The sequence below is a fragment of the Micromys minutus genome (assembly GCF_963924665.1).
Source record: "Micromys minutus genome assembly, chromosome: 25".
In the NCBI taxonomy this organism is placed as follows: domain Eukaryota; kingdom Metazoa; phylum Chordata; class Mammalia; order Rodentia; family Muridae; genus Micromys; species Micromys minutus.
The window spans coordinates 919,554-991,062 of NC_137960.1; the positions used below are offsets into that span (position 1 = coordinate 919,554).

General features: G+C 43.4%; 7 protein-coding genes across 7 annotated transcripts in view; 5 read left to right on the forward strand and 2 right to left on the reverse strand.

Moving 5' to 3' along the window:
- Positions 1-694: 694 nt before the first annotated feature.
- Positions 695-2,314, reverse strand: UBD (ubiquitin D; the record flags this gene model as incomplete). The annotated part of the gene is given in 7 exon segments (XM_080937703.1): positions 695-709; positions 713-824; positions 826-893; positions 897-915; positions 917-1,014; positions 1,016-1,156; positions 2,297-2,314. Coding segments are annotated over 7 exon segments (471 nt in total).
- Positions 2,315-14,809: 12,495 nt separating this feature from the next.
- LOC308436931 (olfactory receptor 2H2-like) lies at positions 14,810-15,748 on the forward strand (the record flags this gene model as incomplete). The annotated part of the gene is made up of 1 exon (XM_080937940.1): positions 14,810-15,748. The coding sequence occupies one exon, from the start codon at positions 14,810-14,812 to the stop codon at positions 15,746-15,748; it is 939 nt and encodes a 312-aa protein (XP_080794066.1).
- A 4,575-nt stretch (positions 15,749-20,323) lies between these two features.
- Positions 20,324-20,809, forward strand: LOC308436716 (von Hippel-Lindau disease tumor suppressor-like; the record flags this gene model as incomplete). The annotated part of the gene is made up of 1 exon (XM_080937704.1): positions 20,324-20,809. The coding sequence occupies one exon, from the start codon at positions 20,324-20,326 to the stop codon at positions 20,807-20,809; it is 486 nt and encodes a 161-aa protein (XP_080793830.1).
- Positions 20,810-27,192: 6,383 nt separating this feature from the next.
- On the forward strand, positions 27,193-28,131 carry LOC308436932 (olfactory receptor 2H1-like; the record flags this gene model as incomplete). Its single annotated transcript, XM_080937941.1, has 1 exon — positions 27,193-28,131. One exon carries the CDS (start codon positions 27,193-27,195, stop codon positions 28,129-28,131), a length of 939 nt encoding a protein of 312 aa, XP_080794067.1.
- An 11,995-nt stretch (positions 28,132-40,126) lies between these two features.
- LOC308436930 (olfactory receptor 2H1) lies at positions 40,127-41,065 on the forward strand (the record flags this gene model as incomplete). The annotated part of the gene is made up of 1 exon (XM_080937939.1): positions 40,127-41,065. The coding sequence occupies one exon, from the start codon at positions 40,127-40,129 to the stop codon at positions 41,063-41,065; it is 939 nt and encodes a 312-aa protein (XP_080794065.1).
- Positions 41,066-47,156: 6,091 nt separating this feature from the next.
- Positions 47,157-48,089, forward strand: LOC308436717 (olfactory receptor 2H2; the record flags this gene model as incomplete). Its single annotated transcript, XM_080937705.1, has 1 exon — positions 47,157-48,089. The coding sequence occupies one exon, from the start codon at positions 47,157-47,159 to the stop codon at positions 48,087-48,089; it is 933 nt and encodes a 310-aa protein (XP_080793831.1).
- A 10,615-nt stretch (positions 48,090-58,704) lies between these two features.
- The window catches only part of GABBR1 (gamma-aminobutyric acid type B receptor subunit 1), a 26,185-nt gene continuing 13,380 nt past the window's right edge, over positions 58,705-71,509 (reverse strand). The window contains exons 12-23 of the mRNA XM_080937818.1: positions 69,164-69,406; positions 68,529-68,592; positions 67,211-67,288; positions 64,454-64,604; positions 63,938-64,070; positions 62,794-62,910; positions 62,602-62,709; positions 61,991-62,084; positions 61,312-61,439; positions 59,760-59,888; positions 59,457-59,600; positions 58,705-58,895 (exon numbers count right to left, since the gene is read on the reverse strand). Of these exons, the coding sequence (XP_080793944.1) occupies positions 58,722-58,895; positions 59,457-59,600; positions 59,760-59,888; positions 61,312-61,439; positions 61,991-62,084; positions 62,602-62,709; positions 62,794-62,910; positions 63,938-64,070; positions 64,454-64,604; positions 67,211-67,288; positions 68,529-68,592; positions 69,164-69,406 (1,563 nt within the window). The 3' untranslated portion in view covers positions 58,705-58,721. The remainder of the gene's footprint in view (positions 58,896-59,456; positions 59,601-59,759; positions 59,889-61,311; positions 61,440-61,990; positions 62,085-62,601; positions 62,710-62,793; positions 62,911-63,937; positions 64,071-64,453; positions 64,605-67,210; positions 67,289-68,528; positions 68,593-69,163; positions 69,407-71,509) is intronic.

Genomic DNA, 71,509 nt, shown 5'->3' on the forward strand with positions numbered 1-71,509 from the left:
TCTCTGGTTAACAAGGAAGTCACGGACCCTACCTTACAGAGATCTCTTCCAGAAACAGGACATGGTTTCCGTTCTTGGGGAGCCAGCCCAGCTAATGAAAACCTAGCCAGGTAACCGAGCCCACTACAGAATGTTGGGTCCGAACAACCACAAAGAATGTCTGCAAATAACAGGCAACCATGCTGGTGTGCCTGGTTAAACTGATAGGATCTGGCTCTTCCCTTCCTTATGCAGAGCTTTGGTTAGGGTTAGATACAACACATGAAGAACGTGCTAGTTTTTCATACCGAATATCTTTAAATAAGAAGATGATGACTAAATTTCCAAATCATTTATTAAGCTACAGACCAGTTATAGTAAGCAATAATATTCCATAACACATTCTTTCTCTATACTCTATAATTAGAACTCAATTTGGCTCAACAATCATTCATTGATCCACTGCCTCTCAAATCCTGGAATTAAGTTTGCACCACACCGGACTAAGGTTTCAGCTTTTGCTCTAATCCATAACCCTGCTAATGAACTATGTTAGAAACACGGAATCACAGGCCTGACAAATATTTTTAATCCACCCAACTCGCCTCAAATCTTCATTTCATTCTCATTAATTTTTTCATATCATCAAGAGATGTGATTTGGCAATAGCTCAAAGGAAATCGGCTTTGAGCTTCTCATCAGCCCATCTCCACAGTCATCCCCCAATGCACTATGGTGTCAGAAAGAGCAAACTGCCATTATTGGTGTAGTCAGCCATGCTCTTTCCATCTTCCAGCCTCTTTCCGTTGCACGTCACAATCTGCTTCTTGGGCGGCACAGCAGTCACACTCTATCATCTCTTTCACCTGGGCCACTGAGCTGGACCTTCGAACTTGGAGGAGGTGCCTTTGCCCCTAGTCACCTGAATCCACCAGAAACGGGCAGCTCTTCATCACTGGGCTTCACCGCCTTTAGGGTGAGGTGGATGGTGGTTTCCTTGTCAATCCCATTAAGATGACAATGTTCTATGGGGCTAGAGGATCTTGGAGTCTAGCAGAAGGATCTGGTCCGTCACAGAGATCATGGTTTTGGACCTAATATGTTCATTTATCTTCTTCACTTTTCCATTCTCAGTGGTGCCAAAGGTCATTAATAGCCATTGCTCTGAATGGACAACCTAAGCAAAGAAAGCCAAGAGAGTTGTCTAAGAATGCCCACCAGTCTCTACTCCCTACTCCCAAGCTTCACTCCTTTGCCTAGTTAGCCCTCGGGTCCCTTCCCAACAATCTGCATCTCTCCCGCTCTTGAAACCTTTAATTTCTATATTATAACCCAAATCAGATTTCCAAGACTTGGCAGCCTCACAGGATGCTGTCAGCCATGACTCACTCTCTGTGGCTAGTTCAGAAAGAACCCTGATTGAGTTGTGCAGTCTACCCTGGTATGTTCTCATGGGTGTTCTCACTCGTTTCTGGTAATGTCCCTGTTGTGGTGATGCTGTGTGCTTAGTGGTGTTAATCTGTGTGTCTTGCATTTTTATATCTACTGTTACAGAATATAAGATTCTCTTTTAATCAGACCAGGATCCCACTCACAGAAAATAGGAACTGCATCTAAGTTTAACTTCGTTTACTGAAGAATTAAGATAAGGAAGAATCAGCCCCGTGAACCTTATGAAAACTTCCCCATCAGGAAATCTTCCCCATCTAGATAGTTCAGGTTCTTCAGTGGAGGTGTTGCCCCGTATTGGACAGTCTTTGATTGGGAGCATATCCCTTTAAGGCAATGTGTTAGTTATGTCACCAACAACAAGAAAAATGAGACTTGTGAAGTTGTCCTTTGAAAAGAGAGAGAAGCTTAAGACTGAGAACTCATGAAGGTTATATCCCTGGTTTCCCACATCTTGCCAGCCACGTGAAGCACAGTGCCCTACCGTTTCTCCTAAGTATGGCTGTTAAATAAATAATCAATAAGTGAATAAATAAATTAATTAAAGCTCTTGCCACCTATTCTCACTCCGGTTTGATCCCTGAGACCTAAGTGGTGAAGGGAGACCACTGACTCCCGAAGGTTATCTCCTGACCCTAACCCTGCATAAACATGCACACATATGATAAATGCATAACAAACTATTTTAAAAGTTTAGTAAGTCAAATGGCCAACCTCTCTTCAGAGTTCCCTCTTCCTATTGTGTAGTTATCAACATCTGCCCTTTCTCCTGAATGTTCCTCTCCCAACCACCTCACCTTCTAGACCACTGCCCCTTCCTGAATTGTGGAAATACTTTCCCTTCCCATTTTACCAAACCCTGACTTACACAGGTGCAGGAAGCCATGTCTGCAGTCAGAGGCCAAGTGAGAAACACGTCCCCATGTCTGCTTATATGTGTGAGTAGTTGGGTTGGAAATCCCCAAGTCTGCTGTGTTGTCCAGTTTAACAACAACTTTTGTTCTTAAGAATTCCTTTAACTTTTGCTGGGGTGGAGTTAGTAATGGGCACTCTTTGTACATAGATTTCCCCCTTAGCCAATCCATTTGTATTCCTAGTTCTGAACACAGAATAGCCATCCTACGATGGGAATTCTTCCCTGGTGGACAATCCCCTTACCTTCTTCCAATCCTGCCTTTGTACTGCCCAGCCACCACTGGTATTGGCTTCCACGAGCTGGCTTGGTCATTTCTTATGCTTGGTAGCCCTCTCTCAATGCCTAGATGAGCCTGGACTGCAGTCAGGACTTGGTGTCCCATGTACCATCTGCTACATGCATTATCCTGTAGAAATATGCTCCCTTCTTTTAACATAAGTTAACATAAGCCATTCCTGACATCTCTCCAGCTCAGAAAACCTTGCTTATAAAATATTTAAATACATACTCACACACACAAAGAGACAGACAGACAGACACTTACTTTGGATTCTTGGTTCTTGAACCTCTAATACATTTCCCAACCTGATTCAGGATCTGCAAACCAAATATACTATTTGAGAACTATCCAAAACCAACAGTTAAATTCTGACCCCCTATTTTTCTCCATATGTACACCACAGTTCCTGGATTTTCCCCCATCTTAACTCTCAGATGCTTCCTCCTCCCTGAAACCAGATACGTGAAGATGCTCTTCTCTCACAGTTGAGAGTTAGTTGAATATTCCAAATTAGACATTGGCTTCTCAGGCAGGACATCCAGTGGGACTAACTTCTAAAATTGTTTATTAAACATGCTTCAGTGCTCCCCCAAAGGATGCTGTAAAATTTCCAAGTTTTGTTTTCTGTATTTGAAGTGGCTATGTACTATCCACTCACTGAAAAGCTTTTTTTCTTTTCTTGATCATGCTTTCCCCTCCCCAATGCCTCCCAAATTTTTCTCTTCATCTTCCTACCCACCCAACTCTATGTTCTTTTTCTGTCTCTCAAACACATACCACCACCCCACACACACACACCAATCCGTCAATGAAAAAGCAAATAAGCAAAAGACCATGATACAAAGCAAAGCAAAACAAACAGAACCAAAAACCTCCAAACAAAGCAAAATAAAGCAAAAAGTCTACAAAATATATCATTAGTTAGTAGTGGGCTACTCCTGGGTAGGCAGCCCCTACCACTGACTGCTGTTCTGTCAGCATTTCCTCTCTCTCTCTCTCTCTCTCTCTCTCTCTCTCTCTCTCTCTCTCTCCAGCTCCTTGTTCTCAATGATTAAAATTGCAGCTTCTGGAATTTTAGCCAACCATTGGACTGAGAACAGGGTCCCCAAATGGAGGACTGAAGGAGCTGAAGGGGTTTGCAACCCCATAGGAAGAACATTACCAACCAACCAGACTCCCCAGAGCTCCCAGAAACTAAACCACCAACCAAAGAGCACACATGGGGAGACCCATAGCACCAGCTGCATATGTAGCAGAGGGTGGGCTTATCAGGCATCAATAGGAAGAGAGGCCCTTGGTCCTATGAAGGCTTGATGCCCCAGTGTAGGGGAATGCCAGGGCAGGGGAGCAGGGGGAAATGGGTGGGTGGGTGGGTGGGTGGAGGAGCACTCTCATAAAGGCAGGGGCATGTGGGATGAGATAGGGGATTCTGGAGGGGAACTGGGAAAAAAGATAACATTTGAAACGTAAGTAAAGAAAATATCCAATTTTTAAAAACAGGGGAAAAAAAAGTTCAGCTTCTGACCTTTAGCTACCACCATTGTCCAATAGGATCTTAGAATTCTGAAGCATCATCAGTCTCCAGCAGAAAATGTCATCTCACATTGAAGGTGAACAGGGTACAGCCTTGCAGTGAGGTAGCAGGGAAAGCCTGGCAGAAGAGAAAGGAGAAGCTGTCACACTTGATCAGCAACAACCTTCTTTCATATTTAAATCCCTATCTGCAGTCTCTACTTTCTTATACATTCATTCAGAATTGTTTGAGCCAGGAGCCCAAGCCCTGCATCCCTAACAAAGTAGGCTTGGCCAATTGTGTCCTCCACATGCCAATAAACAAGTAACAGTGACAAGCAGAGAAAGGAGACATATTCAAAGTGGTCACCCACTTGGCTGAGAGACTCAGGGCTGGAGAGATGGCTGAGAGATTAAGAACCCTGACTGCTGAGATCCTGAGTTCAGAGATTCTGAGTTCAATTCCCTGCAACCTTATGCTGGCTCATATCCATCTGTAAGAGGATATGATGCCCTCTTCTGGTGTGTCTGAATAGTGTACTCATACACTGTATAAAATAAATAAATAAAATAATAAATTATAATATAATTTATATTGCACTTTATAAAATAAATAAACAAATCTTTTGAGAAAGAGAGAGACTCCAAGGAGGTCCCTCAAGTTTATCTTCAGGTCCCTGCCTATAACAAACTAGGCAAACTCATGACAAGGAAGGAGTCTTAGTCAAGCTGTGGTACTGCCCTATCTGGTAGTCTGACAGGTTGTCAGAACTTTCCGGAAGACTGGCACCAGAATCCAGTCTTTCCCTTCTCCCAGCATGAGATTCCTGGGGAAATTAAAATTTGGGTGTTAGGAAGGTCCACTGTTTCAGTAGTCTGGTAGCTAAAAGAAGGGGCATAAATATCTCTTTGGGTATTTTTGTTCCTGCCAGAGGAAGAGCAGATATTAAAATGTTGCTTAAGACTAAACACTATTTTCATCCTTTGGCCTTCCTTGTCCATGACTGTGCCAGCATTTGCAGTCACAGGTAGCAAGAACCCTTGACCAGAGCTGCTGGGAGAGCTCATTGCCAGGTTACCACTCCTAGGTATGACTTTTATTAGGAATGATTTTTTCAGCTGATACTACAGAGCTGGGTAATCAGTAGGTTCAGCTTCATCACTGTGATTCCTCCATTTTCCTGAGAACATAAAGCTCTGTCTTCCCAGCCAGGGAGCATATCCTTCCCTCCAGCACTACCTCAAACACTGTAAGAACACAACAAAGGTAACATCACCTCCAGGAGCCCATCCTCCCCTCTAGTTCTGGGTTATCCTCCCATATTTCTCCTAAAAGCTTCTGAAGTCCATTTCTCCAACAACGGGATCATCTTCTCACCTATCACCCCAGCCATGACTGTTCTAGTTCACCTCCGGCACTGCCCAGCTTCTTATCCGGCACAGAAAGAATACATTAACAAATAATTAAAAATAACAAAGAGATAACATTTAGTGGAAATTTATATTTCTGAGATGGCATAAAATTATTAAACACTATCTCACTGTCTTCATATCCTGGTGAAGTGTTGGTGTTTTCAGGGATAAACAAGACTAACCCAGTACAGTAGTGGGAGGACTAATTAATCCACAAGATCCCAATGTACATCTTTGCTACTCTAGTCCTTGGCTTCTAATCAGATTGTTGCCTTTAAAAGAAGAAAAAAGCAGAGAAAGCATGCACAGCAGGTGGGGGTTTCCAGTATGGAGTGACTTCGAGGGCAAGTCTGAGATGTCCTAAAAAAAGCTACCTCAGTGATTCCCCTACCAGACAAGACAGATTCTGAGAAATGGAGTGTTTCAAGGAACATAAGCAATAAATCTGAACTCTGGCCCCTTCTCTTCCTCCTGCTTCTCTTCCTTTCCACCACTTTATTCTCTTCATCTGATTTCAAAGATTAAAAACACAGCACCAAGAAGACTTGCATGGAGAAGTATTTGTAGATCTCAAAACCAAGCAAACTATCCCAAGAATAGAGAAAAGGGGGAAGTATTCTGAAACTCAGGATATGTTCACCTGACAGAAATGAAGCTGAATCTAAATGCTATGAGTTACTTGAAGGTATTTAAGAGGAATTATGACCCTCAAAGTCACACTGACATTTCCTTGTCTTACATTCAGAGCCAAGCTGCTGCTATTAGCCAAACTTAATGTTGTTTTTTTAAGTCGTTTATTCCTTAAAAGATACAACATGTACTTAATTTTATTATAGGTAATATCATGTTTTAAAACAAATATTCCAGAGTGAAGTTTTCACAGGCTAATTAAATAATATAACATTTTGGACCACATAGCTGTTATGTAAATACATAAAACATAAAAAGGTAAAATTATCCAATGCCTTGGCACATGTTGTTGACTCTCTTTGCCTTAGACATATTGGGTACAAGCTAGAAGATACACAGAGGTTGTGTGCAGCTCAGTGATAGAGATCTTGCTTAATACACAGTCTTTAGGTCTGATTTCCTCCGTGGAAAAACAGTGGTGGGGGAAGAGAAAGTTACAGAGAAAACTGGGTTGGATTCTCTTTGAAAACTGTATTGTAATTTTTTAGCTTTTGTGCTATATTTCTCCACTTACATATAGTCTCATAAATAGTCTATTACTGACCTACATCCCCAACCCTATTCTTGCAAGTAATTCTTATTAAACGGTGGTCTCCAAGCCCTTGTATTCACATGCACACATATACATATACACACATACAATTTTAAAAGATAGTCAGGCACCATGCTAGCTTCAAAATTAAGTAAGCAACCAACAATTCTACCTGACTATGATGCCTATGAACCACAGCCACCAGCATGCCATGATAACCTTTCTAGACCTTTATCCTAAATATTGTTTCTCAGGCAATAGAACCCATTCTTGTGGAAGAGGTCACAGGTACTTTGCAAAAGGCATGTGCTTTGCAAGGGAGTTTCAGTGTAGTCATTCTCTAAGTGTTTTTTGTGATAATTATCATGAAAAACCTTTCACCACAGTTGAACTATTTTTTAAGATGTGTTTATTTTATATATGTGAGTAGACTGTCACTGTTTTCAGACACACAAGAAGAGGGCATCAGATCACATTACAAATAGTTGTGAGCTACAATGTGGTTGCTGGGAATTGAACTCAGGACCTCTGGAAGAGCAGTCAGTGCTCTAAACCACTGAGCCATCTCATTAGCCCCAAGTATTGTTTAAATATGTCAAAAATAAACACTCCAGGTCAGACTTCAGATGTTTGAACCAGCCTAGCTAAGTAAGCCACGCTACACCAGATTTCCTTCTTGCTTCTTGTTTCTTGGCCAGCAGTAGAGCTTGCAGAGTCCCACACTGTCTACCTTGAGAGTAGCCAACAGCTCTCTAGTCAGACTTAAGGCCCATTCAACAAGAACAAAATCATGCATGGTACTGGTAACCTATCCAAGTACCCAAGACAAATGAAGTCATGAATCTTGGAGGGAAACCTACAACAACTGCTTTACTAACCCATAATAATCCTTAACTACAGTCTAAATATTTGTCTTATACCCACAGATAACTGCAGTCCTCGTGCCTCATCCAAGAAGCTTCTCTTTGCAACAGATGAGACAATCACAGAAAACTACAACCAATCAGCAGGCAGAGTTGTGGAGTCTGAAGTCCCAGTGGATGCAGCTACTAAATAGTTCCTATAACCTAGGATGAAGGAACTTGGCAGCAGAAGGGTCAGGGAGGTTATAAGAGCCAGAGGACCAGGGAATGTGTCTCCTAGTAGTGTAAGAATCTATACGCATAATATTTCATCAACAGGACTGCCTAAACATGAGCTGAACAAGGACAATAATAGACATGTCAAAGTAAACAGAATGACAAAGCCTCAACCTTGCACAAAGAACTACAAACAATTCTGAGAGTGGGAAAAATAGTCTTCCCTGGGAAAAAGCACCAAGTAGTTATTGAATACCAAATGGTCACCCCCAAAAACTTACATATAAGTAACATTGTAGAGACTGAGAAAGCTATATTAAAAGTGTTTCTATCGACTGAAGGAAGGGCCAACTGGGGACGGCCCCACCTGAGTATCCATCATGTCTGCAGACACCAAACCCAATGCTGTTGCCATGCCAAGAGATACTTGTTGACAGGAACCTAATGTTGCAGGTCTTGAGGAAGTTCAGCCAGCAACTGACCAATGCAGATGTGGATTCCTGGAGCCAACCATCAGACAGAGCTTGAGGACCTTGGTGTGTCTAGGGAAAGTACTGGAGGAGTGGAAGGGATTACAACCTCATTAGAAGAACAACATAGGCTGGCCTGACCACCCAGTTCTCCCAGAGTCTAGACCACCAGCCAAGGAGTGCACCTGGAGGGATCCATGGCTCCAGGTACATATGTAGCAGAGGATGGCTTTGCCTGACAGCAATAGGAGAAGAGGCTCTTGGTCCTGGGGAAGATTGATACCCTAGTGTAGCTGGATGCTGGAATAGTGAGGAGGGAGAGTGTGGGTGGGTAGGGGAGCACTCTCATACAGACAAAGGGTAGGGAGGAGGGTAGATGTAGGATGGGGGGCTAGTGGAGGGGTAACTGGGAAATGGGATATCATTTGAGATATAAACAAATGGAATGATTAATGATAAATAAATAAATAAATAAATAGAATGCACTAATTAACTTATTTTTAAAATGTCCCTATCATATTGAACATGGAGAAAGGAATCAGCCACAGGTTTAAATAACTCTATTTTTGCCTCTTTAGTTTCACTCTTTCCTGTAAGAACTTGGATTCCAGGAAGGACAGGACCAAGAGATAAATATCTTTATAGAAAGAAACTAAAACTACTTTTATGTTACAGCAAGCCTTGTAAACAGCCCCAGGATGAGATCATGCTCTGAATGAGGGCAGCACCTAATTCTGAGACAACAGGTATCACCATGTGAAAGAACTGAACAGTTTCTCCTGAGCCCCTGGCAGAATCAGGCCTGGGATATGCTCACCTCCTCCGACACTGTATCCCAAATCCTGCTTTGTTTCTCTTTTCTATAAAATTTCAAAGTTCCTGTCAGCTTAAAGGCTATTGTTCTCCCCGTTGTAACCACAGTGAATACATCCCTTTCTGCCCTCCACCCTTTCGTAATTCCTTGATTGGCATATTGGGAGGTAGACAAGATTAGTTTATCAGAACCCGCAGAACTGGACTTTTTTGCACTAAATCCCTCCTCCCAGTAATGAATGTTCTTAATTTATAAAAGAAGAAAATATGTATGTATTATGTATGTACACATGTATGTATTATGCATATATGTATGATAAAACTACCATGTAATACCTCAAAAGGAAGATATTGCCCATCACTTGCCTGAATTATGAGATTGAGAGACTTATCACATGCTCTGTCCTACTGTTGGGGTTTTGGAATTCTTCCAGCCTGTACACGCTTTACTCAAGTTAGATGGATAGGTGGATGAATGGGTAGGAGGAAGACAGAAGAATAGAGGGAAAGATGAAGAGAAAGGGGAGAGAGAAATCAAGAGGAAGATTGGAAGGAGGGAAAGGAGAGAAGGCAAAGGAACTTAGGTGAGAAAAATGCTTATGAGGCTTTTATGCTTCCAGAGGCAGGGTACTATTACTAGTGACATTGAAGACGAAGAAATGAAGGCCAGAGAGGAAAAACAGTTCTGGAAAGTATTGCTAGAAAACATGGGGGCTGAGATAGGAACCCAGGCAGCAGGCTGAAGAAGCCACCCACTAACTTCAATCCTTCACAACACTCATGCTGGGGAAGCCTTTCCCTTCAGAGTTGTAGCATTTATAGTCACAGAAAAGAGACCCATAGTCTAGCCTCTAATTGATGGCCAGGCAGAGTTGTGGACTAACACGGACTCCCTCCTTTCTCACCATTCACTCTTTCTCTAATGATCCCCTTTCACTGAATTCCTCCTTCCACCTCCCCTCCTCCTTCAACACCCCATCCCCATCTCCACCCCCCTTCCCCTCCCCCTCTTCCACTCTCTAGAATCATTTATTTATTTTATTTATATAAGTACACTGTAACTATCTTCAGACACACCAGCAGAGGGCATCATATCCCATTACAGATGGCTGTGAGCCACCATGTGGTTGCTGAGAATTGAACTCAGGACCAATTAGTGTTCTAACTGCTGTGTTCAGAACAGTTAGTGTTCTTAACCGCTGAACCACCTCTCCTCTTTCTTTTATAAATGCTTCGGGTCCAGCCCAAGGGGAAGGAGTGATTGAGATTTATATAAGATTCATCATCTTATGTAAATATACACAAAAGATTCTTAAAACCAAAATCCATGTGGTAATTCACACCTATACCTCTAGCACCCAAGAATATTCTAGCCAGAGCCAAGAATATTCTGCAAGCTCAAAGCCAAACTGACTTACACATCAATTCTCAAACCACTCACGGCTACCTAGTAAGAATAAGAATTTCAGAAATAAAATAAAGAGCCTACAACTTTCAACTCAGCAACGTATTTTTTACACCCTTTTCCATGCTATCCCAGGAAATATTTTTTCTTGGATTTCAACAAAGATTATTGGGGTTGTGTGGGAGTTGCCACAGCCATGCATCACATGATGTAATGTCGGTCTCCAATAAACCAGATACACTGTGGGCATCTTGTTATTAAGCTTTTAAGAAAACTGTGCGTGTTTAGTTTGTATAGCTACACTATATTTTGTTTACACATAATTTAATCATGTAATGATACATTTCTCAAAATGTATCCCATATTCTTAAGAGACACATAATTGAACTTCGTGTGGTACCGGGATCAAACCCAGGTCCTGATTTATGCTGGGCGAACACTCTGTCAATGAGCTGTGCTCACACTGTATTATATTTTATTTTCAAAACTTTGTCCTCCACCAATGAGCCTAGGAAGAAGGGGGAAACATTGCAAAATCGCAGGGTGATAAAAAGATGTTTGTATATTGTCTTTGTTAAAAGCAGATCACCGCAGAAGCAGAATCTCCCCCATGGCCCAGTAACATAACGTAGCTGAGGACAGCTGTGGATGAGGTCCACGACAAACTTTAAAACTTACTTAAAACAAGTCACCCAGTTCTCTGATATAAAAAGGATAATCTAACACCCTTTTCTGGCCTCCAAGGGTACCTACATATATGGGCTATACACTCAAATACACATTGAATGAAAACAGATTTTTTTTTTAATTTAAAGAAGCAGAGGGAAGTTTGTAGAGTGATGGGAATGTTTTTGTTGATTGAGGCTGTCAAAATATACCAAACTACACACTTAAAATCTGAACTTTTAATTATTCATAAACTATATCTCGATATCTATATCTAGGTGTTCATTCATATTTGTGTGTGCGGCGCATGCTGGAGCACACTCATGTGGAAGTGTATGTGTATGTGTGTATGTGGAGGTCAGATATCAACATCTTGGGTCAACTTCATTTACCAACTACCCTAGTTGTTCTTCTGCTTGGTGGTGGTAGTGGGGTAGTGGTGGCTTGGTTTTTGTTTATTTGTTTGTTTGTTTTAAGACATCCTCATTGACATGGTGCACAGATCAGATAGGCTAGTTGGCCAGCAAACCTTGCTGGTTTGCTATCTTCCCCTCCCCAGAACTGGGATTGTAAGTAAGCATGTGCCTGATATATGTATGTGTATGTGTATATATATATATATATATATATATATATATATATATATATATATTTAATATGGCTTCTGGTGCAAAACATAACCCTCAAGCTAGTCATTCAAACACTTTGCAAAATGAGTTTTTTCCCCAGCCCTTTCTGCTGTACTTTACCGAGAGAGAGAGAGAGAGAGAGAGAGAGAGAGAGAGAGAGAGAGAGAGAGAGAGAAGAATATGATACTTAAGTGTGGAGTGGGTTGAAAGGAGATGAGAGAAAAGGATAGGATAATCAAAAGAGTCATGGGGATAAAGCACTGCCATTGTACTGCCGGTACAATGGTAACATTTGTTTAATCCCAGGAGATGAACCTCCTAAAATATTTCTTCTAAATCCCCCGCTTCACTCAGAATCATCGGCTAATTAACTGTCTGTGGGCAGAGGCCCCAGAGTCCTGGCAGAGCTGATGAGCATGTTGTGTCCCTATGGGATGGAAGTCCAGGGAGCCCTCTCAAGGTGCCATCTCCAGGGTCCCCAAAATGAGACTAACTTCCTGGACTATGGCAGACTGTTGGTGGTGTGGTACAGTGCATGTAGATCTATGGGAGTCGGTCTGCTCTGGTTCAAGTCTCAGCTCAGAGTATACTGTCCTGACTAAGGTACTTAACCTGTGTGTATCCATCACTTTACCTGACATCAAGGGGAACATGCAGTACTCATATCCAGACAATGCCACTGATGCAGAGTGCTCTGGGGACTTCAGGATGGCATTCCCATCCACAATATGCTGAGCTAACACCAGTGCTGTCAAAGGGGCACAAGCCATCGATGTGCTCTCACTTTTCATGCTGCGAAGATCAAGTTCAGGCTCCATTCAGGCCAGAAGCTCCTCATCATGGGGAAACCTCCCCTGCCAAGGAGTGAGAAGAATCTGATATGACCACGGTAAGTCCTGGGGTTTTTCTTCTGTACTCCAGCAAAATCCTACATGTCTTAAAATGTGGGGCCATGTCTGGCACACATTGTACTGAGTGCTTGGTCTACAGAGCAAGTTCCAGAACAGCCAGGACCACACAGAGAAAACCTGGCTTAGACAGACAGACAGACAGGCTGAGAATGTATCCATGAAAATGGAAATAACTAGAAGACTGTCAAGTAATATTTGGGGTTTGGTGGCTCAGAATTGGATCGGGTAAAGGGGCAGGGGGAAGTTTTGAGCACAAAACAACAGGAAGACAGTCAAAGGATAATGAGGACATGGAGGAGCTGGAAAATAATTCACTCAAAGTGACCAGGACAATAGAGAGCCGGGGACACAGGAAAGATACTTTAGAGTTCGTAGATAAAAATCCCTTGAAGAGCTTTTTAGTAACACAGGACGTACTAAAGACAGCACAGGAGAATTTAATATAAGTAATCTAAATAAGAGTGGTTGCCTCTTAAAAGATAGGAAATGGGTGTGGCCAGGAGAGTCATGCAAATGGTTTCTATGCCTTTTGCGAAAATTATAACAATAAAGCATTTAAAATTCAGAATCTTCCTTCAGAGAAAGAAAAAAAATGGGAGGAAAAGGAGTAGGCAGAAAGAGACTCAGAGTTAAACTGGAAAAGGAAAGATGGAACAGAACCTCAAAGCACAAAAGAAGGGACTTTTGAGGAGGCACTGGCCCCACGAATCAGCCTGCAGGGACTGCCTCTCAGATATCACAGTAACTGTCACAGCCTGCCACCTCCAAGGTGAGCTTCAGTGCCTCATCCCCTCCTTCTCAACAGTAGCATCATCTCCTGCAGGATGCATTGCTGTTCTCTATGGCTCTGTCTCTCGCACACATTACTTCATGGCTTTTAGTCTTGGGGTCCTGTGATTATGTTCAATGTCCTCCTGGCTTTCAAGACCACTCAACTTCCCAGCCTGTGAGCTCTGCCACACAGGGTGTTCACATTGTCCAATATTCAAAAGATGATCCCTTAGCTCAGTGCCTTAGCCACTACGGAAAATGGGGACAAACAGGAGAAATGTTCAGAGTATGTCAATTTTCACTGGATCCTATGCAAAATTTCATAGTTGATAAAGACCATTATTGGAACAACAAATTATGAATATGGGCTATATGTTAGATAATAGTAAGCTATTTAAATTCAATTACTGTATTGATATTCAATTTTGTAGCAAGTCACACTCACAGCTCCCCCCCCCCCCTTGAGCCAGCCCAGAGCTGGGATTCCAAGTCCTTGAGGAACTGTGTCATTACAGAATTAGACAAGAATTGTCGTAGAACCAGTGCGGTGTTTATCTTGGCTTGTTCCATATTTGTGAGATAAAATGTTGAGGACAGACCTTTCTGAACGAAGAGAAGGCAGTTGCTTTTTTTTTTTTTTTTTTTTAGTAAGCTCCACATCATACTGCCTCGAGTGTTCCTGTCATTTCTGATAAAGAAAAAAATAAGTTAACTGATCTTTCTGGAAATTGAATTATTTCACATAAGGGGAAAGAAATCTCTGCCACATCAGTCTCTGAGTGAATCTCCTGAAAAAGTACATCAAAGGCCAAATACGAGCCATCAACAAACCATGGCAACACTTAGAAAGTGAGACCAATGCTACACTAATGTTTAGCATCAAGCCACTGATCCAACAACACAGTTCCTTATAACTAATAATACTCATAAAGAACAAAGTCAATAGTTGTAGTGTTCAGACCATACATTGTACTCAATGAACGTTTGTTGAAACATTGAAAACTAACTGATCAGTGAATTCATGTATTTCATCAGCCTCCTTTGTGCTCAGCCAAGAAGTCAGAAGTACCAGAGGAAGAATCCACCATTTTCCCTGACATCCCTGGCTTCCTCACAGCCACTAGAAAACATTGGACCAGAAGAACAGGGAAAAGGAGGAAGGACTCTTAGAGAGTAGAGGGAGAAGAGAAACACCCACTTCACATGTTTTTACAAGTATGCAGAGAGAGCTTTTACAAAATAAATTAAAATACATTGTCTAACAGTATCATCCTGCCAACTACACACAGAGACCATGGTCAACCAGAGCTCCCCTGTGGGCTTCCTCCTGCTGGGCTTCTCTGAGCACCCACACCTGGAAAAGGTTCTCTTCGTGGTCGTCTTGTGTTCCTACCTCCTCACCCTCCTGGGAAACACACTCATCCTCCTGCTGTCCACACTGGACCCCAGGCTCCACTCTCCAATGTACTTCTTCCTCTCTAACCTCTCCTTCTTGGACCTCTGCTTCACCACAACCTGTGTCCCCCAGATGCTGTTCAACCTCTGGGGCCCCACAAAGACCATCAGCTTCCTGGGATGCTTTGTCCAGCTCTTCATCTTCATGTCCTTGGGAACAACAGAGTGCATCCTCCTGACAGTGATGGCCTTTGACCGCTATGTGGCTGTCTGCCAGCCTTTACACTATGCCACCATCATCCACCCCCGCCTGTGTCGGCAGCTGGCAGCTGTGGCCTGGGCTATAGGTTTGGTCCAATCCATAGTTCAGACACCACCCACCCTCAAACTGCCTTTCTGTCCCCATAGGCAGATAGATGACTTTTTGTGTGAAGTGCCATCTCTAATTCGACTCTCTTGTGGGGATACCACCTATAATGAGATCCAGATGGCTGTTGCTAGTATCTTCATTGTGGTTGTACCTCTGAGCCTCATCCTTATCTCTTATGGTGCCATAGCCAGGGCAGTGCTGAGGATAAGCTCTGCAAAAGGGCGCAGGAAAGCTTTTGGGACCTGCTCTTCCCACCTCATTGTGGTCACCCTCTTCTACAGCTCGGTCATCGCTGTCTACCTGCAGCCCAAAAATCCCTATGCCCAGGAGAGGGGCAAGTTCTTTGGTCTCTTCTATGCAGTGGGCACCCCCTCACTCAACCCTCTTGTATACACCCTGAGGAACAAGGAGGTAAAGAGAGCATTCTGGAAGCTGCTAGGGAAAGATGGGGACTCTGAGGAGAGCTGAGGGAGAAATACTTAGTATACTTTCCAAATTAGGATGAATTTGAGCCTCTGTGAAAAAATTAAACTCCCAAGTTCATTTACTCTTCATACCTATCTAAGCAGCAACAGAAGACATAGTGAATGACAAACTGTAGTAGAGGGGAGAAGTTGTGAGAAGGAGAGAAGCAGAAGATAAGTGGGAAGAGTGCTCGATTTTCCTTCCAAAATAAAGCATTCTTACCTGGACTAATTAAGGAGGCTTGTCTAACTCAAGAAATTTAGAAGGAAAGGGAAAAATTACAAAACTCAGGAAGTTCACAAAATTTACAAGACTCTGGCAATTCCTCCTTAGAATCACATAACCAGTAAGCAACTGGAAGAAAGAAACATCTCCAAAGATCTAGCTGCAAGTTATATACCAGACCCCAGTGACACAACTTACATGTGTCCTCATCTATGCTTAAGTGAGGCTTTCAATGATACAGCTACAGCTAAAATGTATCATCCATTCTTCTGTAACAACAATAAATAAACTCATTGATTGATCAACCTGGACTTGAATGGAATAATTTATTTGGCCTGCCTTTGGTGCCCTATCTAGGATGAGTTCATATTTACTGTCATTGTCTACAGATGAGGGAGATGAAGACAGAAAGACAAAGTAATAGGGGAGGTATCTTGAATTCACATTTAAAAATATAGTTAATGTTTGTTTCTTTGCTACTCAGTCAGTATTCAATTGATTTTATTCAGTTTATAAGATCTCAATGCCCTTTGTACCTTTTTTTTCTAGCATCCATACCATTATTCTATACTTCATATAGGGTTTTATGGTTTTGTTGTTGTTTGTTTTTGTTTTGTTTTTAGGTTATTTTTCAAGATAGAGTATTTTTCAAAACTATGTAGCTCTGGCTATCCTAGAACTCACTCTGTAGACTAGGCTGGCCTCAAATTTACAGAGATCCACTTTTCTCTGTCTCTCACATGCTAAAATTAAATATGTGTGTCACTTTTACACAAAGACATAAACCACAGAATCTGGGGTTTCTTCCATAGTATAACTAGAAAGAAACCAGAAATACTCTCATAGAAAACTAATCCAGAGACTTTCCTATTCAAAGACAACAGAATTCAATAAATTGGTGCTCATTTTAGAAATGTAAGAGACACGCCTAGAATATGAACTCTCTCCCTCTCATTGTCCCTTCCTATACGAAATTCTTTCCAAGGTTAAGCCAGGGACAGAGGTATTCCAGAGACCCAAAAGTCCTCCCAGGTGACCTTGGAGAAGAGTTCTTGAGATTAGCATCCTTACCTCTGATGAAGAATCAGGGGTGCTGTTGTTCTGGGTCACACCTCCTCCTCATCCTGTTCTCTAAAATTAAGAGAACATATAGACTAGCCTTTTTAATTCCAGGAATTTTGATGGGTTAAGGAGATGGAACAAAAAGCACAGAAATCCATGAACCTGCTTTTCTACTCCAAGCTGCTGGAATATCCCAGATGACGTCAATCCACCCAATACCTCTTCCCTGGAGAAGAGCCGTCTTCCTGTCCAGGAATAAAGGTTCTTAACGAAATTTGTCAAAGAGCTTTGACAAGGAATAGTGCTCTAGAAATGCAATCCAAAGGCTACATAAAAGCTACTGTCAGTGTTAGAGAGATGGCTTAGCAATTAAGAGTGCTGGATGCTCTTGCAGAAGACCCAGGTCTAGTTCCTAGCACCCATTAGTGGTTTAAAATTGTCTCCATTTCCAGGAGATTCAACACCTTCTTTTGGCTTCCCTAGGTAGTATGGACCCACATAGTGCACTTCATAAACATAAAATAAGAGCAAATAAAATTTAAACATACAAACTAATGAATAATTGTTATTCTAAAAACCTACAGTGAATTCTTTTTTAAATAAATATTTATTTTGTTTTTACTTATGTGTATTTGTCTCTGTGTGTATACTCAAGAGTGTACAAATGCCTGCAGAAGCCAAAAGACCTTGGATTGTTGAAACAAGAATTACAGGCCATGGTGAGTTACCATGGATGGGTGCTAGGATCCAAACTGCTGTCCTTGGCAGGAGTAGCAAGTGCCTTTATGCACTGAGCCATTTCTACAGGTTTCTGAATTCTTACTTACTGATGGTGCAGTTAACATTCAGAAGAAGGGAAGCAGAGGATTTGAGATATATCTCAGTGGAATAACATTTGCCTAGCATATGTGAGTCTTTAAGTTCAATTGTCAACACTAGAAGAAAACGAATGCTTCAGAAAAATAATGGTTCAACCATTAACAGCATGTACTGCTCTTACAGAAGTTCCAGCACACATACCAAAAGGCTCACAACCCAAGTCCAGGAAATCTGACATCCCTGGTTTCTGTAAACAGCTGCATATATACATATATCTACTTGTATAAACATGCTTAGATGTAATTAAAAATAATAAAAAATAAATATTTTTCTGAAATTTAATAGAGACAGAATGGCTGGCTCAGAAGCTTGAGAAAATCTCCCTAAAAGTCATCAATATATCTAAATTAAATAAAACTCGACATTGACTGGAGATAAGTCTAAAGCATAAAGTGAATTTAATTTATTCAAAAATTTTTAAAAATTACTGAAACTGAGAAAGAACAGTGTCAGTCTGAGACATACCAGCCTAGAGCTAGTCCCAGCACACCCAAGGATAGCATGAAACAAGGTTATTCAGATATTTAGACATGCCACAGGGATCAGGAGTTGGTGAGGATGGAACTGCTTTTATTTGGAGCAGACATTAATAATAATGAGGAGGAGGAGGAGGAGGAGGAGGAGGAGAAGACGAAGAAGACCCACTTGGAGGCTATCAAAGGCAGCAACACCTTAGTGGGTAACAACTAGAAAATGTCAACCAAGAATCTAGTCTGAAGTTACAGAATTGCAGATTCCACACCTTTGTGTGAGTGTGTGTGTGTGTGTGTGTGTGTGTGTGTGTGTGTGTGTGTGTGTTTTCCTGTGTGCCTCAAATAAAAGCAGTTCCATCCTCGCCAGAACTCCTGATCCATGTGGCATGTCTGAATAACCTTGCTTCATACTATTGGTAGAGGCGTGTTGGGACCAGCTGCAGACTAACAACATGTCTCAGACTGTTTTTCTTTCTCAGGTTCAGTTTAAGCACAAAACCTCTACCCAACAACTGGCTGACCAAAATTAGCTTCCCCCCCGGGGGGCGGAAATACTTAGGAATCCCAACTCAAGAAAGTTATTTGGGTTTCTCATGGTTGCTCTTATCCTTAAGAAACCCTGTATCAAGATAAATAATTAAAGTTTAGGTGTAGCCCAGTATTAGAACATATTTAGCATGCTTGAGGCTCAATTTCCAATAATAAAAATATTAAATAATTTAAAAGATCTACTCATTTTATGTAAATGTACACTGTTGCTGTCTTCAGATACAGCAGAAGAAGGCATTAGATCCCATTACAGATGGTTGTGAGCCACTGTGTGGTTGTTGGAATGCAACTCAGGTCCTCTGGAAGAACAGCCAGTGCTCCTAACTGCTGAGCCATCTCTCCAGACCCATAAAATAATTTTTAAAAGTTGAGTTATCACTAAGTAGAGACATCAACAGCTACACAGAGAGAAAAACATTACATAATTTACTCACCAGAGAAATTCAACCAATAAACATAAAATCTCTGTGGTTGCCATCTATTAAATGATGATTGATAAACATTGAGAACTGTTGCCTGGTATCCAAAATATCCAACTTTTAGTGGTGCTTGGTGGCACGTGCAAATGATCCCATCACATGAGAGGCTGGGGAAGGTGAATTGTATGGAGATCAAGGCCATCCTGAGTTACATACTGAGTACTACCTCATGCATAGATACCTAATAAGACCCTAGCTCAATAAAAGGTCTGGTGTCAATCCCAAGATGAAGATAGTTTGTGTGTGTGTGTGTGTGTGTGTGTGTGTGTGTGTGTGTGTGAGTGATAATCACATAAAGAAAGGTCATCAATAATGGTTTCTAGTGGGTCCCAGTGTTGCAAGGGATGGGGAAGAGGTCCAGTAGAGAATATGCATTTGTTCAAGTGAGCTCGACAATGCTTAGATTTAACACAAAAGAAATGGGCTTGAGAGATGGCTTTGCTGAAGAGCACTGACTGCCCTTCCAGTGGTCCTGAGTTCCGTTCCCAGCAACTACATGGTGGCTCACAACCACCTGTAATGGGACCCAGTACCCTCTTCTGGTGTGTCTGGAGACAGCTACAGTATACTCATATACATAAAATAAATCATTTTAAAAAATAGAAGGAAAGAAAGGGAAAGGAGAAGAGAAAGGAATGAGCGAGCTCGCCAAGTTCATTCTATGTGTTCTGACAAGGTCTCAAGTCATGGGAAGATTAAATTTATCTACCTGAGAGCCAGCACATACGAGGATGACACACCTTCCCAGCCTGTCTTTCCAGGAGGGAAGGTCAGGAACCTGAAGAACCGGTCAGAGCGCCAGAGTCCAGAGGAGTGCTCTGTGGCTGCTGCTGCTGAGTTCAACAGTGGGGTGGACCCAGGAGGCAGAATTCCAGAGCTGACCTCACCTTAGGCTTGGACTCTGAAGACCTATGGCGGCTGCAGGGCAGCCTCCACCCTCGCTGCGTTCAGCGAGGGTAAACCCGCGAGACCTGTCCCGCGTGGTGGTCTGGAACCGCAGCCCGCGCGTGGTGCAACCCCTGTGGCTCGACTTCCACGGTGAGCCACAACCCTTCCAGACGCTGCCGCCAGGCACCAGCCTCCGTGTCAACAGCTACCGAGGTCACCCTTGGCTCTTCAGGGATGCAAAGACAAACGACAGACTCCTGGTTAACCAAACTGAGTTGTTTGTGCCATCTCTCAACCTGGACGAGCGGCCTGCTCTGGCCGACATCACGCTGCCGGTATATACACTGAAAGAGCGGTGCCTGCAGGTTGTGCGAAGCCTGGTCAGCCCCGAGAACTACAGGAGACTGGACATTGTCTCGTCACTCTATGAAGATTTGGAAGACCACCCCAATGTGAGGAAAGACCTGGAACGGCTTAGCCAAGACCTCATTGAAAATCGTTGTTTATGAGGATGGCATTGTCTGGCATTGATGGGAGGAGAGGCATTTGGTCCAGTGAAGGCTTGTTTTCCCAGTATAGGGGAACGCCGGGCCAATGAGGTGGGAGAGGGTGGGAGGGAGTGGGAGCATCTTCATTGAAGCAAGGGGAATGGGGATGGGAGAGGGGTAAAAGAGGAGAACGTTTGACATGTGAATACATGGAATATCCAATTTTTAAAAAGATAAAAAGAAAAGAAAATTAGTGTTTATTAGGAAAGGTGGCCAAAGAAAACTACTGAAGAACTTCTGATGTTAGTATTGATGAGACTTGATTTACATGTGGAACTGGCCACTTAACCTTTTAAAATAGTGTTTCATCCTTGTAGTTAAAAGGAAAGCTAACTGGGTTCTGGAGGGCATTTGCTAGTCAATGCAAAGTCAAAAACCGTTTAAAAAGTAATGGCATCACAAATGCCACTTAATATATGTACTTTCTAGAAGCATCGGGAGAAATGTCACACTTTTGCCTCCTAGTAACTCAGAAAATTTTGAGTGTAGGATGTTTGTATGAGTGAATAAGAAATTCAGTATATTCAGCAGAGAGTAGTCACATCTAAATATATGCATTGTGGTCAGCAACCTACCCTCCTCCTGCTTTGGAAAAACAGAGACCCTGGATGTAGAAATGACAATGTATTTCAGAGGCCCCAGCCCCTATTATATCAGAAACCTTCAGTTAGGTGGTGCTAGTGAACAGTTGGTGGATGCTTATAGACAGGCTCAGGAGGTTGAGCCTCTTTGGTTAGGAAGAGGATGCTAATTTGAAATGCACTTAGCAAACATCATAAAAGAAGCTGTTTTTTATGAACAGTGTTTTTTCTCATTTTTTCAAGGCTTATCAATTCGCAATAGTTTTTGTTTGTTTGTTTGTTTTTGTTTCTCTTTGTAACCAAGATTGGCTTTCCACAGTTACTGAGGTAACAGTGGTAACTTATCGACACAGAAAGTAGCTATGCTTCTCTATAATTCTAGTCTCATGGACTGGAAATAAATTGTTGCCAGGTCTAAGTCTGTTTTTCTTTTTCTTCTTCTTTCTATGAATCCATGGAATTTCATGTGGTTTGGTATTTTTATCAGCAGGATTTGGGTACACTTTTCATCTGGCTAAAAAGGACATCTTCAGCCCAGTTGCCTTTAACTATGGGCTTGTAGGGTATTCTGGGATGTTTTATAGTTAAATAAATGTTCATTTCCTTCCTTACAGCCTGGACTTCATACATTTATTCATTAACTTCATACTTTTATTAAATTTACATTTTATTTGTGTGACCCTTTCTACTTTCTAGCATGATAACATTTTTTTCCACATTGTCATTAGTTTTTTCATAAACAGTGTTATAGTCCCACTTATAATTAATATAATTTCATCATATTTCCTGGCAGCTGCTACAACTGTTCCTTGACACACTAAGGAAACAGTGTAGAGAGTCTACAGTCTAAGAAAATATGAACATTCCACTCATACACTCAGACTGCTGAAATAGCTGTCAGATATGACCGTGGATTATACCCAAAACATCTACTATGATGTGGACCTCGTATCCTAACTCTGACGGATGACAGGCAGAATAGTCACCTGTATCAAATGAGGGTTAGATAGATGCCTTTACCTGTCTACACATACACAAGTATACACACACATACTCTTGGGCAATGTGGACTTGTGTGGATAAACCAGGGACTTTGAACCACATCTAGATGCTGGGTGAAGTTGAACAGTGTGACCCTAGTTATCCCGACTAATAGAAGGAATGGGTGATTTTGTCATTTATTCCATTAATGCTATTGCTGGCACACTTTCTCCAGAGAGTTGCTTGCCCCCTCTACCATAATTACCATCTAATTATCTGTGGGCTGTGGAACCCTTGGGTCTCAGCTGAATTAATGAGATGTTTCTCTCCACAGGATAGGAGTCCTGAGATCCCTTTCTCTACCACATGCCTAATGGCAGACTTTCCACACCAGGATCACTGAAACAGATGCTAACTTCTCCACAGACTGTTTGCCAAAACCTTGCTAGTAAAGAGATGCCTCTGCCTTATTTGGCCTAATTTTACCTCTTAGAAAAGGCAGCACGCCATAATTGGTGAACTGGTCAGCTCATCTATGTTTAGCATAAACTCTGGGGTTTAACACTATAGTGCAGTATCCTAGCAGATAAAGCTTCTTTTGTTAACTTGTGTCAAAAGAAAGATATTCGTAAGAAGAGTTGTAAGGGACAATCAGAGGTATATGGATAAATAAAGGCTTGGCTGGAGAAATACAGAGTCCTTATTTAGGATTTTCTTTGTCTATACAATACACCTGGCAATTCTAGGCGATCATGATTTAAAAGCTATCTCATTAAAAAAAAAAAAAAAAAAACTAAGAATTTAAGAACCAAATAATCTAGCTCTAACAAAAACACATGGGGGTGTTCTTTAAAATAGGAGCCTGGCTGCGAAGCTGAGTGATCCTGTTTCTCCTGTTTCAATCGGAGATCTAGCTGCCCCTTCAGAGACCACCCTTCTTCCTGATTTTGAGTTTTCCTCTTGATGTCCAAGCAGAAGCAAGGCACCAGTTGGCAATCTCATCATAGGCAATTGCTGGCAACCAAAGTAGTCCTTCGGTTGAGGGTAAGTGGAGCGCTAGCCTTTCTCTTGTGTAACATCAGTTTCCAAGTGTCCTCAGTGATGGTCCCCAGATAGGGAGTTAAAGTGGATGGGGGGTTTTATCCTATTGCTGTTGGGATTCTGTTATTTTGGAGGTTGTTTTTATTTGATTTTGCTTTTGAAGCAAATGCACCTCAGGCTGGTCCCAAACACAAAATCCACATGGAGCTGACCCTCGAGTGCCAAGATTACAGGCATTAGGGACAAATACAAAGCAGAGTAATTTATCAGATGCTCATCTGGTGGCCTGACTCCATTGTGTTTTGGGCAGGAAAATGCCACAGTCTGTCATAGCTTTTTCTGTACTTCTGCATGGGAAATGTTTTCTAGCATTCTCTTAGTCCCCAACATTTTTCAGGTAGGTAAACTTAGAAGCCTTACTTGCCCTGAAACCATTCACTGTAAAAATTTTATGGTAAAATTGATAAGATCAGGCTGGGGAGATTGCTCAGTGGTTAGAGCACTGACTGCTCTTCCAGATGTCCTGAGTTCAAATCCTGTCAACCACATGGTGGCTCACAACCATCTGTAAGAGATCTGATGCCCTCTTCTGGTGTGTCTGAAGACAGCTACAGTGTACTCATATAAATAAAATAAATCTTTTTTTTAAAATTGATAAGATCATTGCAGGGCTGCTATGGAATTCAGATGTTCAGGGAGCTGTTTTGCCATACATGGCACATGTGAAACACACCATAAGTTGAAATTGCTAATAAATAGCAAAAGTAAGGAATGATTTACCAGACCTTCATCAACCACTACAGGTGACCAGCATTGTCTTGTGGTACAGGAAGCAGTAAAAGTCACAGACAAATAGGTACATGTTTTAGAATGATGCAAACAGTGGTAAGTATAATTTATCAAAGGAGAGAGAAGGTTGACCCCACTAAAGAAGACAAACTCTACAGAGATCCAGAAATGAGGCAGAGAAAAGAAGGAGTGTCCTCCCATGGGAAGAGCCAAGTTAGAGACCGGGTCAGTAAGGACAACAATTGAATGGAGATGAATGTCACTAAGGTCACACACTAAAAAGTGTATAAAAGAAAGCAAAGGGGGTAAGCTGCTGTCACAGGATTTCTTAGGGATAATGAGATGCTCTGGAGGTAGATGGTTCTGGTCTGGTCACCTGACTAGTAAGTGTACTTTTAAAACAATGAATTCATATGGAAGACAGCTCGGCTGGTAATGTTCTTGCATTGCTGCATCTGCATGAAGACCAGAGTCTAACACCCATGCAAAGAGCCAAGAGCTACATTCATACGTACTGACTCAGCATAAGGAGGCAGAAACAGAAGGAACCGTGGGGCTTAGTGGCCAGGCAGTCTAGCCAAATTACTGTGCTCGCAAAAAAAACAAGATAGACTGAAACTGAGAAAGACACTAGATACCAACCCCTGTCCTCCCACAGGGGTACATGAGAACACACACACACACACACACACACATTATACACTTTCAAAGGATAAGTTTTATGCTCTGTGAAATACATCTCAAAAAAAAAAACAGTTTGGTGTGCTGTAATCACCACATTTCTACAGTAGATACTGGAATTTCAGGCATTTAAAGCCAGCCTTTACTCCATGGTGGGTTTGAGGCCAACCTGAGCTACACGAAACCCATCTCAAAGGGGAAAAATTGAGGCCAGTAAGATGAAGCAGTGTGTCTCCCAGTCCTGATGACCTTGATTCAACCCCAGGAAACCTCAAGATAGAATTCCCACAAGTTGTCCTCTGACTTCCACACATTTAGTGCCACACACACACACACACACACACACACACACACACACACACAAATACACACTAAATGCTGTGTATATTAATAGGTCTTATTTATACTATATCATGAGTCTTAGTATTTTGCCTGCATGATGTATGTTAACTATATGGCTTGGTACATGGCTACAGAGAAGGCTTCAGATCTCCTATTCCTAGAGATAGGGATGGCTATAAGCTATCATGTGGGTACTGGGAACTGGCCTAGGATGTTCTGCAAGAAAAGCATGTGCCCTTAACAACTGAGCCATCTCTCCAGCCCCCATGCAATGTATTTTTGAGGAAGAGAGAGATAAATGATAATTTGTGTTAATGTTGAGTGGTGGTTTCATCTTTCAGGATGGCAAATGGGAAGCCAGGGAGGGGCACACGGGATTCTCTAAGATATGTGGAATGTCTGTTTTACAACCTTAACCTGGGTCCTGCATGCATTAGAGGTTGAACTTGTTATTTGTAGTGTAGATATTTACTTTGTACTTTGGTTTGAAGATAAAATAATAATAATGAGCAATATCCTGTAGGAGGTAAAACAAGGTGGGAAGAATTGAAAGCAGGTGATTCTGGAAAAAAACAATGAGACAGCGAGTGAGGACCTGTAACTGAGTGTTTTTCCACTTTGGGAGAGTTCTGGCAGAGCCCCACCCACCCACTGCATTCCTGTCCTCTGCCCAGCCCAGTGTTCTCAGTTTAGTTTCCAGGGTAGCTGCAACTTCTCTCCTCCCTCGCTGAGCTAGCTTGTTATGCTCTAATATTTGTAGTCACTTCAATGATACAGTTCTCCCAGATCAAACTTCCCCCGAATATGCCCTTCATTTTATGAATTCCTTACTTTCATTCACCCCATACAATCTGAATGATTGGCATTTATATCTGAGGCTTTTAATAATGCAACCGTGGGCCACAGTGATTTTAACAAGCAACTCTTACTACCTGCCTGTTAACTCTCTTGAAAACTGAGTGATTGGACCAAAGCTACTTCCTAGCCAGGGCAGCTGTTTAGTAAAATATGATTAAAGAAGTCAAGATGACAGAAATAGTCTGCAGTGTATGCATGGAGTCTCATACTGTGGAAGAAAATTTCTCACGTGCATAGCAGATCCTGAGCCAGGTGTGGTAGCTCACACTTATAGGTCTAGCATTCCAGAAGCTGGTGCAGAAGGATTGCCTGTATATCAAAATAAAACCCTATTCCAAACAAACAAACATGGATATATACATACATACAAACAAACGAACAAAAAGACTTATTCTGTCTCTGATAAATAAGAACTAAAAAATAACATATTTCTTGTTATGCCAAAGTTTATTTACCAACTGGACACAGAAATATTGAGACTTCAAAACTCACAGAGATGCAAGCTGAAAATTCATTCAAAATAATTGGTTTTAATTTCTCTTATTTTTATTTTACTTACTTATCTGTGTTTGTTTGTTTCTGTTTGTTTTGGTAAAGTACATATCTAAACTATCATGTTTAAGGGTTTTCTTCCTCAAAGGTATATCCTCAGACCTAAAACACAATTATTTAACTATTTCTTCTAAGAGATAATAGGCATGAGACAGTACTGAGGAAAACCAGGAAAACACTGAAAACATAAGGAACCCAACATTTCCACTGAAACAGTGAAAGGGTTGATTCATCCATCTGAAATCAGCATTCTCCATCCTTAACCAGGAAGAGGCACCAGTATGAGAACCCTTCACCACATTGATTTCCTCATGGCCACTAGACAATGTTTGACCAAGAGAGACGGGTGAAGGCAGGAACCTGCTTGGTGATGGGCCTTGAAGTGGACCTTGTAAGAGCAGAAGTAGAAAAATGTCCACCTAGCATGGCCAGACAATGTCCTGAGATATACACAAAGGGAATTTTCACCAGCCCCTTTGTATCATACTAATCTGACCGTCTCATCCCTCCAATGACACCATGGTCAACCAGAGCTCCCCTGTGGGCTTCCTCCTGCTGGGCTTCTCTGAGCACCCACACCTGGAAAAGGTTCTCTTCGTGGTTGTCTTGTGTTCCTACCTCCTCACCCTCCTGGGAAACACACTCATCCTCCTGCTGTCCACACTGGACCCCAGGCTCCACTCTCCAATGTACTTCTTCCTCTCTAACCTCTCCTTCTTGGACCTCTGCTTCACCACAACCTGTGTCCCCCAGATGCTGTTCAACCTCTGGGGCCCCACAAAGACCATCAGCTTCCTGGGATGCTCTGTTCAGCTCTTCATCTTCATGCTCCTAGGAACAACAGAGTGCATCCTCCTGACAGTGATGGCCTTTGACCGCTATGTGGCTGTCTGCCAGCCCTTACACTATGCCACCATCATCCACCCACGTCTATGTCAGCAATTGGCAGCTGTGGCCTGGGCCATAGGTTTGGCCCAATCCATAGTTCAGATACCACCCACCCTCAAACTACCCTTCTGTCCCCATAGGCAGATAGACGACTTCGTGTGTGAAGTCCCGTCTCTAATTCGACTCTCTTGTGGGGACACCACTTTTAATGAGATTCAGTTGGCTGTTGCAGGTGTAATCTTCCTGCTTGTACCTCTGAGCCTCATCCTTATCTCTTATGGTGCCATAGCCAGGGCAGTGCTGAGGATAAGCTCTGCAAAAGGGCGCAGGAAAGCTTTTGGGACCTGCTCTTCCCACCTCATTGTGGTCACCCTCTTCTACAGCTCGGTCATCGCTGTCTACCTGCAGCCCAAAAATCCCTATGCCCAGGAGAGGGGCAAGTTCTTTGGTCTCTTCTATGCAGTGGGCACCCCCACACTCAACCCTCTTGTATACACCCTGAGGAACAAGGAGGTAAAGAGGGCACTCTGGAGGCTGCTGGGGAAGGATGCAGATTCTGGGGAAAGCTGAGGGCAAAATATTTGTGTGCTTTCTGAATTTATAAGTTTCATAATATGTATGCTAAGTTTTATAATTGTGAATATATGTAGTAATAATAATAATAATTAAAGAAGCTATGGGCTTGAAAAGAAGACATGTTGGAAGGAGGGCACTAGGGAGGGATTGGAGGGAGAAAAGTAAAGGAAGGGAAAAGTGATACATTCTATTTCAACTTAAAATATATTTTTGGAAAAAAAAATTAAAATGTTCAGCCCCCAAGACCACACACCTGAGTCACACTTGAGTGTGACTATGAGGTGGGAGAGAGGGAGAGAGAAATGTGCATTTCCTTTACTGACTTGAAGTTCAAACATTATCTACTCTTGATACTTCCTCTGGCTTCTGTTGTATTTTCATTGTCCTTTCTATACCTTCTCAAACTCTTTCATGGGCATGTCCAGATATGTCTTCTCTCCCCAGCTGTTCTATCTGTGTAGGGGAGGCACACATCTGCATGTGCCATGCAAGCAAAGGCTTGGGTTTCAACAAATCTGAGGTTTTGAAGATGCTCTTTGATCCTCTCACAATGTGAGAGAAAGTGAGAATCTAGTGACTTCTAAAGTCACTGACATTGTCATATTATCTATCCATCAATCTATCTATAATATACTTTTCTATCATCCATGTAATTATCTATACCTGTCTATTGTTAGGAAAAAGATGAAAAGAGTGTGGGGGGAGTTGCTCCATGGAGGTGTGGCGAAGCATGGGGGTAAGGGGGATGCCTCTGGGGGATCCATTTTGGGAATTCCTTCCCCCTGAGGGACCAGCCACATGACAGTTTAGTACAGAATAATTTATTCAGGGCATGGGGAGGGGAGTTAAGAGGGCAGTGGGGACAGAGAGTGGGAAGAGGGAAGAAAAGTAGAGAAGCAGAGGCTGGCTATGAGCAGGTAAAGGGGGGAGGAAGGGAATGGGGAGAGGAGAAGCAAGGGGGAGAGCAAGAGAACAAGAGAGAGCAAGAGGACAAGAGAGAGAGGAGGGGGCAAGCATCCCCCTTTATAGTGCCATGTAACTGGAGCGGAGCATACCTGGCTGTTGCCAGGTAACTGTGGGGTGGGGTTTACAGAATCCCAACATCTATCATTTCTCTATATATATCATCCATCTATCTATCTACCTGTCTCTGAGTAGAAGGGAAGTGAATTTGTAAGGGAAGGAGGCTGGGAAGAGAATAGCAAGTGGGATGTGACTGTGGGGTGCTGTGAATAAAAATATATTATGGAAAGAACAAAAGGAAGATATTAAAATGCTGTGAGCTCCTCAGCTGAGATCCAGGTCTGATGATCTCTGAGAATGGTGGAACATTACATTTAAATTTTTGCAGAAAGGCTGGTTCCCACATGGTTGGCCTCTAAGTGTCTTTACATGACACCATCCTGGGCTGGTGTAGCATAAATGATTGTGGGTTTGTTTTTTGTTTTGGTTTGGTTTTTGTTTTTATTTTTTTTTTACCATTTTGTCTTTTAGTGCTTCTAAAACAAAATACATGTTCTGTAGTACACCTTATATATGACACATGTATTTTACAAATAAACTGTGGTTTATTACCAAAACTAATCAGGCTGATTTTAGTAAATGTGTGGTTACATCTGGTCTCATGGGTTATTTAATGGCTGTATGTGGCATACTCGTGCTTTTAATAGCTCTCTTAAATAATGGTATTGGATGGGATTGGGTGTTGTAAGTATAAGACTTATAAGTTGTTTGTGTATTAATCATTTTATTCATTTACATTTCAAATGATATCCCTCTTCCTGCTTACCCCTCCTCAAGCCCCTCATCCCATCCCCCCTCTCCTTCCTCCCCTTTGCCTCTATGAAGGTGCTCCTCCACCTATTCACCCACTCCCACCTCACCACTCTAGTATCCCCATACTCTGGGGCATCAAATCTCCACAGGACCAAGGTCCTCCCCTCCCACTGATGTCAGACAATGCCATCCTCTGCTACATGGATATCTGGAGCCCTGGCTCCTCCACATGTACTCTTTGGTTGGTGGTTTAGTCCCTTGGAGCTCTGGGTGGTCCAGTTAGTTGATATTGTCCTTCTTATGGGGTTGCAATCCCCTTTAGCTCCTTCAGTCCTTCCCTTAACTGTTCCATTAGGGTCCCAGGGCTCAGTCCGACAGTTGGCTATGAGTATCTACATCTGTATTGTCCAGGTGCTGGTAAAACTTCTCAGGGAACAGCCATGCCAGGCTCCTGTCAGCAAGTTCTTCTTGGCATCAGCAGTAGTGTTGGGGCTTGGTGCCTGCTGAGACGGTCACTAGTTGGCCTTTCCTTCAGTCTCTGTTCCACTTTCCATTGGACAAGCATATTTCTCAGTTAAAAGTTTTGAGATGCATGGGTAGTGTCATCCCTTAACAGGGGACCATATCTATCTACTGGAGGTGGCCTCTACAGGTTGTATCTCCCATTTGTTGGGTATGTTGACTAAAGTCATCACCTTTGGGTCCTGGGAGCCTCTTGCTTTCCTGGATTCGGGGACTTTTTGGTTCCTATGACCAGTTCCCCACGTCCCACTGCTATGTGTTTCTATTCAATTTCCTGAACCACTGTACATCTGTACTGTCCCTTTCAGTACCAGGCCCTGCCCCCTTCGCCCCTCCCCATTCCTCTCTCACTCCCATGTCCCTCACTCTACCTCCTATGATTGTTTTGTTCCACATTCTATGTAGGATTAAAGCAACTACACTTTGGCCTTCTTTCTTAAACTCCATATAATTTGTGGGTTGAATCATGGGGATTCTGAGCTTTGGGGCTAAAATCTATCTATCAGTGCATGCTTTTTTTTTTTTTTTGGTCTGGATTACATCACTCAGGGTGATATTTTATTTTATCCATCAATTTGCCTAAGAATTTCATGAAGTCATTGGTTTTGATAGTTGAGTAGTACTCCATTGTGAAAATGTACCATGTTTTTCATATCCATTCTTCTGTTGAGGGGCATCTGAATTGATGACAGATTCTGGCTATTATTTCCAGTTTTCTCAGGAACCACCAAAATCAACCACCATTGATTTCCAAAATGATTTTACCAGCTTGCAGTCCCACCAGCAATGGAATAGTATTGCTCTTTCTCCACACCCTCACCTTCATCTACTGTCACCTGTGTTTTTGATCTTAGCCATTCTGACTGGTGTGAGGCAGAAGCCCAGGATGGTTTTGATTTGCATTTCCCTGGTGACTAAGGACGTTGAACATTTAAGTGTTTCTCACCACTTGAGAATCCTCAGTTGAGAATTCTGTTTAGCTCTGTACCTCATTTTTAATAGGGTTCTCTGGAGTCTTACTTCTTGAGTTCTTTGTATATTTTGGACATTAGCTCTCTAGTGGATGTAGGGTTGGCAAAGAACTTTTTCCCAATCTGTGGGTTGACTTTTTGTCCTATTGATAGTGTCCTTTGCCTTACAAAAGCTTTTCAATTTTATGAGGTCCCACTTGCCAGTTGTTGATCTTAGAGCATGAGCCATTGGTGTTCTGTTCAGAAAAATTTCTCCTGTGCCAATGTGTTCAAGGGTCTTTCCCACTTTCTTTTCTATTACATTCATTGTATCTGGTTTTATGAGGAGGTCCTTGATCCTCTTTGTCTTGAGTTTTGTACAAGAAGATAAGAATGGATCAACTTGCCTTCTTCTACATGCTGACTGCCAGTTGAACTAGCACCATTTATCAAAAATGCTATCTTTTTTCCAGTGGATGGTTTTGTTTTTTTTTTTTTTTTTTTTTGGGGGGGGGGGCGGGGCTCCTTTGTCAAAGATCAAGGAACCATAGGTGTGTGGATTTATTTCTGTGTCTTCAATTCTATTCCATTGATCTACCTACCTGTCTCTGTACCAGTACCATGCAGTTTTTCTCACAATTGCTCTGAAGTACAGCTTGATTTCAGGAATAGTGATTCCCCAGAAGTTTTTATTGTTGAAAATAGTTTGCACTATCCTGTGGTTTTGTTATTCCAGATGAATTTAGAATTGCTATTTTTATCTCTGTGAAAAATGAAGTTGGAATGTTGATGGAGGTTGCATTGAATTTGTAGATTGCTGTGGTAAGATGGCCATTTTTACTATGTTAATGCTGCCAATCCTTGAGCATTGAAGCTCTTTCCAGCTTCATAAGTCTTCTTCAATTTCTTCAGAGACTTGAAGTTCTTGTCATAAATCTTTCCATTGCTTGGTGAGAGTCACACCAAGATATTTTATATTATATGTGACTATTGTGAAGCGTGTCAATTCTCTAATTTCTTTCTCAGCCTGTTTATCCTTTGAGCAGAGGAAGGCTACTGATTTGTTTCAGTTAATTTTATATCCAGGAACTTTTCTGAAGTGTTTATCAGCTGTAGGAGTTCTCTGGTGGATTTTGGGGAGGTCACTTATATATACGATTATATCATCTGCAAATAGTGATATTTTGACTTTCTCTTTTCCAATTTATATTCTTTTGATCTCATTTTGTTGCCAAATTGCTCTGGCTAGAAATTCGAGTACTATATTGAATAGATAGGGGAGAGTGAGCAGCCTTGTCTTGTCTCTGATTTTAGTGAGATTGCTTCAAGTTTCTCTCCATTTAGTTTGATGTTGGATATTGGTCTGATGTATATTGCTTTTACTATGTTTAGGTATGTGCCTTGAATTCCTTATCTCTCCATTACTTTGAACATGAAGGGGTGTTGTATTTGTCAAAGGCTTTTTCAACATCTAATGAGATGATCATGTGCTTTATTTCTTTGAGTTTGTTTATATAGTGGATTGTGTTGGTGGATTTCTGTGTGAAAACCCTCCCTGCATGCCTGGAAGCCTACTTGATCATGGTGAATGATCGTTTTGATGTGTTCTTGGATTCAGTTTGCAAAAATTTTTTTCAGTATGTTTGCATCGATGTTCATGAGGAAAACTGGTTTGAAGTTCTCTTTCATTGTAAGGTATGTGTGGTTTAGGTTCCAGTGTAACAGTGGCCTCATAGACCAAATTTGGTAGTGTTCTTTCTGTTTCTATTTTGTAAAACAGTTTGAGAAGTATTGGCATTAGGTCTTCTTTGAAGGTCTGATAGAATTCTGCACTAAAACCAGCTGAACCTGGGCTTTTCTCAATTGGAAGACTTTTGATGATTGCTTCTATTTCCTTAGGATTTATGGGACTGTTTAGATGGTTTGTCTGATCCTGGTTTAATTTTGGTGTCTGATACCTGTCTAGAAAATCCTCCATTTCATCTAGATTTTTCAGTTTTGTTGAGAAAAGGCTTTTGTAGTAGAATCTGATGACTTTTTTGAATTTCCTCTGTTTCTGTTGTTATGTATCCCTTTGCATTTCTGATTTTATTCATTTAAATACTGTCTCTGTGCCCTCTGGTTAGTCTGGCTAGGGGCTTATCTATCATGTTGATTTTCTCAAAAAACCAGTTCCTGATTTTGTTGATTCTTTGTATAGTTTTCTTTGTTTCTACTTAGTTGATATCAGCCCAGAGTTTGGTTGTTTTCTGCCTTCTACTCTTCTTGGATGTATTTGCTTCTTTTTGTTCTAGAACTTTCAAATGTGCTGGTAAGGTGCTAGTGTATGATCTCTCCAATTAATTTATGGAGGCACCAGAGCTGAGTTTTCCTCTTAGCACTGCTTTCATTATGTCCCATAAGTTTGGGTATGTGGTGTCATTATTTTTATTAAATTCTAAAAAGCCTTTAATGTCTTTATCTCATCCCTGAACAAATTATCATTGAGTAGAGAGTTGATCAGCACTCATTTGTATGTGGGCTTTCTGTTGTCCTTCCCTATCTTTTTTGTTATCATTTTTATTGGATATTCTATGTATTTACATTTTAACTATTATCCCTTTTCCCTTCATCTATCACCCCCCTGCCTCTATCCCCTTTCTTCCATGAAGATACTCTCACTACCAACCACCCACTCCCACCTCATCACCTTGACATTCTCCTACACTGGGAAAATGAGCCTTCACTGGACCAAAGACCTCTCCTCCCATTGATGTCGGACAATGCCATCTTCTGCTACATATGCAGCTAGAACCATGGGTCTCTCCATGTGTACACATTGGTTGGTGTTTTAGTTCCTGAAAACACTGGGGGGAGTGGTTTGTTGATATTGTTGTTCTTCCCATGGGGTTGCAGACCGTTTCAGCTCCTTCAGTCCTTTCTCTAGCTCCTCCATTGGGGTTGGGCCCAACAAAACAAAGCAAGCTCACATTCCACAAAGGCTGATTGTCTGAGAGTCATCCCTGGCTGGAGGAAGAACCCTGAGTATAGCACACATGCACAGTTTGTCATCTCGAGCCCATACTCATCTAGCCCCCAATGTTCACATTGCTTGGCCACAGCCTCTAGCACCTTCCTTTGTTCCAGATAATAAAGCCAGTTATGGTAACTCAAAGCTTTAATCCCAGCACTCAGATCACCAGGTTCAAGGCCAGCATGGTCTACAGAGTAAAAAAAAAAAATGTAGAAGAAGGCTAGAGAGATGGCTCAGTGGTTAAGAGCACTGACTGCTCTTGCAGACGTCCTAAATTCAATTTCCTGCAACCACATGGTGGCTCACAACCATCTGTAATGGAATCCAATGCTCTCTTCTGGTGTGTCTGAAGACAGCTACACTATACTCCTATACTTAAAATAAATAATTTTTTAAAAAACAAATTACATCAAAAATTTTTAAAGACATAGAAGAAGAAAATAAATTAAATATTGCTTTGTTAGAACAGTTCTAAGTTTTAAGAAACATAATGACTTGACAGAGGGGAATGAGTGGAACAAGAGAAGATAATAGAAGGTAAATATAATAAAAATACATTGTGTGTGTGTGAACATGTGATAATAGAACTCAATGTACTAATGCAGGACAATAAAAACATTTTCAAAACCTAAATACTTGATTTATGTAACCTGCACCTCAATTTAAACAAAGAGATAAGACATTAAATTCATGTATTGAGAGGGGTGCGTCAAGGCTTGAGAGAAATCAAGAGGACAGCTTAGATAAGAGAATGTCATGGTTCCCTCTAGTGACACTGAGGAGCAGAGGTGATCTGATCACCACAGGATATTCTAATGGAATGTTGTTGTCGATTCGATCTGAACCATCATTACCAATAGTGGTTAATTAATCATCAGTGGGCAAAGGCACCCAATTCCTAGGAGAGCTAATAAACATGTCCCTATGGGGATGGGGCTACAGGGATTTCCCTTTTCTATCTCCAATGCCAGAGAAAGGGAAGATAATGTTTCGAGTTTGGCAGAATAATGGTGGTAAGATGCAGTGAGTGCCGGATGCTGAAAGCAGTTCCTTGTGGTACAAATCTCAGCAATATTGCATTCTCCCGAGGAATTATTTTTGCCTGAATGTGTATGTGGCTTTACCTAAGATCAAAGAGAAAAGCTCAGTGGTCATATCCAGACAATGCTACTGACACAGAGTGCTCTGGGGACTTCAGGATGGCATTCCCATCCACAATATGCTGAGCTAACACCAGTGCTGTCAAAGGGGCACAAGCCATCGATGTGCTCTCACTTTTCATGCTGCGAAGATCAAGTTCAGGCTCCATTCAGGCCAGAAGCTCCTCATCATGGGGAAACCTCCCCTGCCAAGGAATGAGAAGACTCTGATATGACCACAGTAAGTCCTGGAGTTTTTCTTCTGTAGTCCAGCAAAATCCTACATGTCTTAAAGTGTGGGGCCATGTCTGGCACACACTGTATTATCCTGAACAAATAATTTAACCCATCTGTGTCTCCATTCATCCGCAAACAAAGGCAGAGTACAGTCATTGTGCCTGGGTTACATAATGGATGCAGAGTGTGTGAATACCACATAGGAAGTCAAACGAAGCTCAGAATCCAGGCCTGGGCTTGTTGGCTGTGTAATGTTGGGTGAGATGTTTCCATATTCTTGTACTGTGCCTCTGTAATAAGAGAATAATGCTGAGGAATAGTCTAGAAATGTAGCATGGAGACAGATGTATGGAAAGTTCTCAGCAGATGGTTACAGTTGTGATGTGGACACCAATAAGAACAGGTATGGCAAACCATCTAACCCTCCTAGTGCATGCCCAGGTCTTTGGTGATCAGTGAAGAAGAGGAACAGCCAGGCCATGGTGACACATGCCTTTAATCCCAGCACTTGGGAAGCAAAGACAAGTAGATCTCTGTTAGCTTAGTCTACAAAGAAAGTTCCAGAACAGCCAGGACCACACAGAGAAAACCTGGCTTTAAAAAAAAAAAAAAAAAAAAAAAAAAAGGCAGACAGACAGACAGGCCGAGAATGTATCCATGAAAATGGAAATAACTAGAAGACTGTCAAGTAATATTTGGGGTTTGGTGGCTCAGAATTGGATCAGGGCAAAGGAGGAGGGGGAAGTTTTGAGCACAAAACAACAGGAAGACAGTCAAAGCATGATGAGGACATGGAGGAGCTGGAAAATAATTCGCTTAAAGTGACCAGGACAGTAGAGAGCTGGGGACATGGGAAAGATACTTTAGAGTTCATAGCTAAAAATCCCTTGAAGAGCTTTCTAGTAACACAGGACATACTAAAGATAGCACAGGAGAACTTAATATAAGTAATCTAAATAAGAGCGATTGCCTCTTACAGGGTAGGAAGTGAGTGTGACCAGGAGAGGCATGCAAATGCCTTCTAAGCCTTTTGCAGAGATTATTTATTAACTATAAAGCACTTAAAAGTTGGGAAGGGGTCTTCCCTCAGAGAGAGAAAAATAGGAGGAAGGGCAGAAGGCAGGAGACTCAGAGTTAAGCTGAAGTAGGAAAGATGCTACAGATCTTCCAAACATGCAAGAGGGGGCCTGAAGAGATACTCAGCTTACCCATCCCTTCTGCAGATGGCACAGGACTTCCAAGAACTCAGAGGATACAAATCCTCTGCAGGCCCCACCCTGTCTCTCAACTGTCACAATGGCTGTCACTGCCTGCCACCTCCAAGGCAAGCTTCAGTGCCCCCAGATCCCCTCTTTTACAACAGTAGCATCCCCTCCTGCAAGGTACAATACTGTTCTCTCCACCCGTCTCTCCCCCACTCAGTAACTTTACACTATGGCTTTCAGTTCTGGGTTCTTCTGACGATGTTTGGGTTTTTCAAAGATAAGAGACTGCTCACCTTTCCTGCCTATTCTTATACATGGTCTGTTGACATTGTCCAATATTTTCTTAACCCCTTAACTTAGTGACTTACTATGGGCTGCTATAAATGGAGCTAAGTGTGGTATGTGAATATTGACTTGATACTGTGGGGAGGGGGAAGAAGAAAAAAAACCCTATTAGCCTGGTCAGGGTTGTTGTTGTTGGGGTTGGGGTTTTTGTTTTTTGTCAACTTAACACATCCTAGAGTTATCTAGGAAGAGGAACCTGAAATGAAAAAAAAATCACTATTATCTTGCCTATAATGAAGTCTCTAAAGCATTTTCTTGATTAATTAGGGAAAGGTATACCCTACTGTGAGTGGTACCACCCCTGGGTAGGTGGTTCTGGGTTGTACAAGAAAGCAGGTAGAACAAGCCATGGAAAGCAAGCCAATTAAGTGGAATTCCTCCACGGTCTCTTCTTCAGTTCCCACCCTGACTTCCCTCAGTGATGAAGAACAACCTGGGAGCCATAAGCTAAAGTGAAAACACTTTTCTCCCCAAGTTGCTTGTGGTCATCTGTTTCATCACAGTCCTCACAAAGACACTTCTAAAAGTACTGGAACAATAGACAGCCTTGGAATGTGGGGTGTTCATGAGGCACTGTTTCAATAATATGTCCTTGGAATTCATTTTCTGTATGATTTGTTTCAGAGGCCACACTGTTGCAGGACCTTGATGCAAGTAACTTGCTCCCAGTGACTCAGAATAAAACTGATACTTGGAGAATATGTGAATATATCTTTTAAATGGTGAATCTTTTAAAAGGTTACATAGGCACTTTTCAAACCACTCTGGTAGCTTTCATGAATATATAAACTTACTTCAAAGTAAAGTATTTGAAAATGTATCTGAATCATATTAACGAATAATTATGCAAAAGGGATGTCTCATATTTCAACATTATGGTGCTGAGACAGGGGGATCTTAAGTTCAAATCCATCCAGGACTACATAGCCAGTCCTGCATGTAGTTTTTTTGGTCTCTGTAATGTAACTATACCCTGGCTTTGAAAGAAGAAAGGTGGGAAAAAGGGTGTGGAAAGAGAGGAATGAAGGGAGAGAGGGAGGAAGGGAGGGAGAAAAGAAGGAACTTCAAATATCCTGCAACAAAAATTTGCCTTATATGGAAAGAAAATAATTAAATTAACCTACTTCAGACTTTCACTAGCAAGATGCATGGGGTTTGCTCATTTTTTTGCAAGGCCTCACTCTGAAGCCCAGGCTGTCTCAAACTCACAAGTCCTCCAGTCTAAGACAGTCCAATGCCCAGACTGTATCTTCTTCTTTTTTTCTTTTTAAATTTTGAACAGTATTTTTATTGCTTTCAATGATGTGTGTGGTTGTGAATATGCACACACGTGTACAGGTGACCAAGGAATCTGTTCCCCTGGAACAGGAAGTACAAGTAGTTAGTTGTGAGCTGGCCAACACATTTGCTGGCAACTGATCTTAAATTTTTCTTGAGAATACTTTGTACTCTTAACCACTTAGTTCTCTCTCCAGCCCTAGGATTCTATGTGCTTAAGGAATTATGTAATTATGATATCAGATGATGATCACTGTAAGCCTAACACTTTTTTCTTAAAATATATCCACATATATATAACGAAAAAGGGTTTTCTCTTAGAGGGGAAAGTATTTGTTCCAATTTGAAGAGCCATAAAGATTGTTTTGATTTAATTCTGTTTTATATGTATGGGCAGCTTGCCTCTGTGTATATCTGTGTAGGATTTACACACCTGAAAGATTTGTAATTACACAGAACTGGAGTTACTGTGAGCCCCCATGTGAGTGCTGGGAATCAAACTCAGGTCCCCTGAAAAAATAGCCAGCACTCTTAACCACTGAGCCATCTGTCCAACCCATTAGCTTTGTTTTCAAGCAAGTGTCCTAATTGAGCTCACTGGAGAGTGTGGCATTCATTAAGGGGAAATATCTCATCTATGGAACTTGTACTGGCTGGGTCTATGTTAACTTGACACAAGCTGGAGTTATCACAGAGAAAGGAGCCTCAGTTGAAGAAAGGCCTCCATGAGATCCAGCTCTCAGGCATTTTCTCAACTAGTGATCAAGGGGAGTGGGCCCAGCCCATTTTGGGTGGTGCCATCCCTGGGCTGGTAGACCTGGGTTCTATAAGAAAGCAGGCTGAGCAAGCCATGGGAAGCAAGCCAGTAAGCAACATCTCTCCATGGCCCCTGCATCAGCTCCTGCTTCCTGACCTGCTTGGGTTCCAGTTCTGACTTCCTCTGGTGATGAACAGCGATATGGAAGTGTAAGCTGAATAAACCCTTTCCTCCCCAACTTGATTCTTGGTCATGATGTTTGTGCAGGAATAGAAACCCTGATTAAGACAGACCTAGTTTCAATCTCTCATCTAAACTTCTGCAAATGCTATCAGGAAGTAAGATGAATCCAACTAATATTTATCATCATAATCAGCCACAAAATTCATTATTATTCTTACCACCCAGAAGGGACAACTTCAACAGTAGGCCAGTGTTCAGATCATAACATATGCTTAGCAAATGTTTGTTGTGATAATAAAAATTAATGAGTGAGTCCATGTTTTTAATTAGCCTCTTTTTCCCTCAACCAAGAAATCGGAGGCTCATGTATAGAATCCACCTGTTCCTGGTTTCCCTGGGACCTCTAGACATTTAACGGGAGCAGTAAGAGGAGACCAGAAAAAATGGGAGAAAACAAGGAGCTGCTGAGTGATGGGCTCAGGAAGAACCAGAGGCAGAAGTGTCCCAACAGCAGAATTTTGGGAAACATTAGGATGGTGATGATGGGACAACGCTTCCAGCTGGATCCATAGCAGAAAGGGACCATGGTCAACCAGAGCTCCCCTGTGGGCTTCCTCCTGCTGGGCTTCTCTGAGCACCCACACCTGGAAAAGGTTCTCTTCGTGGTCGTCTTGTGTTCCTACCTCCTCACCCTCCTGGGAAACACACTCATCCTCCTGCTGTCCACACTGGACCCCAGGCTCCACTCTCCAATGTACTTCTTCCTCTCTAACCTCTCCTTCTTGGACCTCTGCTTCACCACAACCTGTGTCCCCCAGATGCTGTTCAACCTCTGGGGCCCCACAAAGACCATCAGCTTCCTGGGATGCTCTGTCCAGCTCTTCATCTTCTTATCTCTGGGGACGACAGAGTGCATCCTCCTGACAGTGATGGCCTTTGACCGCTATGTGGCTGTCTGCCAGCCCTTACACTATGCCACCATCATCCACCCCCGCCTGTGTCGGCAGCTGGCAGCTGTGTCCTGGATGATGGGGCTGCTTCAATCCATAGTGCAGACACCTCCCACTCTCCGCCTGCCCTTCTGTCCCCATAGGCAGATAGATGACTTTTTGTGTGAAGTCCCGTCCCTAATTCGACTCTCTTGTGGGGACACCACTTTTAATGAGATTCAGTTGGCTGTGTCCAGTGTCATTCTTGTGGTTGTGCCTCTGAGCCTCATCCTGGTCTCTTATGGTGCCATCGCCAGGGCGGTGCTGAGGATAAACTCCGCTGAAGCATTGAAAAAGGCTCTGGGGACCTGTTCCTCCCACCTCATTGTGGTCACCCTCTTCTACAGCTCGGTCATTGCTGTCTACCTGCAGCCCAAAAATCCCTATGCCCAGGAGAGGGGCAAGTTTTTGGGTCTCTTCTATGCAGTGGGCACCCCCACGCTCAACCCTCTCATTTATACCCTGAGGAACAAGGAGGTAAAGAGGGCACTCTGGAGGCTGCTGGGGAAGGATGGGGAATCCAAAAATACCTAAGAGAGAAAGACTCACAGCAGAAGGATTGCTGTAAGTTCAAAGCCAGGATTGGCAGACACGCTGAGACTTTTGACAAAACTGGGGAGACACTGGAATGTGAATGACTGATACATCCAAGGGCAAGAATGGGGATCTAGTTATGGTCTTGCTTTGACTTGGTTCTGCTTATGTTACACCAAGATGTAGAACTAGCACACCATAGTGAAGGATGTTGTAACCATGTGGCTTAATCACTCCATTGGTTTGACAAAACCCTATCAACGGTAAGCATTTCTAGCCTTGAAGATATTAGATATTCCACAGTTAAGAGCTTTGTCTCTAATAAGACATAGTCTCTATAGAGAAGAGCAGGCCTGGAATATTTCCTATTGAATATATTTTTTTTGCAACTGTAAGATTACCTTAACCAAGAACTCTAGAGGCTAAGAATTCCTTCCCACCATTGATGTTTCATACTCTAGAGTCTGGTGGGTCTCATGAAGAGCTGCGGTGCTCTGGTACAAGGCCCTTTCCAACTCTGTGGTCAAGTCACTCACCAGTAAGTGGTTCTGGGGGAAAAAATAGGTCACTGAAATTTGCTTCCCCTGTATCAAAAGCATTAGTGGTTTACTACCAGTGGTGTTAAATGTGAACATAGAATTTGTCCTTACTTTGGAGAGATGTCATTCAATGGTCCAGACTCCAGATGTCTAACAACTTCAAACCTGTGAGGAGCCCTGTATCTTTATGTGTTTTATCTCCCACTCTCTAGGCTACTACACTAATGCTCCCAGTACACTTACCCTCCTGGATGACTCTGCTTAGTCAATACAGTCTCAATCAATACAACCTTAATCAATACAATCTCAATGAAACTGATGGTTGAGTTTTCTGTAGTTCTATAAAATAGTTGTTAAACTTAGCCATAATTAAAGATTAAATTAGACAATTGTCAGTAGTAGCCAATACTTTTAAACTCCTATGAAAATACTCCATATGGCAAATTTTGCAAACCAACAATGAAGGTCCTGATACAAAATACTTTGTATAACATTTTCAGGTATTTCACCATGAAGGAAATATTCTGAAATATTCTGTTTCTCGGTGGATCTTTGGTCTTGGAATATTATTTCTAATTTCATTTTTAAAAATTGGAGTACAATGTTTGAAAACCTTTTTAGTAATACTGTGTATTTTAGGCAGTGTTTATTTAAAATCAAATTTAGGTAATGACTTTGTGCTCCATGTATTTTGATTCATGTTAAATCAATGAATAGGCTGAAATGTCGTTCTAGCATTAAAGGAGCTTTTCAACTATTTTTGATTAATGGGTCGTTGAAAACTAGTTTCTGAATTTTAAAAAATGTTGTTACTAGTTTTATGTGATCAGGTCTTGTCATGTAGGTGTGATCATGTGTGTGCATGCATGCATGTGTCTGCATGTGTGTAGAGAATCTTTTCAAAACATATGTTCTATGAATTTGTCTTTTTAACATTTTAGAATGTATTTGATTTATATGAGAAAGAACTTGGATGTATATTGTCTATATGTCTGTGCAGGAGTCCTCAGAGGTCAGAAGAAAACTTTAGATGATATGAAATTGGAGTTACAGGCAGTTGTGAGCTGTGGTGTATGGGCTGCAAACTGATTCTTGGTGCTCTGCCAGATCAATAAGCCAATAAGCATGCCTAACTTCCGAACGATCTCTCTAACTCCCTATATTTTCAAATATTTCATGTGAATCCTCATCAATATTTCTAAACATATTTCTAGAACTTTATTTCAAGCAATATTTAGATTAGCAAGTGCTACCTTCTTTTTCATATTCTGGAAAAGATGCATTCAGAGTATTCAGAACATGATCATAATCAAGTTCACAAGTTGGACCAACTTTTTCCTTTCACAGATGGTCAATATGATATTACTATCATACACTACAACTGATACTCTCTTCGTCATATAAATCATGTTATGTTTATATTGTTGTGATGTTCCTTTATGTCCTCACTTATGCTTATGCCTCATGATGTTTTCCCTGAGACCATCACAATCATTCCTCTCTCCTGGAGGAGAAAGAGAATTGTTACAAGAGTCTGGGGAAATGGCTCAGCAGCTAAAAATACTTCCTGCTCATCCAGAGGATTCAAGTTCTGTTTCCAACACACACATCAGGCAGCTTACAACCTCCTCTAACTCCATTCCCCGGAGACCCTAAACCCTCTTCTGGCTTCTGTGGGTGCCCTCCTTGCACAACATACACACAAATAAAAATCCTTTTCAACTATTTAAAAGAAGAGAACTATTATTGTAAATGTATTCACATGGCATTAAAAAGTTAATTTATACAAACTCAGATTGAAATAAATTATATTAAGACAAACATAATAAATTTATAATTTCCCAGCTGTTTGACTATTCATATCCATGAATTCTAGATGATAAAATATTATATCATGCAGTGACAACAGTGTATGACTGTGCATTTCTTTCCAACTCTGTTTATTTATTTATTGGTTGGTTAGTTGGTTGGTTGGTTTTTTGAGACAAGGTCCCACTACATAGCCTTGGCTTTCATGGAACTTCCTAAGTAGACTTGTCTGACCTTGAACTCACAGAGATTCACCTGCATCTGCCTAAATGCTAGGGTTAAAGATGTGCTCCACCGTAGCCCCACCATATTGATAGTTTAAAAACGGCCAGTCTACACTACAGACAAGTATTCTGTGCATGCCTTTAATACCCACATTAGAAAGACTTGAAATTTTCAGGTCATCCTTGGATACATAAGGAGACTCTGTCTGTATAAACCAGGAAGTGAAGGAGAGCAGAAAAGAAAGAGAAGGACAGACAGAAGGACAGATTGAGGGAAGAAGATTAAGTTAAGAAATCAGTACATGCACTATCACAGGTTTGTTTGCCTGAAGGAAAGAATTCTGACAGAAACTAGAAGCAAAACTGTTGTGTGGACTTACATACACAACTGTTCATCCAAACTGTTCATCCAAAAACATGGTCCTTTTTCATGAAAGCGCTTGAAAAGAATCTATTCAGTACATGCGAGATTGTAACACAGAAAGGTGATGGAGACTGAGGCTCGGGAAACCCAGGCATCACCACTACAGATGTGGCTATTCCTTAGTTTCCTTTATGTGATTCCATCATCTCTAATTTACCTCAGGGTTTGGGGATGGTTAGAATAGTTAATACATGGCTGAAGTAATGAGGGTCAACCATCCTTAGCATCCTGCTTGACATTTTACACTGTGATAATCTTCTGGATTATAACACTGTTCTCCTGCCTCCGTGGAGAGAGTGTAGGTTTGAGTCTTTACCACTGCTATGGCTGTCACCCAACATACCACCGTGGGGACTCTGCCAACTATAATGTATGCACTCAAATTACATAGAATTCAAAAATGAGGTCCAGATACAACCATGGCCCTGAGGCATCCACCTTCATTTGAACTGGGCTTGTGGAACCTATGTTCCCATTATGATTCATCAGATGAGGGGTAGACAAATATCCCAAGTCACCTACAAATTTTGGATCTGATCATCACGTATTATTACAATATGGAGTACCTCAGAGGACTTAAGCAGAAAGGGAAGAATTTGGGAGATGCTAATGGTATAGTCCTATGGGGGTATATGAAAGAACCAAGAAGATGCTTGGATGCTGAGTAAAGAAGAAATGTGAGCCTGGCTATTCCAAATACTATCCTATTGAGAGATAGGGAGTAGGTGAACTATTGACCTACTCCAGTGGGGACTATTGCTGGCATGTTTCCTTCAGAGTCCCATGCCCCTCTACTCTAATTACAAGCTAATTAATTGTCTATGGGCTGTGGAACCCTTGGGTCTCAGCTGAATTAATGAGCTGCTTCTCCATAGGACAGGAATTGTGGGATCCTCTCTCCACCAAATACCATGTCAGGTTTTCCACCACCAGGACCACTAACAGATGCTAACTTCTCCATGTACTGAGGGGGAAAGGCTGTTTGTAAAAACATGGATGGAAGAGATGGATCTGCCCTACCTTGACCTCAGTTGCGCTATAGAAAAGACAGTGGATTATAGCTGTTTTTACAACTCTGATTGCTTACAAATATACCCCCTTAGTTCATTAATTTCAACTTTCTTTGCTTCGGCTTCTCATGTTAAGCAGAAGCAGATATGTAGCGTTGTGAAGGATAATGATAATTGTATAGACAGGTGTTTAATAGCCAGCTTTGTTAGAGGGATTCAGAGCCTTAGTTTATAGTGTTTGCTGGATTTACACAGCAAATATCCCTAACAAGGAAGATGCTAGCTAGTGTTTATTTACTAAGAGATGCTATGTACTGGCTCTAACTCACCACACATACATGTACTTTAAAACGTGCCTAGGAGTAAACATTATCAATTCTTATGAATACTAAAGATCTAAGCACCCATTCAGAGATGAGCAATCTTACGTTCAGTTTTCTTCTTGGTGTCCATGTTCGGGGCTAGGCACCTTTGAAAGTTGGGCGACAGACTATTGCTGTCCAAAGAGGATATTCTGTGGTTGAAAGTAAGTAAAATATTTCTCATCTGTGAGATATCAGATGTGTACTCAACAACCAAGCCTCGGGCTGGAAGGCAAATGAAACTAGAGATTTTGTTTGTTTCTTTGCTAATGGAGAAGATTGCTTTAAAAAAAAAAAAAAAAAAAAAAAAAGAATGAGATTTCATTTAGAGTGTGTGTTTGTGTGTGCATGTGTGTTTGCGTGTGTGTGTGTGTGTGTTCCTGTGCTTGTAGAGGGCATTTGATTCCCTGGAGCTGGATTCATAGTCTATTGTAAACTGCTTGACATGGGGGTTGGGAACTAACCTCAGCTCTTAGTAAGAGCACCAAGTACCTTTAACTGCTGAGCCTATTTTGCTTTTGAAATCAGGTTTCACTCTGGGGCCCATGCTGTCCTCAAAGCCACCGTCCTCCACCTTCTAAATGCTACCATGGAAGACATTGCCCAATGCCTGACCTAAACAGGGTGAATTTCTAACCCTCTATCAAATCAGGTGGCCACGTGGGTTCATTCATTCATGCTCTGGACAGGAGCAGACCATGGTCAGCCACACCAGGCCAGGGAAATGATCTCTGGCATCTTGATCCTAGTGTCTATGGAATAGGTAGCCTGAAACATGTTATTTGCCCTCAAAGAGTTCAACCACTGATAAAATTGGGAGATCACTACAGGGACACTATGGAAACCAGGTATTCAGATAGTTGTCTATCACAATTAGCCCAAGGAAAAATGTAAAATTCACACTGTAAAATTTCACAGTGTAAAATGCTAATAGGAAAATGAGAGAATGGTTACCCAACCATTACTGACCTCTTCAGATAACCAACCCCTGCCCTGGTTAATAGCACAATATTGACATCTTAGAGCTTTAAAAAAAGATAAATGTACAGACCAGTAAATGCCAGAAAGACAAGACAGGCAATGGTAGCACACACCCTTAATCCCAGCACTCAAGACAGAGGCAAGAAGAGCTCTGAGTATGAGGTTAGCCCAGTTTACAGAGTGAGTTACAGGAGAACCAGGGCTACACACACACACACACGGTGGTGGGGGGAGAAAAACAGTCAGAAAGACATTATAGCAAATGAAAAAGCTCCAAAGAGAGAAAGGGGCAAAGAAACTAAGGTACCTGAAGTATACAAAGATATGCAGAAATGAGACAGAGAAAAGGAGGGAGTTAACTGCCAAGAGAGCAACCATGTTAGAAACAGGAAGTCAGTAAGAACAGAAGTCGAAGCATGAATGAGTTGGGCGCCACTACAGTGACACACTAAAAATTGTACACAGGAAGCAGAGTGCTCTGCTGCTATTGACATCTGCCTCCTTTGCCCAGGAAGTCAATGTGAGGACGCCTCTTCTCCAACACATTCCTGGTTTCCTCTCAGCTACAGGACTCTATCTGACCGGGAGGAACAATGGGGGAAAGTCCTTAGATGATGGGCCAGGAGAAGGGAGCCTGACAAACACCAGCCTACCTTGTGTGTCCTGAGAAGTCCACAGGGTGAGTTTTCACAAGGCCCTTTGTATCACACTAATCTGACCATCTCATCCCTCCAATGACACCATGGTCAACCAGAGCTCCCCTGTGGGCTTCCTCCTGCTGGGCTTCTCTGAGCACCCACACCTGGAAAAGGTTCTCTTCGTGGTTGTCTTGTGTTCCTACCTCCTCACCCTCCTGGGAAACACACTCATCCTCCTGCTGTCCACACTGGACCCCAGGCTCCACTCTCCAATGTACTTCTTCCTCTCTAACCTCTCCTTCTTGGACCTCTGCTTCACCACAACCTGTGTCCCCCAGATGCTGTTCAACCTCTGGGGCCCCACAAAGACCATCAGCTTCCTGGGATGCTTTGTCCAGCTCTTCATCTTCTTATCTCTGGGGACGACAGAGTGCATCCTCCTGACAGTGATGGCCTTTGACCGCTATGTGGCTGTCTGCCAGCCCTTACACTATGCCACCATCATCCACCCCCGCCTGTGTCGGCAGCTGGCAGCTGTGGCCTGGACGATCGGCCTGGTGGAGTCAGTGGTTCAAACACCATCCACTCTCCGCCTGCCTTTCTGTCCCCACCATCGGGTTGACGACTTTGTGTGTGAGGTTCCTGCTCTGATTCGGCTGTCCTGTGGGGACACCACCTACAATGAGATCCAGATGGCCGTTGCCAGCGTCTTCATCTTGGTTGTGCCTCTGAGCCTCATCCTGGTCTCTTATGGTGCCATCGCCAGGGCGGTGCTAAGGATGAGCTCTGCGAAGGGGCGCAGGAAAGCTTTTGGGACGTGCTCCTCCCACCTCATTGTGGTCACCCTCTTCTACAGCTCGGTCATCGCTGTCTACCTGCAGCCCAAAAATCCCTATTCCCGAGAGAGGGGCAAGTTCTTTGGTCTCTTCTATGCAGTGGGCACCCCCACACTCAACCCTCTCATTTATACCCTGAGGAACACGGAGGTAAAGAGGGCATTCAGGAGGCTGCTGTGGAAGGAAGTGGAGCCCAGCTGATGCTCTCCGGAAATTTGCATGCCTTGTAGGCTTAAGTTTTCCTCCCCACCCTCTTCAAACACATCCTGCCTCTGTAGTAAATGACAGACTATAAGACACAAAGAAGAGAGATTCGGTAAAAGAGTGTAACTGTGAGAAACCTTACCACATGGATCAAATTACGCTATCTGTATCTTCATTTTATTAACTCATCCTTACGCCTCATCATGGACTTTGTTTCTAATTCCCTTCCCTTGCCAGAGTGTTGCTATCTATTTTTTAAGGTTTTATTTTATTTTTTAAAGAATTATTTATTTTATGAGTACAATATAGCTGTCTTCAGAAGCACCAGAAGAGAGTTTCAAATCCCATTACAGATGGTTGTGAGCCACTATGTGGTTGCTGGGACTTGAATTCAGAACCTCTGGAAGAGCAGTCAGTGCTCTTAGCCTCTGAGCCATCTCTCCAGCCCGAGGTTTGATTTTTATGTTATGTCTCTGTGTGATTGTGTGTAGATGTCTGAGGAAGCAAGATGAGGTTCTCTGAAACTGCAGTAGCAGACCATTGAGTTATCTGACATGGGTGCCTAACTTGAACTCTGTTCCTGGAAAGGGCACAAATGCTCTTAATACTGAGCCATCATCTCTCTAGCTCTTTGTCATGTCCATGCTGCTGCTCCCACACCATAATAAAATGTCCCAGTATCGTTCGCTCAATGCCAGAAAAAAAAAAAGAAAGAAAGAAAGAAAGAAAAAAGAGCCTTGGAGAGCAAGCCTGAAAGAGACTCAGCACCAGCACCAGCCAGCCAGCTCACCGGAGGCACATCAATTTCTGTCCTGGGATTTTGGTGCCATCTACTGGCAAGATCTGGAACTGCATCAATAACCAACTAGTCTCTTAAGGCCCCTCCCTAAGCAGAAGCTCATGCCAGGGCTGTTGTAGGTAATTAACCTTGTAGTTGGTGTGATATACTAATTTCTTGCAATGTTCTAGGTAGTTTAAAGTAGCTTACACCCCTTGACCCACTTCATTCTTATGAAGCTTTATTCAGAAGCAAAAACCAAGAGTTCAAAACCATCTCTCAAAGTTCTCAGCTAGGACTGGCACCCATCCAGCTAGTAATTCCGCTTTGACATATAAATAGAGCCCTCCTAGCTCAAATGGGAATCCTCGATTTGTCCTCAAACTTAAGAGGAATCGATCTTAACTAGACATGTGTCCACCCTGAAGCTACCCTCCCTACAGGTTTTCCAAGTGTTTCAAATACCCCATGAGAATGCTAGAGACGGAAGACAACTTTGGCAAGAAGAAGCCTGGAGGTTCATCCCAGTAGGACAGCACTTCCTTGCATGTGCAAGGCCCTGGGCTGGAGTTCCAGTATCTATGGTGATTTGAGAGTAGGAAGCTGAGTAAAAGGGGTCGGGGGTCACCATAAATCTGAGGCCTGCCTGGCCTCAATAGGCAGGCGGGGGCGGGGGGTAGAATTTGTCTCAATTTGTTTCTGACTTGGCTCTACCAATATCAACGCTTTCTGTCAGTCTGTCTTTGAGTGGAACTTCAAAGAAAGTTGGATACAAAGTGGCATGAAATCTTATCCCTCAAAAGTATGTGTGAGGATCTCTAGGATTCTCATCTACCTAGCTCTCCTGTTAATCGTAGCAATACCAAGCTCCCTTTGTGCACATGATGCTGAGGAAGTAAGAAGAGGGAAATTCTAGTTTCATTTCTCTTCAGGTATTAACATTTATTCTGGCATCAGCCCAGAGTGTCAGTATTAGCACTATCTTAACCTCAGTCTTCTTGGCAGTCTTTCTTCAGTATGTATCCTGTGCCATTTTGGGGCTGTCCTAACACAGGGCATCTTCTAGTTATGTTTAATAATCCTAATCTTAGACCTGTAAGTAATACAATCTTTTTTTTAATTTGAGATATTTTGGGTTTTATTTTTAAGATGTATTTATTTATTGCCCAGAAGAGGGCATCAGATCTCATTACAGATGGTTGTAACTCAGGACCTATGGAAGTGCAGTCAGTGCTCTTAACCACGGAGCCATCTCTCCAGCCCAAATTTGGGGTATTTTTAGGTTTTGGGGGGGGTTGTTTTGTTGATACAGCATTCTGTGGGTTTGGATGGCCTGAAGCTTGATATGCAGATAAGGCTGGCCTCAGACTCACAGAGCTCTGCCTGCTTCTGCCTCCCAAGTGCTAGAATTAAAGGTCTGTGCCACCATGCAAATTGGCCTGCTTGTAAATGCCCTGCAGGTGTGCCTGATGCCTGTAGTGGACCTGCATGTGACAATAGGAGCCAAACCTGAGCCCTCAGCAAGAACAAGTGCTCTTAACTACTGAGCCATCTATCACTAGTCCTGAACTGTTCAAACAGATGTTCCACGATGCTCTAACACCAACAAAGAGCTTCCTGGATCTGGAAGCCTGCAGTCCGGGAAAGAACCATGACTTTGGATGCCCTACCCTCCCCAACACCTTTCTCTAGCTTTCCTCAACTAGTGCTAGACCCAGTTTGCTTGGGAAAAGAGGCTTTGGACCATCTTCTCCAAGTGCCCCATGTCCCTGCCATCTCTTAGTCTTCTCATCACAGAATCCAAGGCCTTGTAGACAGATCACAGTGTAGTGGAAGTCAGCAAACCAGTCTGTGACCATATGTGGCCACTACCTGTTTTTGCAAAGTTTTACTGGGATGGCAAAAAAAAAAAAAAAATACTGTAAGATTACAAAAGCATAGTATAGGCCTCTGTCTTAGAAGCTAGCCTAAATAGAACTATCTAGAACTAAATAGTCACCAGGCTAGGAAGCTGCCCCTCAGGAATGCTGTTCTACTTAAAGATATGTTAAGATGAAAAGACGTTTAACTATCCCAAGAATGAGATATGTATGCTAGAATCCCTTCTTTCCACGTAGTAACTTAAAATCCTCCTTAAAAGCTAATCCTTCCTGATTTTCTGTGTCCTAAGAAAGCATATCTTCTCCTTTTGACCTCTATCTCCTTTTCTTGGGTATTAGCCAGCCAAAATCCTAAACCTCTTGCCCTGATGGTTTCTGTCTCTGAAGAGCCATGTCATACCGCACACCTCCCAAACAGGTGCTCAAACATTCACTGCTGAACCCATGCTTGCTAAATGTCAATTCAGAGATCCTAACTCTCCCTCTCTTAGCCATCTCTTTCCTGTTGGCAGCAGCTGAAATTTCAGGCTTGCCTATCTTTTCTTCCCCACCCCTAATCTCCAAATCGTCTTCAAGTATTCCTGGGTTCCCTTAAAAAAAAGACTTTTTTTTTTAAATCTATAAAACCAAGAACCCTCAGAAGCAGCCTTGTCTTCTCCAGAGTAGGGCAGATATTTTTCTTGAAACTTGTCCCACAGCAAAGAGTACAAAACTTCAAATATCTGTTGACTTGGGAATCAGCCTTCTCTGAGGAGGAACTGTGGCCTTAGCTATGTAGAGAGAACCATGCTTGAGGCACATCAACAAAAAGAGTTAGAAGAGGCCGAAATCTCTTTCCAAGAACTGAGCAATTCCAGGCCTCAGAAGCTGTTCTGCAACTTGGCCGGAGGCAAGGACAAATGGGTCAGAAGCCAGTTTCCAGACTTCCTCAGCTACTTCCTCAGTAAGTTTTTAGACCTCCCTGGCAAGTTCCCAGTCCCCACACCCGGGTAATAGACTGTCTGTAGAGGTGGACCCAACAGATTAACATAGAAGTCAACTACCCCAGAATTCCCTAATGTTCTTTAAATCGGGCCCACAAGTTCACTTGGTTGTCTCTCTATTCTGGTAATGGGAGACCCCAGCAGCACGCTGGACTTCGGCAGAATAAAACACTCTTCATTTACATACTGCTTGAATCTGGGGTGCCATTCTTCCATGAATCATGGACCCCTATAGCACTTAGCACAGATACCTGTGAATACCACAGGAGTCAGAGACATTAGTGTGGAAGCTCAGGGCTACACTTGAATGTCCTTTCTGGCCATCAAATTACTTCCGAGTCCCCAGCAAAGCTAGCCTCTCACTGTGCCCAATTAACCACTACCCTAAACCTGTAGTAAAATAATTCCCCAAAACTCACAGCTTTTTTTTTTTTTTTTTTTTTTTTTTTTTGCATCGTAAGGACAACATAAATCCCTGTTTGTCTCCACTGAAGGACCATGTTTCTCTCCATTTAAGGACTAGGCCTGATTTTGAGAAAAAACTGGAAGTCACCAACTCCGAGACAGACCATAAAATCCAAACCAAGATATAATAATAATAATAATAATAATAATAATAATAATAATAATAATAATAATAAACCCTCCCAGAAAACAGCTTGGAGATAACCACAAAAAAAAAATGAGGAAACATCTCAGAATGGGCATATGTGGTTAAACATTCAAGGTATAGAAATGCAGACCACTGACCTCTGTGAACCTCCTGGAACCCACCAATGAAACTTTAGGTTACCTAATCCTCCTAGAGAGTTCCCTGGTTCCCTATAAAGCCTGTGTGCCTTTGTTTGGGGTTGCCATTTCAACAATTGTTGACCCTGCACGGTCCTTGTTTCTGAGGAATAAACTATCTTTGTTTTGGCATACTAAGTCTGGGGTCTTCCTTCAGGGATTTTTGAACCCTTACAGTAATTTATTTTTGAGACAGTCTCACCATGTAGCCCTGGCTGGCCTGAAACTCTCGAGAGGGTCTCCAGCTTCGGACTTCAGAGACTAAAGGCAAGTCAACCACACCCTGCACAACAGGGGTCTTTAACAAAAGCCTCCCGGGCTTACTGTAGCTAAAGGCTACAGAAAATCTACTCCCAAGGAATGCTGCCCAGCAGGGAACAAAATTTCCTTTTCTAAAGGAAATTCAAACTTGAAAGGACCTCATCCTCAGCAGGGAAGAGGGCACTTGCTTCAACCTACTAAACAAATTTTTACTCATGGGCCGGTATTTACTTTCCCTGACCTTTCCCCTTCACCAGCTCACTCAGAAATGGAAAGACTTGACTTGTATATCATCCCCAGCTTCTATGTGTTCATTACTAGTATTCTCAGAAGAATGTTAGTAGCTGGTCTTTACTGCTTTGTGGGTTCTTCTTTCTCCAACAACTCTTCACCCTCTTTAACTCTAACACTGGATGGAAGGGAAACCAGGACAGAGGGGGCAGAGCAAAGAAATCCCTAAATCTAATTTTGTTTTCCATTTGTTCTTGGTGCACAATTCCTAAAAAGCCCCACTAAATGACCAACAACCAACCATCCCGCCTCTCTAGGCTTTAACATTTACACACCCTCTGAAAAGTTCCCAGAATCCTGCTGGATCTGTTCTTGATAACTGGCATAGTCTTATTCTGCCTTTTATTATTAAATCAGAAACTTTTTCTGTCTTTATTTTATCTTATACTTTGTGCTAAGAAACATAATATTCTCTTCCCTTTTCATGGTGAGCCCAGTAACCGAATGAGTTGTGTTGGGTTTCAGACCTGATAACAAGTAAACCCAGGTGCCTATTTAACATACCAAAGCAGTCCTGGCCTCCAGGTTCTCCCAGCATCCCTCAGTCCCTACCTATAGGGCATGGCTACCAGATCCCGCCCTCTGCCCTGAACTTTCCAGCCCTGGGGTTGGGTTCATCACCAGACATTTTGGTTCATATTTTCGATTTTTCCAATCTCTCTCTCTCCCTCCCTCCCTCCCTGAATCCCCCCCCCCCAACTCTATACCCTGCTTATGAGAGCCTCACACAGGAGAACCGCCCCCAACAAACATGAATTAGCTTATTTTGTCAATGGGGGAAATCTATCAAAGTTTGCACTCTATGCAATCTACATAAGCATCTTGTAGTATGTTGTACTGGGGTTAGCTCAGCCTCAGCTGCTCTGGCAAACCCATGCCTCTGCTAGAACATGAGACAAATTATAATCAGCTGCTGTGGACAGCCTGAAGCAGCCCCATACCCCACACTTGGGATTAAAATGAGAACACATTCTTAACAACATTTGTGTGTGTTTTAAGAAACCAAAATTCCAAACTTGTCACTACACATGTGCACATTTGTCTCTTATTTTACCTGCCTGCAGGACCTCAGCTGAAGAACTTACGACAGAGGATTTTTCCTTCCACAGTACACACACCGGAAGATGTTAATCATCTTCAGTCTCTAGTCACTAAAGCAATGGTTCTCAACCTTCTTAATGCTGTAACCTTTTAATACTATTCTTGCTGTGGCTGAACCCAACCACAAAATTATTCTGTTACTACCTTATAACTGTAATTTTGCTACCATTATGAGTTTATAATGTAAGTATCTGATATGCAGGGTATCTGATATGTGACCCTGTGAAAAGGTTGTTTGACTTCCAAAAGGGGTCATGATCACAAGTTAAAAATGAATGCACTAGAATTTAGTGTTACTTCTTGCTGAGGGAAGGAGGCTGTCAAGGTGATCACTGAGCTTTTAAAGTCACATGCTTGAGGCAGCATGACATGGAGCCCATTTTTTGGTTAGAGGACAAAGTAAAGAAACCCCTGCTCTAAAAAGCTTTAGTGAATTAGCCAAAATATGGCTTTGGGCAGAGGAAGCTGCAATTAGCAGAGTCATCTTCAAACTAGACAGGAAGGGTAGGTGGTCTAGGGTGGCAACCAGACCCCAGAAACCTCCATAAAGGACCTGGCAAAACACTGAATGCCAGATGAGGTGAACAAAACTAGCTTGACAGGGCTGGATACAATGGCACACACCTGTAGTTCCAGCCATCCAGAAGCAGGAGCAGGTGGATGTCTCAGTTTAAGGTCACCCTGGTCTACATAGTGAGTTCTAGGCCAGTTAGAATCCTGTCTCAACAAGAAAAAAGGGGAATGGCGTGGGAGTGGGGAGCACAAACCTGGGTGATCATCCAAGGAGAAGATGCATGTTATGGTGAGGTTATGAACAATGCCTTTGCAACAGGAAGACTTCGGGCCTCCATGTTTCCAGATAGAGCTGCAATGCTACACTTATTCTATGTTACATGTGTAACAGAGTAACAATCCCAATTCTACCCTTTAAACCTAGCACAGTAGAATGCACTAGAAACTGTTGTGTGACTTCCAAGAGAGACTCAACTTTGGAACCCTGACCAGGGGTTTCAGCCCACATCCCTAGGTGAGCATGCTAGTTCCAAGATAAAACTCACCTCTGAAGGTTACACAGGATTTAACTGCTCCCTGTCTTCCAACCTGCAGGCAGACATTGTGTAGTATGGACTCCCCCCCTGCCACTGTAGCATATTTAACGCCCATCCCATAGAAACAAAGATGTTGCTGTTGTTAAGCTGTTGTGGGTACCAGGCTGCACAGTGGTCTGTGCATAGTGTAGATGTTGGCTCTACTCCCTATTGCTAACAATGTTCCTCTAACCTGGTTGTAGTGGTTGTAGGCTCCTGGCCAGGTAATGAGCATGCAACCCCATTCCATAAGACTGTCCTGAGGGGGTCTGTTTCTCTCTCCCCTCCCCTTACAGAGGCCATCTTGCTCACTTCTCTTTCTCAGTTTCTAGAAGCACACCCTGGCATAGTAACAGACTTATCCAGTCATCACTTCCTAACTGAGCCAGATGCGTGGCTCATGACTGTAATCCCCAGGAGGGCTGCAGGAGGATTTCTGTAACATTCCAGGCTGGACTGCCCAGCCAGAGCTACATAACAAGACCCCCTTCTAGAAAATAAGATTCTGTTACCAGGTGCAATGCTTAACACCTATAACTCAATACTTGGAAGGCTGAGGCAAAAAGATTACCATGAGTTCAAAACCAGCTTGGGCTACACAGAATATACCACACTCCAGCTAGAGCTAGCTGTATGACAAAACCCTGTTACCAAGACAAAACACCCTACCTCTTAACAGGCATGGTAGTACATACCTGTAACACAAATCCTTGAGGAGTTTCAGCAAGAGGACAGTTCAAGGACATCATGAACTACATAGTGAGGGTAAGGCTAGCTAGCCTGGTCCATAAAGATGAAACCCTATCTTAAATGAATTTCAAAGTCAAGGGCTGCTCTTCCAGAGTTCCTGAGTTCAAATCCCAGCAACCACATGATGCTCACAACCATCTGTAATGAGAGGTCTGATAGGCTCTTCTGTGTGTCTGATGGCAGATACGGTGTACATAGGTAGATAGATAGATAGATAGATAGATAGATAGATAGATAGATAGATAGATAGATAGATATAGATAAATCTTTTTAAAAAAGATAACAGTCACATAGCAGTCCTCACAAGGAGCTCTAGAGGCCAGGGATAGGGCAGAGATGAGAAAGACCAAGCACTAAGGACTAATAGCTAGTCTTCAATGCAGGATACACTGCCTGAGGCAAACCCACAGGTGCAGTTGGCCCCACTGAGCCCAAGGACAGAAGCTTCCTGAGCTCCCTCAGACCTCTGCACCAAGCACTTCTTTCAGCTCTGCTACTTGGGGTTACTGCGTTCTCTTGCTATGTCTGCCTCACCCTTGGCTATCAGGGGACTTCTGAGCTTTAATTTACTATTCGCTTCCCACCTAAGTGCAACATAGGTTTAGCTTTTAGTCTACCCAGGGGCTGGTCTGTGGCTGCAGCTGCAGCTTCTAAAACAGACTGTTAATTTCCATGCTGCAGGTTTCTCTACTCCGAGGGCTTCCCCTTTCTCTGAGAATATTCTACTGCAGGAAGGAAGAGGAACTCAAATTAAATCTAACTGGTCCAAGAAGGACAATCACTGTGAGTTGCTTTCAGAGGAGGCCTAAGATCTAACCTGCCATAACAGGATGGTGGGATGATAAGGCCCATTGAACCCTTGAAGCTTTCATGCAGCAAGAGGGAAGGAGAATTATATTTAAAGAATTATAAAAATTCCAAGTTTTCTCCCCCAGACTCCTCAAACAAACATTCATCTTGATTAAAAAAAAATTCTTCCCAGGATGCTCAGAGTTCCTTAGATAACAGTTTCCAAGTTCAGAGGCACTTATCCAGAACGTGGCAGTCATTGTTTGCCTGTGATTCTTCCTCTCTGAGGAGGAGACTCCCCACATCTGCTCAACCACCTGCTCCAGGCTCCCAGAGCGTGCCCACCATTGTCGGGGAATCCAGGAGGCAGCCGTAACAGAGGCTACCATGGACCAAGCAGAACCAGGCGTTGGGATGCATAATTAACCTAGTTCTCATATGCACTCCATGGAGAAATGCACCATCATGACTGTTGTCATCAGATCACAAAAGCAGAGAACAGAGACTAGGGGACATTTCTGCAGACGGTGCAGGCCTGACTCCAGAGCCACACTTTTAACCACTAAAGCCATCACTCAACTAATTGGGGGCCTTAATCTTGTCCTGCTCTGCCCCCACTGATCCCTGCATGGATAATCACACAGCTCTTTGCACTTCTCTGCTTCAAAGCCTTTTCAGTAACTCCAGTCCTGAGAGCCTGGGTTTCTTTCCTGGAGCCCACTTAGTTCACAGGACAGAGGAGGAGGTGCTAGGTCACACTGTTCACTGTTTTATTGAGATTCAGGGAGATCCTTCCCCCAAGAGACACCACAGTGTGAAAGGGACACTGCCTCCCGCCTCGTCAGTCCATCTGCCCATGCCTTCATTTGGTCAGGATGTGTACCCACTATCCACTGGAAACAGCCTCCAACCTGTCCCCCATTTCTTCTTCCCTTAGTTCTGGAAAATGATGAAGACGATGATGATAAAGAACAGACGGACCACTTACAGATAAATGTAAGACCAAGGAGGGGGTATGGATGGCTCAGAAAACATGTATTGGGGGAGCCTGATTATGTGCATGTTGGGTGCTCATGGCTCTGCTGGAAGAAGACAGGACATCAGCTAGGCAGACAACCATAATCCCAATACTCAGAAGGCTAAGACAGGAAGCCTGCCATAAAGCCAGTCAGGGCACACACACACACAGGGCAACACAAACACATACATACATACATACACACACACAATGCACGGAGACACACAAGTAAAACATAGACAGACATGACTATGCCCATGAGGAAGACAGCATAGTGTGTTCAATATACCATACCAAGCACATCACACACCACTGCACACACCCACAACCACTGTGTACTCACAGGTGCAGCATATGCAGACAGCACTCAGAAAAGAACATACTTGCATAGGACCACATCCAGCTGCCTAGGAGAAGGGAGGATGTGGTGTGTGTGTGTGTGTGTGTGTGTGTGTGTGTGTGTGTAGAATGTGTCCCCTGGAAGAAGCAATGTTTAAGGAAAGGAAGACATGGGGATATGTAGAAGAGTCTGATGCTGAGAAACAGAGAGAGAGCCCTGCTAGTGCAGGAAGACCCCTGCTGCTAAAATGGCTGTGGAAAATATACAAGACAGACTATGGGAGAAAAATGAGATGGCTCTCTGGAGTCATGAGCTCCAAGCAGGGTTCAAAAAAAACTGTGAAGTAATGATATAAAATTATATGAAAGAAAGAAAACAGTCTGTTTCCAGAGTACCAGAGACCCAAATAACCCCAGAAGCACAGAATGACATGTATTTATAAGAGGAGGATTGGAGCATGTTCTCCAGGTTGGAGATAAGAGTTCTTACCCTCCTCCCAGTCCCCCACCCTCTTCCCACACCCTTCCCTCCCCTACTGGCCTTATCCTTCTTGATATCCCCTCACTTGTAAAGCAAATGCACTCGACTCCCATCACAGCTAAGCCGGTCAGGGGGCTCTGAGGGTCCCCTGGGAAGGCCCCCAGAGGGGTCTGGGGGTGTTGGGGGGTGGCGCCGAGAGCGGAGCTGCTGCCGAGACTGGAGCTGATGGCGCAGTTCAGAAACACGCTCCTCTTTCTGGAGGAACACAATCGGGTGTGGGAGGAGGGTGATGTAGAATGGAAGAAGGGGAAGGGGTGGGGGGAGACATTGAAACGAGATGCAAGAGTAAGAAAAGAAATTAAAATGTGAATCCAGGGAAGAACAAAGGAAGCCATAGAACACAACAGCACCAGAAAAAAATAGATGGAGAAAGTAAGTGATTAAAAGGGAAAAGAAGAACAAATGAAGATTGCATCAGACAAGTTAGAAGGCAATTTCCCACCCCCACCCAGCACTGCACAGTCCCTAACTACAGCCTGGACACAGTGACACTGTGGGCAGTGAATGGCTCACAATGGCCACCCCCTAACTACTGCCAATGACTGCTCTTTTGCCTCAGGAGGGCTGAAATCTTCAGAACCTCCTCCCCCTCCTCGGGCTAACAGGACTGAAAGCAACCCTTCCCCTTCCCCTCCCAGGTTCCTCTGCAGGCTTTATGAGACCCTCCATAAATCAACAACACCTGAAACTGCATCTAAGGCTCAACTACAGACAACCCACCCTGAGACACGGGGGCCCCTGGTTGCCACCACACACCTCGGCAATGATCTTTTCCAGTTCTCGGTTTTCTTTCTCCAGCAGTCGGGACTTCTCTTCCTCATTGTTGTTGGTGGACGACCCCGTTTTCATGGTGTCCTGCGCTTCAGACTGCCACTCCCCTCGAGTGATCAGCCTGCGCATCTGGGGACAAACGTTTGGGCATGGGGGTGGCTGAGCAAGGCTGTGCGAGTGAGCGGGCAGTCGGGTGAAGAAAAACTGAAACACGGGCTGGGCCAAAATAAAAACAGAGTCGAGATCCTGCTTCCATCTAGAGAGCCCATGGGGAGAGCCAGACCTCACCTTGGGAACAAAGAGCACAACCAGGGTAATGTAGGAAGAGAACACAATGGCCAGAGAGGCAAAGGCGAAGGCTGCATCTTGCTGGCTGGAGAGGATCATGGTCACAGGAGCGGTGATGAGACACAGGACCTGGGAAGACAGCATTTGGGGACTCAGAGCTACACACAGTTCAAGTGAGAGGCAGGGTTTTCTTCCCCTCCTAAGAGTCAGTAAAGACTGACTAGTGGTGAGCACACCATAAATCCTCAACTTTAAATAGATTTTTATAAAAAAAGCAGATTTCAGCTCTAGATCAATGCTTCCCTTGGGCTATCAACGTGTGTTCTGTTCTTCAGATGACTCCGCTAGGTCATCACAAAATGATAAAGGCAGTGTGATTTTTTTTTAAAGCTTTTTTTCCCCTTATCTCTTAAATCATATATGCACACACGCAAGGGAGTGCATGTATACACAGAGGCTAGAGACTCAGCTCTCATTTCCTCCATTTTGGTTTCTTCATACAGGGTCCCTCACTGGCTGGAAGCTACCTGGTCACTGAGAACCAAGGATCTACATGTCTGCATCTTATCAAAGCTGGGATTACGAAGACATGTCATCACATCTAGTTTGTCTGAAGTGGGTTCTAAAGTTGTCTTGTAAGCATCAGAACCTATCACCCCACACCCACTCCCAGTGTAGTGTGCTTTCTAAACTGCTGTGCAGGTATGTCCTCTGAATTCAAACATTCCTTTCTCAAAGAAAAAGGGAGACATGCGAAAGTCAGTCAATATATAAGTTATATAAGCAGTACCCAATTCCCGGTGAAAGAGAGTGCTCTCCTATGCCTACAGGTTGGGCAGGGAACTCTGGGTATGCAGTTACTACAAGTTTGCTGTAGTGGACTTTTAAGATGTCATAAAGGTCATTAAGACCCTTGCACTCCTGTAGTAACCCCACCAGACGCATAGGTTCACCAAGTGTGACAGTTAGCATTGTCAGTTTGGCAGTCCAGACTCTAGACTCCAGAATCACTCAGGTGATACTCAGTGAGGTTTGCTATTCTGGAGGGATTATCTTGGTTTCTACTGTTAAGTGATGTGGGAAGACTCCATCACCCTAAAGGGTTCCAGGTTGAGCTTGAGTAAGGATGAATGCTGTTAAGTCTTTCTGCTCCTGATTCTAGATGACCAGCTACATCAGGGTCCTGTGCTAACTTCCCTCAGTGATGGACTGGAACCTGGAATTATGAGCTGAAAATAAGCCCTTTCTCCTCAAAGTTACTTTTTATCAGAGTATTTTATCACAACAGCAGAAACGGAAACAGAACACCAAGCTAGACTTTGGTAGAATAGTTTCTATCATGATACCCTATTTAGGGCGAATCAACATTTGCTCTCGTCTTCTTGAAAAAGTCATTTAAAAAAAATGGCTTCATAAATCAGACCTTAGCCAGTGTTTTATGACATCCACACAAACGGCCTCTGGTCTAATTCCCTGTTTCTTCAAGTTCCGTCACCTTAACCATGCCACGGTCCGTTTCCATGGCCAAAGCCAGGTGAAAAACAAAGCTTACCGCGACATTGTAGATAGCCATGCCTACGGCTCTGTGGTCATTGATCTTTTCAGTGGACACACTTTTGGTCTCATAAGCAAGAAAGATTCCCAGCAGCAGCAGCAGCCCCTTGTAACCATAAAAAATGCCTAGGAGAGGAGGAAAGGGTCACAGGGGTAACAAGGACCATCAAACTCCCAACCCAATCTTCTTCGTCTCCTTCCCCTCTCTGCCCTTTGCATACTACTGCTCTGTAGCTCCTCTGTGTAAAGAAAGCCACCCTTTCCACCCCAGACCCTCTGCAGCTTCCTGTGGCGCACCTAGGAAGGATCCAGTGAGCACTATCCATCCCAACCCTCTAGGCAGCAACACGCAGCACAGGCTAAGAGTCTTAGTTCACCAGCTGGATGAACGTTAGTCAGGCTGAAGGCAGGCTAAGCCCACGACCTCACATCTTTGGTCACTTACTCTCAGGAGCTGACCAGACACAGATGGGTGAGTCACTCACCTACAATGGCCCTCTGCTGAACATCATCACTACTCACAGCAAAAGACCAAAGCTCCCCTATTTTTGGAAAAGTTTAGTACAGTGGTAAGGGCGCTGAAGCTGTCTCCTCTGAATGGTCCTTCCCTAGTCTGTTGCTGTTACCCTTTCCTCCTGCCTATGCTCCCTCCCTCCTCCCCGACACATCCCACACACCAAGCCACGTATTCATCTTCTTGGAGCTGCAGTGCTCCAGCTGGGGAAGAATGGAGACATCAATGTCTTCCTTTGGTTCCTCCTTGGCAAAAGTCTAAGGGAAAAAAGGAACAGGATGAATGACTATTCTTATCCAGCTCCTGAGCCTCCACCTCTGCCTGTCTTCCCTGTGAGACTCAGTACTGTGCCAGATCCTACTCCAGGCCTGGAGACATTCTCCTGAACACACTAGAAGGGCTTGCTCCCCACTTTCCCTCACACATCCTCCCAGATCCCCGATTTCCCTTCTTTAGATAAACCTAGAAGCTTCTAATAAGGTATCGTCTGACAAAGACAAAAGCACCCCTAATATATAGAAGATAGAAAAGTTCTCTCCTCGAGTAGCTTCCTTTTCTTTTTCAAGGCAGTGGTTTCACGATATAGCCCTAGCAGGCTTGGAATGGAACTCACCTCGTAGACTAGGCTAGCCTCAAATTCACACAAATCTGTCTGCCCCTGCCACCCGAGCTTTGACATTGAAGGCATACTGGGATTAAAGGTATGTGCCACTTCAGGACCACACAGGGCCCTGGAGAGCCCTACCCGACCCCAGCAACACAAGTGATAGATACCTCAATGGTTCGGTGCAAAGGATCCACAATCTGCCAGATGGCAAGAGTCAGGACATCCATGCCCACCAGCAAGCCTACAGTGGCATAGAGTTTCCAGGGCTCTAGGGTCTGAGTAGACAGCCAGAGAAGACAGATCAGAAGGAGGTCTTCTCTATGCCCAGGATGAAAGGCTGCGTCTGGGAAGTAGCTCACCTTCCTCCATTCCTTCTTCTCCTCCTTCTTGGTGAAGACTGTGTGGACCCACCAGATCTTAGTGAACATAGAGCCATAGCCTAGACTAAAGCCTAAGCCCAAGAGCCAAAGGCGGGCCTAGAAGGGGAGAAAGGACACTGGAGATAGGTTGGACTGAGGCCTGGTGGATGAAACATGCAGGAGGCAACGGGAATAATGAACAGACGACAAAAGCAAGCTGAGAATGAAAGGGAGGGGAAGTGAGGGGAGGGTCTGCATTCACCCTTTCCTCCCATCTGTCTCTACTACTGCTACAGAACCAGGTTATTCTTGCTAAACCCTTACTGACCTAATTTAGAACCTACAGTTACTACCTGTGCACCTTTGAATGAGACACAGCATAATGCAGGACCTCCCAGGTCCTCACTGACCCAGCCACCCCCTTCCTGAGGCCCACTCAGACACAGTGAGCCACTTCTCTTCTGTGCCCACAGCACTTTCTACGGCCATGCTGCATGCAGCTAGCTGTGTCTCTGCCCTGCACTATGCCGATCCCACTAGGAACAGACACTTCTGAAGATGTGAACGAGTGTATGTGTCCACGTGTTGTGCGCATAGCACATGATCGGGACAGAAACACAGCGAAGAGAGGGAGCCAGTGGGAAGAACCAGGGAAAGGAGGAATGTTTCACATAGGAGAGAAACATTCAAACATCACTGAAGCCAGCCTCATAGTCCCAGAAACTCCATAAGTCCAGTCCCAGAGACCTCCACACTCTGATGATATGTCCCTTGCCTAAACTCTATCTGCTTAGATTCCGTCTTCAACATTTCAAACTCCAACCAAGGCTCCCACGGGAAAGTCCAGGGTTTTGTTTCTCAGTCCACACACCACAGACAAGCCACCGTTGTTCACAGGCTCTGTATGCAGACCCCTTTCTTTGTCATCCCTCTCCTCTCCAAGGCATGCCTAGCAACTTTGCAAACAGCCAGGGAACTGTAGAATGGAGTAGGTTTGGCACCCAGAAAGAAGAGACAGAGCCAAAGCCAAAGAGACCAGAGAGTGATACTAGGAGGCAGGGAAAGAGGAGAGACAGGGAGGGTGCTCCCAAGAGGGCTAGGAAAGCCATACTCTGCACGGTCTATATTGGCCCACCGTACTCACCTGGCAGACAAATGGGAACTGGCCTTTCCCTATGTGGTAACCATCCAGCCCAAGGGGGAAGACAGCAGCTAGTGCCAGTGAGCAGCCCACAGCAGTCAGATTGTTCAGGTTGGGCTGGGAGTTCTGGATATAACTAGGGCAGAGGCGGAGAGGGTAGGAGAAAGAGCAAATTACCCCGTCTCCTCCAGGGAGGCTGGGCTCTCCAAAAATGTCATCAATAGCACGACCCTATCCCCAGGGCTGAAAAGGAGACAGGCTGGGGGCAGGCAGAAAGAACACTCAGGATAAGAACACTGCTGGGTCACAGGGCTGGACCTAGAGCTTCTGCAACATAAGGTCCTACTGGGGTGTGTTTTTTCTAGCTGACTGCTTTGAAGCAAGGCTGGGGTCTTGCCTCATCCCCCTTACATTTCTGGTGAGCCATCATGCTACCCTCCATGGCTTGCTCTTCAGTGAGTATGATCAATATTTGCAGAAGACAGCCGGGCCAGGGATCGAGTCAGAAGAGGAACTTACCGAACATGGGAGTTGTAGATGTTAAAGGACAGACAGACTACAGCAAGAACAATGCCCAGGCTGGAGAGAACCGAGACGGAGATAAAGAGTTTCTGTGACAGGAAACGAAACGTCTTGATGACCAAGGTCTGGTCAGCTGGAGGAGACCCTCCTGCATGGCACAGGGGAGGAGGAGGGGAAGAAAAAGGAGGGGGGACATGGCATCAAGACAGGATAGGAAAGAGTGGGAAAGACAAGTTCTAAGGGGGGAAGTCGGTGTGGGCTGAAGATACCCTGAGGGGCTGTGATGGGTGGAATGCTTGAGGACACTGGGAACCTTGAGAAATACCTAGAAATAAGGCAATGGGGTCTGTTGGGGGGGGTTGTTTTGTTTTTGTTTGTTTGTTTTGGTTCTTTGAGACAGGGTTTCTCCACATAGCCCTGGCTGTCTTGGAAACTCTTGCCTGGACAGGCTGGCCTCAAACTCAGAGATCTGACTGCCTCTGCCTCCTGGGTGCTGGGAATAAAAGCATGAGCTACCATGGTCAGCTTTTATAGATTGTTCTTGTTGTTTCCCTGCCTTACGGCAAAGGAAAAGGAAAGGGGAAAGCTGAAATAACACTATAAGGTCACCAATCACTTCATTAAAAGGCAAAAAAAAAGACAATTTACAGAAGTAGAAAATCAGAAGAGCCTCCAAGAACCCAGTGTAGTCTTCCAGCCTCCAGCCACAGACATGAGAACAGCCTATCAAGACTGTGTTTCCCAAAACTGTTTTCCAGTTACTCTTAAGAAGCTCAGATTAGTAAGGGGGAGGGGGAGACACAAAACACCTACTTAATTTTAATTTGCTCAGCTTTTAAAAAGAAAAAAAATTTAAAAAGTCAATTTAGGCCATGTGGAGTTTATAACTGTACAGAACAATGACCTAAATTCAGGCTACAAAAATAAATAAATAATAAAAAACTGAAGCAAAGCCTTGATATGTTAGCTCACACAGTAATGGAGACAACACTTGGGAGACTGGGGCAGAGTTGACATAACTCTGAGGTCAGTTTGGTCTACAAAGTAAGAATCTGCCTCAAAATATAATAGGGGCTGGAGGAGATGGCTCACCAGCTAAAAGCACTCTGTTCTTCCAGAGGACCTGAGTTCAGTTCCCAGCACCCACGTGATAGGTCACAACCATCTGTAACTCTAGTTCCGGGGATTCCAGTGCCCACTGCTGGCCTCAGAGAGCACCAGGCACACAAATGGTGTGTGCACACCCATACACCCCCACACACACACACACACATGTAAACAAAACACTCACAACCATCTGTAATGGGATCAGATGCCCTCTTCTGGTTTGTCTGAAGATAGCCACAGTGTACTCATATAAATAAAATAATTCGTTAAAGATAGCTCAGTGGGTAAAAGCAATTGTTATGTAAACCTGGCAACATTAAGTTGAATCTGAAGAAGTAGGTAAAGACTGGAAGGAGAGGACCAAATTCACAAAGTTGTCTTCTAACCTCCACAGGATCACCATGGCCACACAGCATGAATGTACACACACTATGCCTTCAGTGGCCTTTCCAGCACTCCCCATCAGTGGGAACTTCCTTTTTGCCTATCTCCAGTATATTTCCTACTTCCTGTCCTTTAGCACATCAAAAATAACAGCTTTCTTTCCCTCTTGTAAAAGTGCATATAGATAGGGCTGGAGAGATGGCTCAGTGGTTAAGAGCACTGACTGTTCTTCCAGAGATCCTGAGTTTAATTCCCAGCAACTACATGGTGACTTACAACCATCTGTAATAGGATCTGACACCCACTTCTGGTATGCACCATACATGCAAACAGAACACTCATAAATAAATAAAATTTTTAAAAGTACACAGTAGGCCAGGTACACTTACACCTTTAATCCCAGCTCTTAGAAGGAAGAGGATTTCTGTGGATCTCTGTGAGTTCGAGGCCAGCCTAGTCTACACTGCAAATCTGGGACAGTCAGAGGTACATAGTGAGACACTAAGAAAGGAAGGAAGGAAGGAAGGAAGGAAGGAAAGAAGGAAGGAAGAAAGGAAGGAAGGAAGAAAAGAAAAAGAAAAAAAGAAGAAAAAAAACCCTGCAAAATATGCCGAGCATGATGGTATATACCTGAAATCCCAACACCTGAGATGCTGAGGCAGGAAGATAATCCTGACTTCAAGATGAACCTGGGCTACATAATGAGTTCAAACCGAACTTGAGCTATGGGATGACTCCCTACTTCAAAAAAAAAAAGGTTGGGGGTGGGGGAGAAGCCAGAAACAAAAGGTGTCGAGATGACTCAGGGCATAAAGGTTCTTGCTACCAAGCCTGATGATCTGAGTTCAGGACCCACACAGTAGTAGGAAAGCCCTCTTGTGAATTGTCCTCTGACCTCCACATGTACACAAATGCATGTATAAAAATGTGAGGGGGAAACAAAACAGAAAAGCACAATGTAGCCAATAAGAACAGCATGAAATTCTGCTTCCTGCCCCACAGTTAGGGACCTGAAGACCTGTGGCATATCATGGCTGGATAACAGCTTCCCCTCCTTTCAGTCTGCGTTGCCTTTAATTCCCACCCACTGAAGTGGAGCACTATTAAAAAACAGGGTAACACCTGGCCTGCTCCAGCTTCACCCCTCCTCCCTTCCTGGGAGCTAAGTTCACTCCCAGCCCCTGCCCGAACCCACCTGCCATTTCAACCTAAAAGCACCCTCCCTCAGTCAGATGTCTGCCGATGAAACACCAAAGAACTCACCGATCCACTTGTCTGTTTTGGACCAGGAAAGATCGTCCTTGGTGCTGTCGTAGTAGCCGATCTTCTTGTAGCTACCGCCTGAGCAAAGGGCAGGAGATGCCGTGGGTAAGGAGAAGCCATTTTCAAACTTCCATTACCCTCAAGGTTGCTCTCCATGGTTGCACATAATAACGTACAACAAGCAACTCAAAGGATTGCTGTGAGGACCCGAGTCACCTGGATAGGCAGCTGAAATCCATGGCAACACAAGGTGGTTCCCAGGGCAGTAAGTATACATGAACAAGCAGTAAGTATATATGAATAAATAAATATGTATATGTGTGCGCGTATGAATAACTAATATAACCCTTAAGCATGTAAGGCTCTCCACAGAAGAAGGCGCCTTGGCACGTCTACCACATATTCTACCGCCTCACACCTCTCCCAGCAACACGTCTCTCACTTCCAAAGCTTTAAACAATTTCTGCCTGTTCTCCCTCTTATGACGGACAGAATTGCAGGCTACTCCCCTCCCCCCGTGGCTTTAATTTTAGAACCCTCTCTCCTTTTGGCTTGGGTTCTAATGCCTTGGATAAGATACATCTGCCTCTTAAAGTACCAGTCAGTGAAATGCAGCCACTTCTAAGATGTCTCTTTGCAGAATGGCCACGGTAAATACAACTTTCCTTCCAAACACCCACTCACACCCACTTGGCCCTGGCAAGTTCAGCCTCACTTGTCCCATACATAATGAGAGCTGAGAGGATCTGGTGTCAGAGGTGGGGGATTGATGCGGGGGTGGGGATACTTTCCCCAGAGGCTAAGAAATGGGTCTCTTGGCCACACCACAAGACGTTAAGTCAGGTGGAACTGAAGGATTAACTCACAGAATCTCTGTAGACTCCTCAGAACTAAGTTACAGGGAATGCTATCTAGAAAAAGGCAGCTATTTGTATGACTGGAATGCTGTTCTCGAATAGCAAGGAACTGAGTGGATTCCCTTTCAACAGAGCCAACTTCCCAGGGCCAGCTTTCCTTGATCTTTTAGGACACAGTATACACTAAAGGCTCTTCACCTTTCAACCCAGCCTCAGGCAGGCAACTTCTGGGACAACTTAAGCCACTGGGGAAGAAAGAACGGCTGGTTTTTAACCTGTGTGTCCTTTGAAAGAACAGAATCGCTGCAAAAGGCCTGCCCGTGTTCTTATTTAAAGCTTGATTAACAGTGCAAGGTGGGCAAAATACACCGGGGCTCATCACTGTTCTTCCACGTGAGTACTCACGGGCCCCTGCCAGTCCCTGCCTGCCCCTCCCTCAGCCCCTTCACCCCCGGGCTCACCCTGTAGCTGCTCGATAAGTGTCCATGCCATCCGAGAGCCGCTGGCATCAAAGACCACATGGCCCTGAGGAGAAATATGTGGAAGAAGGCAGAGGGAATAAAAGCAGGAGAAAAAGAGAACATCAGGGACTCTGAAACCTTCTGTTTTTGATGTAATTGAGCTTCTGAATGAAGGCTATTTATGGCATCTGCTGCATGTAGGACACACCCCAGATGCACATACCCTAGATTCTGGAAACAAGTGTTCTTTGGAGAAGCTTCACCCTTAAGATCTGAATCAGCGAGTGCCCAGAGAGAGGGTCAGGAGCAACCACCAAACCCTAGTGGGCACTAATTTCCTTACTTTAAAAGGAATAGGGAAATGAACTCTCAAATCCTTATCTCTTTCCAAAAGCGTGTTCTTTCTCACCTAACCTGTATACACCTTAGCCAGCTTGGACAGCACTAGAAGGCAGTGATTCTTTTCACTACCATATTCTGTATGGCTTTCTGGTTTGGGAGTTCCACCTCCCTAGTCTAAGACTGCCTTACTGACTGTTACAGAAAAATAACTGAGAAAATAAACGTATGTATCTAGGGACCCTACAAGTGTTTCCCTTTTCATGAGGTGCACAACGGAAGCTGCTGTAACTCACAGAGACACCCTCAAAGGAGGAGGAGTTCATGGCCCGGTAGATTTGGTCCGTAATGGTCTGGTTGTTGTAGTTAAAGTCCTCCAGGCGCACGCCCGAACGGCCACCTCCTCCGGAGGTCTTGTTCAAAGCCAAAGCCAAGGCCCAGATTGCATCATAGGCCAGCGGTGCCTCCTGGAAGCCTCCAGTCTCCTCAGGGTGTCTTTTCAGCCGCTTGGTTAGTTTCTCCACAAATTCCTGTGATGTCTGGAGGGAAGAACAAGAGGAGGGAGCATTGAAATGTGCGTGGGCACAGGGGGGAGAGGCCTCAGTTCTGGCTCAGACACTGTGACTCGAGCGGATGGTTTGTGTTCGTGTTTGTGGGGTAGACCATATGTACAGACAAAATCGTTAGCTATACCCATGTGTCTATCTTGGGTTGGAAGCTACAAGACTAAAGCGGGGATTAGCTGAGTCCAATGGTCTTAAGAGTGTACAGCTGCTAGCTCAGAACTACAAACAACAGAGAAATTTGATGAATAAACACTCTGGGAAATGAATGGCAAACGAGAGAAGCAAAGACACAGCCAAGGAAGAGATAGATACTGCAGTGAGAAATGGCAGCTGGCGTTCTCCCAACCCTTGGGCTCTTACAGCAGAGGTGACCCAGGAACTAACAGCTCCTCCAGTTTTTGAAAAGACCCAGAAAAGGCGACACCCCAGCCTTTTGCACCCTGCCTGCCAACCAGGAGGATTGCTCTTTAGGAAGCTAACTTCTCACTACCCTGGTATGACTTCTGTCGGCTGCCTCCTTGGACTGGTGACAGCCACAAGAAGCGGCTTTCACACTGTAGAGGTCCAGATTCAGCCCTATATTCACACCCCTCTTGGCACTCAACCTCTCCCCCTCCCCCAAGAAATCTTAAAAGAATGGCAGTCCTTCGACTTTCATCGATGAAGAGACCTGGCTGTAGGGCTTACAATAGCTCTGCTTGGCTTTCTTACTCTCGGGTGAATGAATCCCTGAACCTCTAAGAATTGCTTTCCACATAACAGAGAGCATCACACCTTCCCCTTCCTGACCACGCAGGAAAACGTTTAAATTTTTCTTGGCAGGACACATGCACAACACAGAACCACCGCGCAGATAATTGTTTGGATTTGGAACATTCACGGGCACACTCTAACGAAGGGGATGATACGCGAATGGAATCTTTGTTCCTGGCCAGTGAGATGATTCAGCATGTAAAAGCGCCTGCTTCACTGCCAAGCCTGAGTTGGATTTCTGGCACACGCATAGCGGAGGGAGAGAACCAATACCCAAAGGTTAAATTCTGACCTTCACATGTGCACCTTGGTGTGGATACATACATAAAATAAATGGATAAAATGTAATGTTAAGATGTTTTTAAACTTGTCCCATGCCCTAAAGACATACACCTCTGGAACTCAGTACTTCATATGACTGTAAAAGGAAACACATGTTGCATGTACCCACAGAATGCAAAACCTCAACAGCTGGCCCTAATATAAGCCATGGGCTTTTCGTGGCAATGGCTGGTTGATAAAGATCACCAATTTTCACAAGTTTACTCATTTGGTAGTATAACCTGATAAATGGAGAAGTTGTGCTGGGGAATTTGGGGAACTCTGGGCCTATCAATTTTGCTGTGAACCTAAAACAATAATGTCTCTAAGTTAAAAAAAAGTCCACTAGATGGATAAATAGATGAATGGGTTCTAACTCTAATTAAACCACTTACCTACTAAGAAATCTCAAGCAAGTTATTAAATCTCACTAAAATGACTATTCAGCCTGAAAATGGGAATAATACTGCGTTAAAGAGCTCCAGCAAGGATTAAATAAGAGCACATAAAATCATGCATATGAAGTACATTACTCTCTCTTTGTGAGTTTCCCTGGTCACACCCTCATCTTTGTTCCCAATGCTCAGGCCTGTAATTCTGGTCCAAAACCTTACATCTTGTAGGTCCCATTTACTCAAACACATTTTTGATACATATGACCACTGATCTCAATCTCAAAAAACAGTGGAAGCATAACCTAGCTGCTTATGAGGCTGAAGAGAGCGTGGGGGGTGTGTAGGTTCAAGATCAACCTGGGCAACACAGTAAGACCAATCTCAGAGAGAAAGGTGGAGTTGGGGGGAAAGGGGAGTCCATAACGGTGCACACCTATAATCTCAAACCCGGGAGGCAGACGAAAACATTAAGATTTCAAATTAGAGATAATTCTGGTGTACATATCTAAATTTAAGGCTAACCAAAGCTACATAGTAAGACTCTAATCTCAAAACAAAACAAGAGGGCAAATGGGCTGGAGATGATTCAATGATCCAGAGCACAGAA